This window comes from Oncorhynchus mykiss, chromosome 25 (assembly GCF_013265735.2).
Source record: "Oncorhynchus mykiss isolate Arlee chromosome 25, USDA_OmykA_1.1, whole genome shotgun sequence".
Lineage (NCBI taxonomy): Eukaryota > Metazoa > Chordata > Actinopteri > Salmoniformes > Salmonidae > Oncorhynchus > Oncorhynchus mykiss.
In genome coordinates, this window is record NC_048589.1 from 14,062,751 (window position 1) to 14,134,839 (window position 72,089).

Consider the following 72,089-nt stretch of genomic DNA (forward strand, 5'->3'; position numbering starts at 1 on the left):
GTCGGTGATTGTATAAAGACTTGATTAATAATCGAATCATAAACCACAGACAGTGAAATGAACATGACTTTCGTGTCTAGTTCGGTATCCCTTTTCTGTCTCAAGGAATTTATCATTCTAATTAATAATTTTATGGCAACATAAAAGCCATCATCCTCATCATGCGTTACATACAGTATAACCACAAAGTCTTAATCAAAACCGTAAGAAATCCGCTGTGTATGGAAAAGATCCGGCCCGAATGTCTTGCAAGCATTTTCAGGTGTCATGAGAGGGTCTGACAATGAAATTAATCTAAGGTATCATTTTTGCATGACTAATGAACATTTCTTGTTTGTAATTTCCATAGTACATATGACAGGGACATTGCACAGTATTCCTTAGATGTGTGGAGATGGATGTGATGCGTGCGAATGGCATATGTATCCCGGTGTTGAGGATCCGGGGCAAAATCCAATATCCAAAAGCAGATGAATCGTCTCATGTGGAACTCAAATGTTTGAAGTGAGCCATCAAAAGGAAATTCCATGGAACCCATAGTTTAGCAGAAGCTTCCAGTTTCGTGGTATTTCGTATTCTCTTGGCGGGGATCAGAGGGAGAAGATGGAGTCTCCCCCTGGAATAAAAACATGTCCAACACTTTGTCTGTCAGTAGAGAGTTCAACATGGCTGGCGAATGATTGGCCATTACCTCGCAGACCCTGGAGTTAATCACTATCAGGATGTTATAAGAGGTAAAAGGTGGTCATGGTCCTCATTAGGTAGGGCTATAACATGGACAAGTGGATTGATGGTATGTCTGGGCCATGGTTTATGTTTAGGTAAAACTTGGACTCGTTTCCCTACACAGGTAAAACATTTTCGATCTTCTCAAATGAACAGCACATTTTCATGCATGTGATTTCACCCAGAGTAAAAAAATAAGTCTTGGGTTAAGTTTCTCAACATGCACGCAGTTGCTGTGACCATTTAATGTAATAAAGGCCAGCCTTTTCATGTAGCATGCTTTGACTTGTCAACAGTCCATATAGCTTTCCAACAGGGGAGGAGGGATATGGAACGAAAATAAGTGAGAAACCATACATCTCCCATGTCTCTATCAGCACACTGACTGCTCAGGTGACATGGCCACTGACCTCAACCATCTGGGTTGGGCTGGGATCGTATTATGTACACCTCTTAGACTTAGACATTCTGGTTCCAGCTCAGAAAACACACTCAAAAAAACAGTAAGGCTCATCTTAGTGTTCATTCTTTCTTCTTTTAACAGTGAGAGAGCTGCAATGCCTGAGAAGATTTACTGTGTATGGATTGAGACCACCATGTTGAGGGTGTGCGTTACATTCCTCCGAATACTGTGCTGTGTGTGTTAGGAGGCTCCAGAGTGCAGGAGTGGACGGACCCCACTGGTCCATAATCCATACAAAAGCGCCCCGTGCAGCTGCCGTCTGTCTGGGGTTAGGGGTCAGGGCAGAGTAGTGGATGACGTTTGTTGTTGTTTACACGCCAAGGATTTATCTCATGGACACACAATGCGACATGGAGCAGAGGTACTAATGTTTGAATGTCATTTTGATTAACGTGTCAAATGGTCTCAATAGCAGATATAGATGGCTCTTTTGTGATGCTTTTGTGACCAGAGTCTTGGTTTTGTATGTGTATGTGTGTGCCCCCATTCAACTCCATTAAAAAAACAAGCTCGTATTTTACCAGCACTGAATTGGGAAAGAGATTTTTGTGCTGTCTGAACGAGAGAGATGCAGCCTCACATATTTGACTTCCTTATTAAATGTCCTTTTTAGCTCCGATCCAATGTTTTAGTCATTAATTGATAAATATGTATGAAATAGAACAGCTAGGACGAGTGGCCGATGGCATAAATGGGGTGTTTCGAAGGGAAGTCATCAAAAGGCAACATATCTGAGATAGATACTTGGAACTAGATAATTGAGAACTGAGTACTATTTGCTCCTTTAAGCCAAATGGTTTAAGCCAAACATTCAAAGGCCTCTTCTGTTAGACTTACGCAATATTATACCCTATTAAATTGAAGAGGGGATATTTCCCCTCTTGATGAGAGAGAAGTCAAGTTAAATATGACCCACACTCTCTTGACTTGGCAACCTGGGACTCTGTGTTAGTTTCCTCACACACTTATAGGGGATGTGGTGTGTATATACAGAGTGTGAATATCCACAGTGCCTCTCTATAACTCAGACTGGCCTTTGTCAGACTGGCCTTTGTACTCAGAAGTACCAAGCCCAGGAGTTCCCCCAGAGCCCATTTGCTGCAAAAACTATGCTCCTGACTTTTAGACCATCAACCATCCTACAAAAGTCTTCAAACTGTTCCAGGAAATATTTAGATAACAGCTCAGCACTGTCAGTCTCAGAGAACACCAATGGACCCAGAAGAACATGCATAGAATGGGGATGGGGAAGTAGGGTTGGAGGGAGGCTAAGATATTCAGAATGGTAGCTTCTAGCAGAGCAGATCCATTGTAATCTCTTTTCAAGCATTTGGCGATTTGTAACTCTTGATTATCATCGGGGCATACGTCACTTTAATAACAGAGAGTGATGGTTTATTTTGACAGCTACTGCCTGCTACTCCCTGCTACTCCCTGCTACTGCTCACATATATATTTCACGTGTGTTGAACTCAGGGAAGTCAGACCCAGGTTTCTTTTCCTTCCACCACAGAACTATCAAAGCAGCTGATCATACCAGCCCTAACCAAGACACGTCAAACAGCAATATTTGGACAGATCCCAATCAAGCCTATAGGAGCCTCCACATTTTCCATGGTTTCGGCTACCTCCGTACTATATAAATATCATGAAAATCACACACACAGACAGACAGCGATGGTGTGCCGCACAGTATTTAACTCTTTCTGATTAGACTAATTGACTATTGTGGTGGAGGAAATGTGTGGCCGCTGTCAGTCTGTGCCAGAAAAACTGAACAAGGTAAACATTTGTGGAGAACCGTATGAAGACAGAAATCACATTGGGCTCACAGCACTTTCCTAGTCACTGGGGGATCAAACAGCACACACAAAGTATTTTCCTATTCAATGTCCATTGTTCTCCAAGAGTGGCTCAACATCTCTCACATACAGTTTGCATCTTGGTTGAACTGTGAGGTATAGTATAGTGTTGCTTTTCCTGGGCAACAGCAGCATAATACTGTAGTAAAGTTAATGCTATGATCCCCCACTGTGAGTCACTCATTCAAACACACCCAGTTAGGTTTAACACAGCCTCGGTTCACCGGGCTTCACTGGCTCAGAGAGTTATGCCAACGCATCAGGCCAGATTAATCACACACACAGAGGCAGCGGAGGCTCTGATTCAAAGGCCCCAAAATGGGTCAGGTGGAATAAATCAAAAAGACTTCCATTTACAACGTCTCAGCTCCTCATGCTTTCCCCTTTCACACACCGAGATGGCTTTATTTTATTGGCTTTAAAAGCCAATGGGGCTTAAAAAGAGGTGGTTCCGCCCCTCTCTGCATGGCCAGGCCAGTGGAAGGCTCCACTCATACTCATGAGAAGGGGTCGGGTCATGATGACTTTGACTGGGAGAATATTTCTGCATTGTGATACTTTCTTAATATTTGATCAGCCATGAATGGCAACCTTGTGTCTCACACACACACACACGGGTTAGAGCGTTGGACTAGTAACCGGAAGGTTGCAAGTTCAAACCCCCGAGCTGACAAGGTACAAATCTGTCCTTCTGCCCCTGAACAGGTAGTTAACCCACTGTTCCTAGGCTGTCATTGAAAATAAGAATTTGTTCTTAACTGACTTGCCTAGTTAAATAAAGGTAAGATAAAATAAATAAATAAATAAACATTCTTGACCACAGGCTGTGGTGACACAGATTTTTCTAAATTCTTTAAGTACCTCTACCTGGAAGCATTGTAGTGAGATTGGGGTGTCATATGTCTGGGATGATTAAATCAAATAGCTCAAGTTTCTTTGTCCTGACAGTCTCTCTCTAATCCCTTACGTCTCTTTCTGTGTCTGGGTTAGATCAGCCGCCAGCAGCAGATGACAGCAGAGCTGTCGATATGGGGATGTGGAGGGTCACTGAGGAGATAGTGCAGAGCAGCTCACTGGGTTGTGTAAATACACACTCTGGGTGGGATGGAAGCTCAAATGAGTTTCCATGACTCTCCTTGATGACTGGAGCACAGCCTGTCAAACATAGCCTCTGTGATGCCTGCCATGACCATGTGTAAGTAGGTGCCCATCCTAGGGAGTCTCCCATCGTTCGTCTTGTTGAGGAGACCGCCGTTGTCTTTCATAAAGCAAACTCTACTAGGTTACCAACTATGGGATGTTTGTTTTGTTTGCCTTTTGTTATTGAATTCCTTTTAAATCACTTCATCTCTGATACCAGAACCAAACATGCCAAAGTCTCTGTAAAATACCAGATATAGTACTCCAGCTTGATCCACAGCACTGTAATAGGCCTACAGCTTAATACGAAAAATCATATGCAGAATGAATTCAACCATCTAACTCATCCCCATGCAGTCACTATGGATTATCTGTAGTACAAGTGAACACTATTTGTCTTTCCTTGTGTCAGATCTCTCTCCAATAACAGCAGTACATGTTGTTCTAGTTGCTCACCAGGCTTTCCGTTAAGGAGTGGGGAACATAAGTTAGTCTCCTACTTTGTTTATTTCATCTACATCCCCATGGTGACAGCATCTTCGCAAACCGTCATCTCTCAGCAACTTTGACGTTATTGAATATTAATCAGCGTCACCCGTCTCAATGGTCATGATTTATGGTTACATGTGAACCTCATGACGTTGTCTAGAAACTCTGAAATCAACCATTTGGTTTGGTGCAGACATCTGTCCCTCCAGCCAAATTCAGAGATTCCGTCTGTGATTGCAAGTTTCAACAGCTGGTTATTGAAAATAATTGCATTTTCCATGACCATAAGCCTACAAATCATTCATTTTCATCCCCTGTGAATACATGCAATTACATTGTTGCTTCTGCAATATGCTATGAATATCTATTCCAATAAAGTCATCACAAAACAAAAGCACTTTTATCATCATCTATTCTGAACAAATAGAAATGCAACAATTTCAAAGATTTTACAAAGTTACAGTTCATAAGGAAATCAGTCAATTTAAATCATTCATTCGGCACCCATCTCTGTGCATGTTACTGTTACACAGAGTGTGAACCACTGCAGTACTGAGGAATTGCACTCAGAACAACAAAAAAAGATGTATAAAACAAGGAGTTATTGTTTCAGTGCACATTTTCCTATAGATGGAAAGTATATGTTTGACAGACATTGCTATGGCCGCTAGCCCATAACTATAATAATTGGCGTTGCACAAAAAAATTCTGTACCGCGTTTGTGTACACGGCGACCTGGCATGTTTCTATTGAGTAATGATGAATTAGTCTGTTTTCCTTTCAAATGTGCTTAGGTGTGTGTGCGTGTGTGTGTGTGTACCATCCTCATATGTGTAACGGATGTGAAACGACTAGCTTAGTTAGCGGTGGTGTGCGCTAAATAGCGTTTCAATCGGTGACGTCACTTGCTCTGAGACCTTGAAGTAGTAGTTCCCCTTGCTCTGCAAGGGCCGCGGCTTTTGTGGAGCGATGGGTAACAATGCTTCGTGGGTGACTGTTGTTGATGTGTGCAGAGGGTCCCTGGTTCGCGCCCGGGTATGGGCGAGGGGACGGTCTAAAGTTATACTGTTACATATGCATTGTTTACATTCCCACAGGCCCACCGATGTAGATGTGTGCCGTCACAGCTGACTGAGCAACATGTATATTTAAGGAGGTGTCTTCGATAACTGTGAGGAGCAAGGCGTGTCTGTGCATCAGGTCTGTCTTGTATGTACTAGCAATCACACGTTAGTCCTCGCGTGATGACACCTGTTTCTGATCGATGTTTTGTGATACGGGGACATTCTGTGCCACTGTTCTTTGAGTTACATGGGGCCACACAGCAAACTAGCTAGAGACTGACGGGTTACATGGACTGTAGTCTTACATTCTTTAGTATGTTTATGTACGGACAGAAATTGTCTTGACAAAGCTATTGTCAATTTGTCACTCAGAAAAATCCTGGGAATGATATGAGTGGGAATGACAATAGCTGAGAATTGTGATATTCTAGCAGGAAGGTATTGGTGTATAGATCCTGGAACAGTCCTGCGGCAGCAGCTGCCCCTCGCTAGGCCCTGTTCTGTCTGGTCTGGGGTCTTTCAGACCTGGCCTTCAGAGCCAATAAGAAACACACTATGTATTTCTGAGCACCTCCCAGATGTATGATACCTACAGGACTAATGGTAAAGTTACTTTAGACAGAAACGGTTGGGCGTAATCCGTGACCATCAAGCCAGATAGCAAAAAAATTCCCCCCGTCGCTACGGCCAAGGCTATACATTCCTACAGCCAGCGGGCAAGTTTCCTGCTCAAGAATTGATTTGTATCTCTGGCGGATAGCCCACATTCAGAGGGCCGCTATAAGCCCTCCGCAGGCTGCTTTTCCATCTGGCTTTCAGCATCCACTTAGGGGACTCTATTCGTCCTAGGCAAGCCATCTAGCCATGAGTTAATTTGAAAGACAATAGGCAGGAATCTCTCACCTCAAATTCGGCCTGTCACCTTCCAGCTAACCACTGCCACGTGAACGACAGGCGCATGGCCTGTCATGGGTGCCCAGTGAATGAGGCGATTGGATTGCTAACCAGTTAGCAATGAGCAAAGGTTGCGTGTTCAAGTCGCATAGCTGGCAACTATAGCATTTTAGTTAACCCTTATTCTAAACGTAACCTATATTTCACCTAACCTGCTACATAAATTCTCCTAACCTTTGTAGTGTTAGTTCTCCTAACCTGTCGTTAGCTCCCGCAACAAGCAATCTGGACTCAGAGAAATATGTATGGTACTATACGTCCTCCAAGATATATGATAATGTACACCATCCAATTTGTATGCCGTTGTACGACCGGGTAAAACATATTATACTACACGTCCTATAATTCGTATTATAAACTGGGTGGATCGAGCCCTGAATGCTGATTGGCTGACAGCCATGGAATATCAGACGTGTTAGACAAAACGTTTATTTTTACTGCTCTAATTATGTTGGTAACCAGTTTATAATAGCAATAAGGCACCTCGGGGGTTTGTGATATATGGCCAATATACCACATCTAAGGGATGTGTCCAGGAACTCCGCGATGTGTCGTGCAAAAGAACAGCCCATAGCCATGGTATGTTCGCCATGTACCACACTCTGGCCTTATTGCTTATATTGTCTGACCACTATTCCATTCATAATGTAACGTAATACATCACACTAAATGGAGATACAGATTTACTTCCAGAATAATACGAATTGCCCTGAGACCATATTGGTCTGTCTGTCTATCTGTCTGTGAATGGAAACAGCTAAGGAAGTCTAGTTGGCCACTACACTAACAATCCCCATTCAGCTGGCTGTAGTTAAGGCTGCAAAGGTTTATGATGATTGAGTAACAGTGATTTGCATAGAGTTGTGTTGTCTAGTACAGTATGAGAGAGGTAGTACAGGGCAAACGCCAGAGAGCAGGAACTCATCAAACGAGTCACTCTGCAGCTTTGAGCTACATCACACTAAAGATGTGATGAGAGATATCCCAATGGCAGATACTTTAGAGTCTAGAGGCATTAAACATGGTGATAGACATTCAGCATCTGAAACAGTTTCACTTCTAAAACTCCTTTCATCCTTGTGGTAGACTAGAGTTGACAGACCCTAGCAATAGAAGCCATGGCCTCTACTTGCCCAAGAACAGCTTAAAGTGGCATCTCTCCAAAAGTGGCGAGATGTATGCAAACTCACAGAAGAGTCCAGTGCAACTTTATTAAAATCGACGCTGAATACATCATTGTGAGCTTAAACACATTGAACCCACAAGTGATTAATTTGCAGGGAATCAAGTCGAGTGCTGGCAGAATAAATCTTAATTCATAATTTTACTGCCTCAGCTAAACATGTTCTTCCAAAGGGTCAGAGACACATGTGGAGGATGAAAGCCAATGACTTTTATCTGTTCGGTTGCCAAATATCCAGAATGTCAGCTAGATCATAAATTATTCAGTCCGCAATTAATTAACATAATGGTATATCAGACCCATGTATCACATCCGGCTGTGATTGGGAGTCCCATAGGGCGGCGCACAATTGGCCCAGCTACGTCCAGGTTTGGCCGGGGTAGGCCGTCATTGTAAATAAGAATGTGTTCTTAACTGACTTGCTTAGTTAAATAAAAGTTCAATACAAAACTAAATGAAAAAAGATGGGAAAATAAGAATGGGGAATTGGAATGCATTTGTTCCACGTAATTGGAACGTACACCTACATTTGTTTGTTGACATTTTTATACCAAAGTGTTCAAATGAATGAGGTTACCTCACAACATTTAAAAAGACAGATGTATTTGAAATACAAAAAGTACATTCAACCCAGTGCATCAATTTGCTTCTTTTTTTTTACCTTTAACCATTCGAACCAGGGACTGTAGTGACGCCTCTAGCACAGTGCCTTAGACCGCTGCGCCACAGGGGAGCCCAAAGCTAATAAAACACTCAGATTTGACCAATTTACTGATTCAGGGTAAAGTAAATCAAATATATTACTAGAATAATAATTCGATATTTCTACAGATATTTTTTTGCCTTCTGACAGTGGCTTTTAAAATGGTTTATATTGTTATAACCGTAAAGCTGTGATTGCAACCAGTACACATCCCAGCCAGTCGATGGCGCTGTTCTTTGTATTGGTGGTGGAGGAGCCAGAGATTAAGATCTCTTGCCTGTAGACTGCAGTCTCTCCCCCAGAAGACATAGGAGGCCCTGTCTTGCAACACACCAGAGTTGTAGAACCTCACTGCTCTACGCCGTATAAGATATTGAAGAGGTAAATGTTGTACTGATAAATATTGTACTGATAAATATTGTATTGATTACTAGAGAGACGTAGTATAACACTGAGTGATTGTCTGCTTTGATATTAAAGGTTACTTAGTTCATAGTAGTCATACACTTGAACCACAGCATCTTGCACATGAAAAACTTTGAAGTCTTAACATTGGGATTCTGATGCACACCTCTGTTGTGGTCAACTGCAAATAAAATCATTGTGAATTAGCTACACAATCAATGATGACAAATCAATCTTCCAACAAAGCAAATTAATGATTTATTGTCCCAATTCAACCTCTGAAATATCAGTGCCATTGTATTTAAACACGAGGCGTACAGTATGTAAAAGTCAATTTACTGAATCTAAATATAGGCTAACTTTCCCAGGAGAAGTCACAGCTTTTCTGACCAGGTCTCCCGTGGCAACAGCTTGTGGAGCGAGGGTGAAGCCACTGAGCACACCCACCAGCAACTTACCTATCAGAGCTTTCCTCTGTCTCTCTAACAGCCTCAGACAGAAGTTGATTGAATGATTATACAAGGTGGAGTTATATATAATTATGACAACTGTCACGACAAATAGAAAATAGTGGCACATACTGATGCTTGCAACAGACAAAGAATTAGGTTGAAAACAAATGAGCCAAACATCTCCATAGAGATAAGTTACCTGGGGCATATGGATAACATGATACTGTATGGTCCAGGTCATTCTCTTCGTCAAACGCCTCAGCATCCAGAGAACAGCCTTCTGTGTCAGCTTCGCTCCTCCGACAGCACTCGGTCCTCCATGTTGTAGAAAACATTCATCTGATTGACAAGAGAGGTAGAAGTGAGTGTATGACATGAAGTGGTTCTATGCCTGTGTAGTGAAATTGTAATTACTGTAGTAATTACAAAAGGGAAAGGGGGTAGCTAGTCAGTTGCACAACTGAATGCATTCAACTGAAATAGGTCTTCAACATTTAACCCAACCACTCTGATCTTCTAAACAGCACAGTATACATGACTTGTTATGTGCAACAGAAACACAATAAACAAAATAGTTGTCAAGGACAGAGAACAATGAGAACAAATAATTACAATGAATTGGATTTGGCCCGGGGTAGGTCGTCATTGTAAATAAGAATTTGCTCTTAACTGACTTGCCTAGTTAAATAAAAGTTTAAAGAAAATACAATAAATTAAAAAACAGAAAGCTCTGTTGTTTTAAGTCAATTTGAGAGGAAAACAGTGAACGTGTTTGAAGAAAAGGCCAAATCCTCTGGATTTTTTTTTTTACTGTTTCCAAAATGTAATACATCATATAAATGGCTCCCCAGGGCAGGTGAGGACACTGTAAGAAAGATGTTTAGAGGGGGTCTGTAACAGACTAAATTGAAGGCAGTTGGAAGCAGAACATTCCATCATATCGTATCTGCGATACAATCTAAGCAGATTTAACATGGACCAGACGGTATGTGTTCCAGATGGTCATTTCTGAATGAATGTGGTCAATTACCACGTTTCTGCATCTCAACACATTTTTCACGCTACATTGTGGGGTCAGAGCTATCATTCACAGCTGTTGCCTTCATTCACACTGGACATCGTTCTGGGATTTACATGGAACGCAAGTGAGGAGACAACACTGAGAACTTATGGCCATTATATCTGAAGTGTCGGACTTGCTGGAACCTGAAACACAGGGCCCCTCTATTGCCTGTAGGAGCATACCTAAACGTCACCTTCTTCTATGACATAATTAAGTCATCACATATCATAAATGTCTGTACAAGTTGAACATTGTGTTTATAGCTATGATTTAACTAGACATCCAGTGATAAATAGGTGACCTGAATACCTGAAATAAGGCAGATCAATACATCAATGAGTAAATCCTGTTCATCGTCTACCTGGGAAAATTGTTAATATTGTCGCCTTGGAACTGTACATTATGGTGGCTGTTAGCCTTTGATGCATGCAGTCAGGTGAAACATCACTGAAATGATGTATCATATGTTCCACTTGAAATAGACAAAGACTTACCTCTTTGCTCTGGGGTAGCAGGTAGTTAGTGGAGTTGGTGTTGAAGTGGGACACTTTGTGAGAGCAGAGGGAGAGAGAGAGATGGATAGATTGAAGAGGGGGAGTAAAAAGGTGAGGGGAGACAAAAGAATATGGCTGAGAGACAAAAGGACAGAGATGAAGAGACAGGAATTATCTTGGTGTTTAGAAAAGATTGCCTGTATAATATACATAACATGAAGAGAGACCACACGGTTTGGCCTTGAACGACAAAAGTTGCTAGGTTTGTATTCTACCATGACAAATCGCTGGATCTGATTGGTAAACATAAACAACTCCACAGCTGCTCTGAGTCGACTTGCCACAAATATATAATATTTTGATAGCCCTCATTTCCGTTTCCATCATCTACCACCCAACCCAAAATGAGAGATTTTTATTGGCCAGCCACGTGCCTGCATCATGCCCATTGTCTAAACACAAAATGAAACATAGGCGTACGCTGCGGTTGAGTTAACGACATGTAAACCTAAACAGAGCTGTGTTGGTGATAACAAAAGATGGATGGTAGACAGTATTGAACGGTACATACCAACCACTGCCACGTGAGCCCTCTCGCGGCCTGGCACCACATCTGGAGGGAAGGAGAAGTGGAGCTGTCTGGACAGCCAGCCCCAGAAACACTGTCCCAGAGAAGGGCCGTTGTTTGCCCTCGGGGCTTAGAGAATACAGACCGACAGAGAGGTTAAGGGACGAGTACTAAGAGGCAATGTAGTGTTAATTAGTCATGGTCTGGGGTGTTCTGAGGGGAGAGGGGTACCGAGGGGGGTGTATCAAAAGACTGACTGAGTTCATTATTTTACATCCATCAAGAATCCACTTTGTAACTAAGAAAACTAATTTATTATGAAGTTAATCAGCCACGTTGTACCTTCACAAGGATCTTTACGACCAATTTTCTCAGTCCAGTCTTTGCTTTCACAGACATTGTTATCTCTCCACGAACCAGGGGCCTGATGGGAAAGAGAGCAGCAGCGCCGCCCTGGCTCTGAACAGCCACCGTAGGTAGGTTCAGTGTAGAAACAAGGGCATTGTCTGCCAGGACAAACAAAGAGCTGACTCTCAGCAACCACCAAGATGACCTGTGGAGAACAAGAGGAATGGGAAAACAATTAAGGATGGGTCACTTACATCCAAGAAGCGGTTTGATATGGGAGATGCAGAGTATAGGAAGAAGTAGAATGAAGAAAGTAAATGATCTAAGACATTTTCTAAGAGTTTTTCACAACACCGTTTAAAATAACTGTCCAGTATTTCCAGATTTCTATGAAATATACCATTCTTTAAACTTTAAGGGGCGGTTTCACGGATAGAGTTAATTTAAAATCAGGAATAGGCTAATTCTTTTGAAATGAATCCAGATTTTTAAAAATGTTTCTGAGACGTTGCTTAACTTCAGATGAATTAGTTCTAGACTAGGGAGTCTGATTAGATTAACGACGTGCACTTGTTGCTGACCTATGAAGGCTTCAAAAACCAGGGATGGGACACTAATACAGAACTATTGGGTGGATTTGGAGCAAGTCACCTAAACCAAACAATGAAGTAAAAGAAAATGTTCAGAGAATGACTTTGGAAAAAAAAAAGTTATGTTTCAAAGCACTCAATTATCAAAAACAAAACAGCATGATTCATCAATAGAAAACAAGACAAATAATGCCTGGACTACCATTTGTAATGAATTCAACTCAAATGAAAAGTAAACAAAAGGACGCTACAACTACTTCAGGTCAGATTCTGTATTTATTGTTGACTCACTTTTACAAATCAGAGTCACTTTGAAAATGTTAGTTTTCTTGTGCAACACAGTTTGGCCAAAATGTATTTGTGTGACAAATGTAAGCAAACAATATCATACATAATTATTAATATATTTTATATATTTTCTTGTCTTTCTAAAGGTCCTGTCGAAAACACAAAAAGACAAATGCTGTTGCTCGTAGGGAGCCATGGAATTGGAATTTCATGAGCGCAAACTGTATTTAAAAGAAGAGCATGATATGAGTTGGCTGTTAAAGGAGGGAAACATGAAGCAGCACCCATGTTCTTCTACCACCAGCACCAGTTCACAGTCCCGATATTTACATTTGTGAATTATGAATATTGTTTGCTTCAATCACTTGAGCGATCTTTGTTGTGAGAAGTGCTGCATAGCAAAAGCATCTCTGCAGGCTTGTCCATTTGTCTGTCTCAACCATGGGAACATCTGGGTCATTCCCATCTTTAATGTGAGGTTCTGGGCAGCCATGCTGTTTGAAGTAATTGATCTGGGCAGCCATGCTGTTTGAGGTAATTGATCTGGGCAGCCATGCTGTTTGAGGTAATTGATCTGGGCAGCCATGCTGTTTGAAGTAATTGATCTGGGCAGCCATGCTGTTTGAAGTAATTGATCTGGGCAGCCATGCTGTTTGAAGTAATTGATCTGGGCAGCCATGCTGTTTGAAGTAATTGATCTGGGCAGCCATGCTGTTTGAGGTAATTGATCTGGGCAGCCATGCTGTTTGAGGTAATTGATCTGGGCAGCCATGCTGTTTGAGGTAATTCATCTGGGCAGCCATGCTGTTTGAGGTAATTGATCTGGGCAGCCATGCTGTTTGAGGTAATTCATCTGGGCAGCCATGCTGTTTGAGGTAATTGATCTGGGCAGCCATGCTGTTTGAAGTAATTGATCTGGGCAGCCATGCTGTTTGAAGTAATTGATCTGGGCAGCCATGCTGTTTGAGGTAATTGATCTGGGCAGCCATGCTGTTTGAGGTAATTCATCTGGGCAGCCATGCTGTTTGAAGTAATTGATCTGGGCAGCCATGCTGTTTGAGGTAATTGATCTGGGCAGCCATGCTGTTTGAAGTAATTGATCTGGGCAGCCATGCTGTTTGAGGTAATTGATCTGGGCAGCCATGCTGTTTGAAGTAATTGATCTGGGCAGCCATGCTGTTTGAAGTAATTGATCTGGGCAGCCATGCTGTTTGAGGTAATTGATCTGGGCAGCCATGCTGTTTGAGGTAATTGATCTGGGCAGCCATGCTGTTTGAAGTAATTCATCTGGGCAGCCATGCTGTTTGAGGTAATTGATCTGGGCAGCCATGCTGTTTGAGGTAATTGATCTGGGCAGCCATGCTGTTTGAAGTAATTGATCTGGGCAGCCATGCTGTTTGAAGTAATTGATCTGGGCAGCCATGCTGTTTGAGGTAATTCATCTGGGCAGCCATGCTGTTTGAGGTAATTGATCTGGGCAGCCATGCTGTTTGAAGTAATTCATCTGGGCAGCCATGCTGTTTGAGGTAATTCATCTGGGCAGCCATGCTGTTTGAGGTAATTGATCTGGGCAGCCATGCTGTTTGAAGTAATTCATCTGGGCAGCCATGCTGTTTGAGGTAATTCATCTGGGCAGCCATGCTGTTTGAGGTAATTGATCTGGGCAGCCATGCTGTTTGAAGTAATTCATCTGGGCAGCCATGCTGTTTGAAGTAATTCATCTGGGCAGCCATGCTGTTTGAAGTAATTCATTTGGGCAGCCATGCTGTTTGAAGTAATTCATTTGGGCAGCCATGCTGTTTGAAGTAATTGATCTGGGCAGCCATGCTGTTTGAAGTAATTGATCTGGGCAGCCATGCTGTTTGAAGTAATTGATCTGGGCAGCCATGCTGTTTGAAGTAATTGATCTGGGCAGTCATGCGGTAATTGTGAAGCACTGCTGTTGCAATTATGACAAATGCAGCATCTTCTTGGTTGAAAGCGCAATGTGTTTGAGACACTGGAAATGACTCTTCCATACACCAAACATGTGCTCCATTAAACCTCTGGTGTGGATATGAGTTTGGTTGTACCGTTGTTTCTCAGAACCCTAACACTAATTCTACCGTGTAGTTGGCTTGGGCAGAAGCATCAGAGAACTTGATGCAATTGTCTTTCAGTTTACATATAGCATTGCAGACTTTGTGGACTTTTCTGCATACAGTCGGTTCACTTAGACCACCCAAATCTTCTGTTTCACGATGGAAGGTTTCAGGTGCCAAAAACCTCAAGGTGATCAGTACTTGTAGGGAAGGAGGGATGGGCCGTCCCGGCAGAGAGTCAGATGAAAGCCTTGGCTCATGCGAACTATTGTCAGCTGCATTTTCTTTGTAAATACAGAAAAGGTCACAGTAATTGATTTCATCAAAATCATTCAGTGGGTTGCTCCTGTCTATAACCGCCCTTCTGTCAAGTCTTGGTGGTGCTCTTTGATCATCATTAAAATAGTCCAAGTAATCAATTTTCCTCCACTGCCAGGGTCAACCTGGGGACCAACACCCATTAATCTGAAGTTAAGCCTGCCTCTGGCCAGGTTTAATTTAAGCCTACACTTAGATCTAAATGAACTCTAATCGTCCTTCTGGAAATCAGACTTTAAAAATCTAGACTAGGGCAAGTCTGAGACTAATTTAAACCATGTCTGAGAAATGCATTTTCATTTAGTCCAATTTAAAAGTGCAATTTAGTCTAGGACTCGGCTTAATCTGTGTCTGTGAAACCGCCCCTAAATGTAATGTAATCTTTATGTAGTATTCCACATCTCCACAAGAGGGACCTCTTGATTTCATAATCCTTTCGGGAACAGAAAGTAGATCTCACAGTATATGGGCTTGTTTCCGAGTTGTTTAAATGTTAAGTTATCCAAACATGGATAACTGTGTGTAATTAATTTCATACCCAATTCAGTCTTCTGTTTAATGTAAACTGGTATCTGTTCATACAAGGTTGCAAGTCTAAGATTTGAAAAGCAACAAGCTAATGTTTTGGCAACATTGTACACAACACACTATAGGCCTATTTGTACTTGCAGTAAATGTCCTGCATTATGGAATTGTATCTGCAAAAGTCAATATTAATAGAATAGAACACTTGTTATATAGCCACATTTATACAGTTAACCCCACATCACGGTCAACTATCATCTATGAAGAAGTGTGTCAAGTCACAGTCATGATGTAACGCAACATCAACCCAGGAATACAGTGAGGTGAGACCTAGGGTTATTCCAGGCTCAGTGTAGTCTATTCAGCAAGGCACAACGTGTGCCATCAGTACTGTGAAAATGGAGAGCGTGATATCTTTCCCTCCAGTCATTCCACTGTGGTGAAGGGTTATCTTCTTGAGTTATCCAGTCATCTCCCCCAGCAACTGAGCACATCCCCACCCACAACACTAGAGGTGCCACCACCACTTAGACATAACAAAAACAACTAGCTACATTACAGCAGGTTGGGCCAGTTCTGATGCCGCAGAAGTTTACCACGTCGCCATTGATACAGACAGAGCCTGACTGCTGAGCTGATGACCTAAGACTGTTACAATCACAAGATGAACCACTTGAAGAGCTCATCTGAGATATCACTATCAGAGTCTTTGTCCTCCACGCCACAGCCATGATTCTGACCAGAGGGCCAGGTTCAAGCACACTGACGGAGGAACACCTCATCACCTGTCCTTGCCGTCAGATGGCTCCAGCTGAGACATACCTGGAGAACAGAATACATTTCATCATACTGCAATAATTAATTTAGTATACTATCACTGTATGCACTGAGTAATTTCAAAAATAAGAAAGATTAGCATTATTAGTGATACGAGTTAGTTACCTTGTTTTGTAGGATTACATGGGGCTTGATAAAGATGTGCAGTAGGCCATTGATGACCTCACCATCAGGTAGTACACAGTGATACAGGCCTCTGCTGACCAAGACACTGCAGGGGTTAGAGAGAAGGAGGGAGAGGTTGCTGTCCCTGCAGCCACCACCTGACCCCTGGACGTCAACTGGAAGTCAATGACAAGAGGTCAGGGGTCAGATGTCAAAAGGTTATCGCAAAGAGCAGAGCGGAATCACTACAACTCTACACTCACCAACCAAGAGAAAAACCTACCAAATAATGAAGCTCATGAAGTTGGAAAGTGCTCTTTACAGATATAGGAGGAGATTCTCCAATCTGGAACATCAAATTAAATAAAAACAGTTTTATTTTCATCTGTATACCTCAAGTGAAAGATCAGATTCATAGAGACATTGATGTCAAGTTTTGGTGACGTAAAATGGGCGCCAATATGTTATGCTACAGTCTGTTGAGAGGAATATCTGTGGTTCCCTTACTATGTAAAGTGTTCCTGAAAGTTGTCATCTATGGATATTCCTGTGGTATACAGAAAAGCACATTGAAAAGTCGCTATTCACCGGGAGGAAAAGCATCTCTACTTGTTTGTGTAAATAGAACTCCGTGTGTACGATCGCAATTCAACGGCTCAGACACAGTGGCAGGGTCTACAGACAATCATGGACTACAAAGGCAAAACCAGCCACGAGGACACAGACATCTTCCTTAAACACCTTCTTCGCCCGCTACCAAGGACTGTGGGCTCTCGTTCTCCATGGCCGACGTGAGTAAGACATTTAATCGTGTTAACCCTCGCAAGGCTGCCGGCCCAGACGGCATCCCTAGCCGCGTCCTGAGAGCATGCGTAGACCAGCTGGCTGGAGTGTTTACGGACATATTCAATCTCTCCCTATCCCAGTCTGCTGTCCCCCACTTGCTTCAAGATGTCCACCATTATTCCTGTACCCAAGAAAGCAAAGGTAACTGAACTAAATGACTAACGCCCTGTAGCACTCACTTCTGTCACCATGAAGTGCTTTGAGAGGCTAGTTAAGGATCAAATCACCTGACGACACCCTAGACCAACTTCGATTTGCTTACCGCCCCAATAGATCCACAGACGATGGACACTGCCCTATCCCAGCTGTACAAGAGGAATACCTATGTAAGAATGCTGTTCATACACTGTAGCTCAGCATTCAACACCATAGTACTCTCCAAGCTCAGGTCCCTGGTTCTGAACCCCCCCGTGCAACTGGATCCAGGACTTCATGACGGGCCACCCCCAGGTGGTAAAGGTAGGAAACACCTCTTCGCTGATCCTCAACACAGGGGACCCACAAGGTTGCATGCTCAGCCCCCTCCTGTACTCCTTGTTCACCCATGACTGTGTGACCATGCACGCCTCCAACTCAATCATCAAGATTGCAGACAACAGTAGTAGGCTTGATTACCAACAATGACGAGACAGCCTACAGGGAGGAGGTGAGGGCTCTGGGAGTGTGGTGCCAGGAAAATAACCTCTCACTCAATGTCAACAAAACAAAAAGGAGATGATCATGGACTTCAGGAAACAGCAGAGGGTGCACCCGCATATCCACATCGACGAGACCACAGTGGAGAAGGTGGAAAGCTTCAAGTACCTCGGCGTACACTTCACTGACAAACTGAAATGGTCCACCCACACAGACAGTGTGGTGAAGGCGGCACAACAGCGCCTATTCAACCTCAGGAGGCTGAAGAAAGTTGGCTTGGCACCTAAAACCATTAAACTTTCACAGATGCACAAGAGATCATCCTGTCGGGCTGTATCACCGCCTGGTACAGCAACTGCACCGCCCACAGCCGCAGGGCTCTTCAGAGGGTGGTGCGGTCTGCCCAACGCATCACTGAGGGTAAACTACCTGTCCTCCAGGACATCTACAGCACCTGATGTCACACAAAGGCCAAAAAGATCATCAAGGACAACAACCATCCGAGCCAGAGCCTGTTCACCCCGCTATCATCCAGAAGGTGAGGTCAGTACAGGTGCATCAAAGCTGGGACCGAGAGACTGAAAAACAGCTTCTATCTCAAAGCCATCAGACTGTTAAAAAGCCATCACTGGGCGGCTTCCACACGGTTACGTAACCCTACACCTTAGAGGCTTCTGCCCTATATACATAGATTTGGAATCACTGGCCACTTAATAATGGAACACTAGTCACTAATAATGTTTACATATTTTTGCTTTACTCATCTCATATGTACATACTGTTTTCTATTCCACTGTATTTAGTCTATGCCATTCCGACATTGCTCATCCTAATATTTATATATTCCTTAATTCCATTCTTTTACTTTTAGGTTGTGTGTATTGTGAATTGTTAGATATTACTGCACTGTCGGAGCTAGAAACACAAGCATTTCGCTACACCAGCAATAACATGTGACAAATCAAAGTTGATTTGCTTCGACCCTCAGGCACTGGGAGAGTCAAGCGTCGCTTGCATTCTATGTCCTACATCTTGTCTTGTGGAGAATCAGCTGAAAATTCCAAGCCTATAGATATTTACACTCACATGTTGAAAGTGTAAAGATGGCTTCAGAACATGTGGGAAATTGAAAAGAAAAAGTGTCATGCGTCATTGAGTTAATCTTATTTCTGTGTAATTAGGCTGTAATAACCTAGATTAGTCATACTTGGCCTAACATGTATACTTTGTGTCATCAATAGTCCTTTACCCACCACTGACCAGCTCAGATATTACCTCAATATATTAATTGATACAGGAAAACAAAAAAAAAAACACAGGAGGAAGATCAAGAACCCACCTTTGAAAAAAACAGCAACCATGTTTGTTGCCTAACAAAGAGAAAGTTCAAGATAACTTGAAAGATGATATAGACTGATAACATTCCTCTGTTACATGCTCTGAAAGCGCACTCTGCCTGGACCAGGCCGGTGTTGCCGTTGGTCAGCTCTGCTGTGACCCTGACTGGGTCGTTCGTGAGGATGGTGACAGCTAGGGAGGTAGGGGTCTCCGGACACAACACACTGGGGTCTGAGATCAGGTACGTAGTGCTCATATGAGCGAGAGAGAGAGCAAGAGACTTCTACATCAGCTGGGATACAAACACTAAGTGTTCAAGCAACCAGTAAAATGTCAACATATTTTTTTACATGATTGAAATTCCAAAAATGTTTGCTTCTTGGCTCTTATGAGTTATGACTATCAGAAATGAGTACCTATAATAATGACTAGACTACATGACAGAGAAATTCAATTTACGGACATTGCGAAATATTTCAAATAATAAATCACAGAAATGTCTTGTTTCCATCAGCTCAAATTCAAGGTTCATTACCTGGAGGAGACCTGAGCAGAAGCAGAAATGACAGCCAGCGCCACACAAACTCCCAGGAGCCAAATCCTCTCCATGTCTTCTCTGCTGTGTTGTAGTCCAGACCAACACATCATTATGGCTCCAACCTGCACCACTGTCCTGTACCAATCCCACCCATAATGCCAAATTCTGATAGGCTTGTAAGAATTTGATCATAGCATATTTTATTGCACACATTAAAAATCAACTTTTTTGAGTATCACCCACTTGGAACAAATGTTAGTTTGGCGCAAAACAACTCCCTAGCCGAGAGCTATTGTGGATGACTTATTGAGTAATATTATTCAGATGTCTCAAGGTTGTCATGATTAATTCAAATAAGTAATTAAATGGACGTGATCTTGATGTCAAGAGGGCAGCGGCTATGTGTGTACAGTGTGTGTGCGCGACTATGGGTATAGCTTGTCAGCTTTGAGACACCAGTGGATGGAGACAAAGGCAAGACCAAACAAGGTCTCACCTTTGATTATGGAGGACCAAGCCTGCAATAATAGACTGTACAGAACAAACAATGTTAGCTTTATATTGACAATTTTATTTATTCTGCGTCTTTGGCAACATAGTCAGCGATCACATTTTAGTTACATATAAGCATCCACGGATAGCAAGACAGACTGTGTGTGTATATATATATATATGCATCCCTTTCCTTTTAAATTACAATCAAAGTGCTTATAAAAGTGCATATTTACAGAGTCCTAAAAACTGATAGAAAACATGAAAATCTTTGGAATGGAAAACTGATATTAAAAAAAGGCACTGCACACAAATCAGCAGCTTAAGAAGGTACTGCTGAAAAAAATGGCACCTGCACTCCTGACCACAACGGGGCTCTGTTGTGTCAACAAACCCTAACTTTCACTAGATGCCAATCACTAGCTAGGTTTCCATCCAATTGGCCACAGATTTTCATGTGAATATTATAAAATCTGTATGAAAACAATAGGCACATTTTCTCCCCACAGATGTGTTTCCATCAAACTGACTTGTTGCGGATTACATGCTGTGCGTGATGACCTTAGTACATATAAAAATATATTTTGCGCTTAAACTCCCATGTACTGAATTTAAAAAAGTAATGGGTTTCCCATTGCATTTTCAACTCTACCGATGGTTTTGTCCAAAAACTGTTGCGTAATATAGCAAAAGTACCCACTCTCGTTTTGGCACGTGTGTGCTAGCTAACAGCTGGCAGATACAGTGCGGGTGTAGGCTAGCCTAGGCCTACATGATGAGATTATTATGGGTAAGATCAAGATTATTTGTCAAAACGGCAGCCAAGCATCAATCAGAATAAGACCCTCGAAATGTATTGGAAAGGAGCATCAAGCTTATCACAGTGCACTTTCACCCCTCCTGTGAAGTTCATAACTTATTACATCTGTAGCTTAATAAACTGCATGCTTTCCCGAGTCGTAGTGGGACGACCACACCACATATCATTTCGTGACCATGTTTACCATATGATTGATTGATTATTATATCAATATTAGAACACAAAAAGTGTTTCTAACACCATTTCTCGCATAATTAATTGTACCGACAAAAGTATCCCACCATGTTGAACAAAACTTGTCTGTCGAAATTTATGAAATTGTACCAACATTTCCTCTTTCCATCAACCCGGTCATTTTCATGCGTCAGGTAATTCATCCACATGAATTGGTTGGATGGAAACCTGGTTAATGACCATCTCAGCTAGTAGAAGGGTGAGTTACACTCCCTCTCCTTCAACCAGTAGTAGTGAACTGTAACTCCCGCCGAGGCTTCCCTCATACGCAGTCGTTACATCTCAAAGTGATGGTACATGCTCTCCACATATCCCAGAACCCTTTGCCAGTCTGGTCCTCCAGCCCTCAGCATCTCCTCCATGGTCTGTAAAACACAGAGGACTTCAATACGGCAGCATCTCATTCACTATTGAGTCACTATTGAGTTATGACACTAACACAGCTTCTGATTAACGGAGACTCGACTCACAAGTGATGTTGTGATTCCAACATTTTCTCCAGTCTTAAATGCCAGGCTGAGGTTCTCCCTCTATGGATAAAAGAATCAGCACCATGATTGACAGGCTAATCAATAGGTGTGTGTGCAATGCATTCAAGTGTGCTATGCATGTGTGTGTTACCCACCTTGCTGTCAGGGCTAAGGGTGCAGTAGGGAATACGTGAGGGGAGGTAGGTGTGGTACAGAGCACAGAATGCCAGACCATCTGCCCAGCTACTGCTGAAGTTAGTGATGTCAATATTCTGTAAATAGAGTGAGCGTGGGCAGAAAAAGGGTGAAGAAAGTATCATAATGAGTGTTTACTGATTACATATGGAATGTTCCAACATTCTCTTTACCGAGCAGCCTTTCTCCTGACCCCGTTCAAAAACATCGCGTTACGGTACCTTGTAGCCCTGAGTGCGGTTCTGACACCAGCGCAGCAGAGAGTTCCTCTTGGAGCCGCCATGGCGGCGCAGCAGCAGACTGAAGCTGTCCTGAGACCTGGTCTTAGAAACCTTGTTAGGGGGCAGGTCTGTCAGGGCAGAGTTGTACTGGTTCAATGCCTCCTCCTGTATCCCTGTAAAACACACAAACGACAGTATAATGTATTTTACCTGCTACATTAATGATCACGGGGTCGTGGTAGGAACGAACGCACTGACACGTGGTTGATTGGGGAACACAAAACACACCGGTGTGAGTGCTGGACCAGCTGCCTTGCCTTTCCAACTCTCTTCTTCCTCTGGTTTGGCTTTGGTTCTGAAGTGAGAGAACATAGAGAACATCTATTCATACGCTATTACATACTGTACCATACATTCCTTACATTTAATTGTTGTGCCTCAATATTTTAAAAACATGTGAAGGCATTAGTCGATCACAAAACACATTCTAACTATTGCAATGACGCCACCTGCTGGAATAGTAATGGTTATATATTTGCAGGGTTATGAGACACAGACTAGCAGTTGGACCCCAAATTCTAAGTGGTCTACCTTGAATGTAGCCCCAACTATTGTGGCAGTATTGGACTGGGATGTTCCATTCTGTACAGTGGGAGAGTCTGAAGACACGGGTAGTCTGGAAAGGCTTCTGTGAAATCATGGAATGCCCTTTGATATTACTGGATGAACTCAACTCACACAGACACACTGATCAGAGAAGAACCATTTGTTGTTCAGCTCATCAGGGGTCAGACATGATAGCAAAGCTAACCATTGTTGAAACACTTTATTCTCAGTTTTCACCTTCAGTACCAGTAGTAAAATAAGTTAACATGGTTCTTTACAAATCAATGTCCTCAAGGGTCCCGCCTGAACATCAGTTCCATTCCAACAAGCGCTCAACCCTCCTGACAATGATTCGTCTGATTATGCAACTCTGTTTATGATTTACAAATTATCAAAAATCAGTCTGGATTTACAGTTGAAGTGGGAAGTCTACATACACTTATGTTGGCGCCATTAAAACTCATTTGGAGCCATTAAAACTCATTTATCAACCACTCCACAAATTTCTTGTTAACAAACTATAGTTTTGGCAAGTCGGTTAGGACATCTACTTTGTGCATGACACAAGTCATTTTCCAAACAATTGTTTACAGACAGATTATTTCACTTATAATTCACTATATTCTAAGTCCAGTGGGTCAGAAGTTTACATACACTAAGTTGACTGTGCCTTTAAAACATCTTGGAAAATATCAGAAAATGTCATGGCTTTAGAAGCTTCTGATAGGCTAATTGACAAGATGAGTCAATTGGAGGTGTACATGTGGATGTATTTCAAGGCCGACCTTCAAACTCAGTGCTTCTTTGCTTGACATCATGGGAAAATCAAAAGAAATCAGCAAAGACCTCAGGAAAAAAAAATGGTAAACCTCCACAAGTCTGGTTCATCCTTGAGAGCAATTTCCAAACACCTGAAGGTACGACGTTCATCTGTACAAACAATAGTATGCAAGTATAAACACCATGGGACCAGCAGGCCGTCATACCGCTCAGGAAGGAGACGCGTTCTGTCTCCTAGAGATTAACATACTTTGGTGCGAAAAGTGCAAATCAATCCCAGAATAACAGCAAAAGACCTTGTGAAGATGCTGGAGGAAACAGGTAAAGTATCTATATCCACAGTAAAAACAAGTCCTATATCGACTTAACCTGAAAGGCCACTCAGCAAGGAAGAAGCTACTGCTCCAAAACCGCCATAAAAAGCCAGACTACGGTTTGCAACAGCACATGGAGACAAAGATCGTACATTTACAAATGTCCTCTGGTCTGATGAAACAAAAATAGAACCGTTTGGCCATAATGACCATCGTTATGTTTGGAGGAAAAGGGGGGAGCTTGCAAGCCGAAGAACACCATCCCAACCGTGAAGCATGGGAGTGGCAGTATCATGTTGTGGGGGTGCTTTGTTGCACTTCACAAAATAGACTGCATCATGAGAAAGGAAATTGTGTGGATATATTGAAGCAACAGCTCAAGACATCAGTCAGGATGTTAAAGCTTGGTCGCAAATGGGTCTTCCAAATGGACAATGACACCAAGCATGCTTCCAAAGTTGTGGCAAAATGTCTTAAGGCCAACAACGTCAAGGTATTGGAGTGTCCATCACAAAGCCCGGACCTCAATCCTACTGAAGATTTGTGGGAAGAACTGAAAAAGCATGTGCGAGCAAGGAGGCCTACAAACCTGACTCAGTTACGCCAGCTCTGTCAGGAGGAATGGGCCAAAATTCACCCAACTTATTGTGGGAAGCTTGTGGAAGGCTACCCAAATCGTTTGACCCAAGTTACACAATTAAAGGCAGTGCTACCAAATACTAATTGAGGGTATGTAAACTTCTGACCCACTGGGATGTGATGAAAGAAATAAAAGCTGAAATAGATCTCTATTATTCTGACATTTCACATTCTTAAAATAAAGTGGTGATCCTAAAAACTGAGTTTAAATGTATTTGGCTAAGGTGCATGTAAACTTCTGACTTCAACTGTAGCTAGAATAGCCAGCTATATAAAATCATGGACATTAACATTCATTTAAGTTCATGTATAGTTGAAATCCTTCAAACAGGTAGTCATCCTGGTACTCACCTTGACCTCTCCTGTGCGAGCATCCATCGCATCTCCCTCACATCACACCCCTCCTCTGCACTCCTCTCCTCATTGGTCACCTTCATCAAGTACCGGTTGGCCACGACCTTAGTGTCCGTCCTAGCCTCTTCCACAACCACATTCTTATTCACTTCTTCCTGGCTCCTCTTCCCCATCTCTTCATCTCCTCCTTTGCCCACCCTGCCGATTCCCCTCTCCCTGCCCCGGTGGCTTCCCTCCTGGGGCTCAGGTGTGCTGATCTCCCCAGTGGTACTCTCCTTGCCCTGGGTCTTGGCCTGTCCTGGCCCCTGGTTCTGGGTGAGGTGGGCCAGTCTCTGCCTGCTCTCCTTCAGCTCTCCTCGCAGGATGACCAGCTGCCCATCAGTCTCTTCCCATCTCTGCTGGGCAGCCGCCAGCTCTCGCTCTGTATCCTTCTGAGCCGTTCTGAGCACGCACAGTTCCTCTTCGGCCTCGGCCCTCAGCCGGTCGGCCACCGCTACTGCCACCTGCAGGTCAGACTGGAACTGCTGCCACTCCCCTCTCTCAGTCTGCAGAAAGGAAGACAGTGACAATTATCTACTATGAAGAACAATCCATAGGCCAAAAGTATGTTAACACCTGCTCATCGAACATCTTATTCCTAAATCATGGGCATTAATATGGAGTCCCCTTTTTGCTGCTCTAACAGCCTCCACTCTTCTGGGAAGGCCTTCCACTAGACGTTGGAACATTGCTGTGGGGACTTGCTTCCAGTCACCCACAAGAGAGTTAGTGAGGTCTGGTTCACACTCTGCGTTCCAATTCATCCCAAAGGTGTTCGATGGGGTTGAGGTCAGTGCTCCGGCTGGCCAGTCAAGTTCTTCTATTCCGATCTCGACCAACCACTTCTGTATGGACCTCGCTTTGTGCACGGGGCATTGTAATGCTGGAACAGGAAAGGGCCTTCCTCAAAATGTTGCCACAAAGTTGGAAGCACAGAATTGTTATTCTATGCTGTAGCGATAAAATTTCCCTCCATCTGAGTGAACTACTCACAACATTTTATGCACTGCTAGCTAGCTTTAGCTTTCATTACTAGATTAATTATCTGATTGGGTGGACAAGATGTCAGTTCACCCTGCAAGAGCTCTAATAAGTTGGAGGACACCCTCTGGAAGTTGTCATCATTACTGTGTAAGTCTATGGAAGGGGATGAGAATGATGAGCCTCCTAGGTTTTGCATTAAGGTCAATGTACCCAGAAGAGGACAGAATCTAGCTGTCCTCCGGCTACACCATGGTGCTACCCTACAGAGTGCTGCTGAGGCTACTGTAGACCTTCTTTGCAAAACTGTGTTTTAACCAATTATTTGGTGACGTGAATATATTTAGTATAGTTTTAACTAAAAAAGGACAACTCCCCTTCCTCATCTGAACAGTGGAAGCTCCTACATATAGTACCAGACAAAAGTCCATGGTAGGGCAAGAACAGCTCAAATAAGCAAAGAGAAACAACAGTCCATCATTACCTTAAGACATGAAGGTCAATCAATTCAAAACATTTCAAGAACTTTTAAAGTGCAGTCACAAAAACCATCAAGTGCTATGATGAAACTGGCTCTCATGAGGACAGGAAAGGAAGACCCAGCATTACCTCTGCTGCAGAGTTCATTAGAGTTAACTGCAACCCAAATAAATGCTTCACAGTTCAAGTAACAGACATCTCTACATCAACTGTTCAAAGACAGTGAATCAGGCCTTCATGGTCGAATTGCTGCAAAGAAACCACTACTAAATAACACCACTAAGATAAAGAGACTTACTTCGGCCAAGAAACACGCGCAATGGACATTAGACCGGTGGAAATCTGTCCTTTGGTCTGATGAGTTCAATATATACATACACCCACTTGAAATATACATACATACATACATACATACATACATACATACATACACCCACTTGAAATATACATACATACACCCACACATACACCCACTTGAAATATACATACATACATACATACATACATACATACATACACCCACTTGAAATATACATACATACACCCACACATACACCCACTTGAAATATACATACATACATACACACCCACACATACACCCACTTGAAATATACATACATACACCCACACATACACCCACTTGAAATATACATACATACATACATACATACATACACCCACACATACACCCACTTGAAATATACATACATACATACATACATACATACATTACATTACATTACATTACATTACATTACATTACATACACCCACTTGAAGTCAGACGTTTACATACATACACAAAAATAGAACTGTTTGGCCATAATGACCATCGTTATATTTGGAGGAAAAATGGGAGGCTTGCAAGCCAAAGAACACCATCCCAACCGTGAAGCACGGGGGTGGCAGCATCATGCTGTGGGGGTGCTTTGCTGGAGAGATTGGTGCACTTCACAAAATAGATAACATGAGAAAGGAAAATGATGTGGATATATTGAAGCAACATCTCAAGACATCAGTTAAAGCTTGGTCGCAAATGGGGTCTTCCAAAATAGACAATGACCCCAAGCATACTTCCAAAGTTGTGGCAAAATGTCTTAAGGCCAACAAAGTCAAGGTATTGGAGTGTCCATCAAAAAGACCTGACCTCAAACCCTTAGAAAATTTGTGGGCAGAACTGAAAACCTGACTCATTTACACCAGCTCTGTCAGGAGGAATGGGACAAAATTCACCCAACTTATTGTGGGAAGCTTGTGGAAGGCTACCCGAAACATTTGACCCAAATTAAATAACATAAAGGCAATGCTACCAAATAATAATTGAGTGTATATGAACTTCTGACCCACTGGGAATGTGATGAAATAAATAAATTCTCTACTATTATTTTGACATTTCACATTCTTATAATAAAGTGGTGATCCTAATTGACCTAAAGCAGGGAATTTTTACTAGGATTAAATATCAGGAATTGTGAAAAAAAACAGTTGAAATGTATTTGACTAAGGTGTATGTAAACTTCCGACTTCAACTGTGTGTGTGTGTGTGTGTATATATATATATCCTCCTAATGTGTCGCTTCAAGACCAGATTGATCTCAGTTTGTCAGAGTAGCCACTCATTTAGGTGGTATTAAAAAAAGATTCAGCTAATGTCTCCTGTCATGTAAATTACGTAGAATTGCATGAAATGCATTTTTTTTTTTTATCCGATTTTTTTCTAAGACTAAAATCAAAATCCCCATGTGTGGAAATCCAAAAAACGCCTCTGCTGAACTGTAGCCTACGCCACATTGCCAAAGATTTCTTAATCAGGCCCCGTCTGCCAGCATCACATCATACACAGCACCTCTAGAGACTATGCGATTTAAATGATTAAATGTCCATTTGGCCTTCATAAACTAACAGCTGGATGGGATGAGACGGAGGCAAGTCTTAGCATGTTTAGAGGAGTGGATCTAGCGAATCAAATGAGCCACATCGAGACCTGTGCAAACGCATTGCTGTAAACAGCCCTGGCCCCATTCAGGTGCACTGGCTCAGATCCACTAGCCTGGAATGTGTCAGTTGTTTACTGCCCTTACTCCAAAGGGGCTATGATTCACTGAGGTTATTGCTGAATTTCTAATGAATCACACAAGTTGAACACAGGGAGAAGAAATCATACCACAGCAATGCAGCAGGCTATTACATACCGTAAACTCACGAGAAAGGGTGGATAGAAAAGATACCAATACCAGATTGTGCGTCGCAAAGTGGCTTCGTCAACTAACATGCTAACCAAACTGACCGCGCTGCGTGAAGCAAGCATAGCAAAATAAACCAAACACGACCTAACTGCTTAAACGAGTATGCGTAGCCAAGCGTTAAAATAGAACGGATCTCTATGCGAAGGAGATGTGTCGTGCTGCATGAGGAAAATGGTGGGTACACCAGATACTGGCTGGTTCTGATCCACGACCCTACTTTTTTTATTTTAAGGTATCTGACCAACGGATGCAAATCTGTAATCCCAGTCATGTGAAATACGGTGTATTCGGAAAATATTCAGACCTCTTGACTTTTTCCACATTTTATTACATTACAGCCTTATCATACAGTGCCTTGCGAAAGTATTCGGCCCCCTTGAACTTTGCGACCTTTTGCCACATTTCAGGCTTCAAACATAAAGATATAAAACTGTATTTTTTTGAGAAGAATCAACAACAAGTGGGACACAATCATGAAGTGGAACGACATTTATTGGATATTTCAAACTTTAACAAATCAAAAACTGAAAAATTGGGCGTGCAAAATTATTCAGCCCCTTTACTTTCAGTGCAGCAAACTCTCTCCAGACGTTCAGTGAGGATCTCTGAATGATCCAATCTTGACCTAAATGACTAATGATGATAAATACAATCCACCTGTGTGTAATCAAGTCTCCGTATAAATGCACCTGCACTGTCATAGTCTCAGAGGTCCGTTAAAAGCGCAGAGAGCATCATGAAGAACAAGGAACACACCAGGCAGGTCCGAGATACTGTTGTGAAGAAGTTTAAAGCCGGATTTGGATACAAAAAGATTTCCCAAGCTTTAAACATCCCAAGGAGCACTGTGCAAGCGATAATATTGAAATGGAAGGAGTATCAGACCACTGCAAATCTACCAAGACCTGGCCGTCCCTCTAAACTTTCAGCTCATACAAGGAGAAGACTGATCAGAGATGCAGCCAAGAGGCCCATGATCGCTCTGGATGAACTGCAGAGATCTACACCTGAGGTGGGAGACTCTGTCCATAGGACAACAATCAGTCGTATATTGCACAAATCTGGCCTTTATGGAAGAGTGGCAAGAAGAAAGCCATTTCTTAAAGATATCCATAGAAAGTGTCGTTTAAAGTTTGCCACAAGCCACCTGGGAGACACACCAAACATGTGGAAGAAGGTGCTCTGGTCAGATGAAACCAAAATTGAACTTTTTGGCAACAATGCAAAACGTTATGTTTGGCGTAAAAGCAACACAGCTGAACACACCATCCCCACTGTCAAACATGGTGGTGGCAGCATCATGGTTTGGGCCTGCTTTTCTTCAGCAGGGACAGGGAAGATGGTTAAAATTGATGGGAAGATGGATGGAGCCAAATACAGGACCATTCTGGAAGAAAACCTGATGGAGTCTGCAAAAGACCTGAGACTGGGACGGAGATTTGTCTTCCAACAAGACAATGATCCAAAACATAAAGCAAAATCTACAATGGAATGGTTAAAAAATAAACATATCCAGGTGTTAGAATGGCCAAGTCAAAGTCCAGACCTGAATCCAATCGAGAATCTGTGGAAAGAACTGAAAACTGCTGTTCACAAATGCTCTCCATCCAACCTCACTGAGCTCGAGCTGTTTTGCAAGGAGGAATGGGAAAAAATGTCAGTCTCTCAATGTGCAAAACTGATAGACATACCCCAAGCGACTTACAGCTGTAATCGCAGCAAAAGGTGGCGCTACAAAGTATTAACTTAAGGGGGCTGAATAATTTTGCACGCCCAATTTTTGATTTGTTAAAAAAGTTTGAAATATCCAATAAATGTCGTTCCACTTCATGATTGTGTCCCACTTGTTGTTGATTCTTCACAAAAAAATACAGTTTTATATCTATATGTTTGAAGCCTGAAATGTGGCAAAAGGTCGCAAAGTTCAAGGGGGCCGAATACTTTCGCAAGGCACTGTAAAACTGATTAAAATTGTTTTCCCTCAATCTACACACAATACCCCATAATGACAAAGCAAAAACACTAAATAAAAACAGAACCCTTTGCGACACGACTCAAAATTGAGCTCAGGTGCATCCTGTTTCCATTGATCATCCTTGAGATGTTCCTACAACTTGATTGGAGTCCACCTGTGGTACATTCAATTGATTCGACATGATGAAAGGCATACATACACCTGTATAAGGGCCTACAGTTGACAGTGCATGTCAGAGGAAAAACCAAGCCATGAGGTTGAAGGAATTGTCCGTTGGCCACCGAGACAGGATTGTGTCGAGGTACAGATCTGGGGATGGGTACTAAAACATTTCTGCAGCTTTAAAAAAGGTACCCCAAGAAGACAGTGGCTTCCATCATTCTTAAAATGGAAGAACTTTGGAATCACCAAGACTATTACTAGAGCTGTCCGTCCGGCCAAACTGAGCAATCGGGGGAGAAGAGCCTTGGTCAGGGAGGTTGACCAAGAACCCGATGGTCACTGATAGAGCTCCAGAGTTCCTCTCTGGAGATGGGAGAACATTCCAGAAGGACAACCATCTCTGCAGCACTCCACCAAATCAGGCCTTTATGGTAGAGTGGCCAGACAAAGGCCAATCCTCAGTAAAAGGCACATGACAGCCCGCTTGGAGTTGGCCAAAAGGCACCTAAAGGACTCTCAGACCATGAGAAACAAGATTCTCTGGTCTGATGAAACCAAGATTTAACTTTTTGGCCTGGTGCCTAGCGTCACATCTGGAGGAAACCTGGCACCATCCCTAGAGTTAAGCATGGTTGTGGCAGCATCATGCTGTGGGGATGTTTTTCAGCGGCAGGTACTGGGAGACTAGTCAGGATCGAGGGAAATATGAACGGAGCAAAGTATAGAGAAATCCTTGATTTAAAACCTGCTCCAGAGCACTCAGGACCTCACTGTGGCGAATGTTCTCCATCCAACATTACCACGAACCTAAGCACACAGCCAGGCCAACGCAGGAGTTGCTTCGGGACAAGTCTCGGAATGTCATTGAGTGGCCCAGCCAGAGCCTGGACTTGAACCCTGATCGAAGATCTCTGGAGAGACCTGAAAATAGCTGTGCAGCGACGCTCCCATCCAACCTGACAGAGCATGAGAGGATCTGCTGAGAAAAATGGGAGACTCCCCAAATACAGGTGTGCCAAGCTTGTGGCGTCATACCTAAGAATACTTAAGTCTGTAATCGCTGCTAAGGGTGCTTCAACAAAGTACTGAGTAAAAGGCTCTGAATACTTAAGCAAATGTGATGTTTTTTAAATTTGTAATACATTTGCAAAAAATGTGTCTCATTATGGGGTATTGCTTGTAGATTGATGGGGAACATTCTAAAGTAAGGATGTAACGTAACACAATGTGGAAAAAGTCAAGGGGTCTGAAGGCACCGTACATATTAGGACCTAATGACTATTTCAATTGACTGATTTCCTTTAAATCTTTGAAATTGGTGCATGTTGTGTTTATATCTTTTGTTAGGCGTAATACAGATGGTTCACAGTTGGTTTTGCTATTTTAACTTGCGTGTCACGAACGTGTCCGGTGGGGATAGACAAAAAAAATTATAAATCGTCGGATGCAAGCGTGGAGACGGTTTAGTCTGCGTGTTACCTCACTTGCACTGATATTATAAAGAACTGCACCGACGGAACGTACCAGTAATCTTCCGCCATGTTTTCTTCACATATTATTTTCTATTGAGTGCAAATGCAGGAGAGGAGACCAGGTGAGAACGCCACTATCAACAAACATACACCCCGAGAGCATGCCCTAGCTCTGGACATGTACAAACACTGCCCTGTGGATAAAAGGTAGAAATAAAACACAGGCTCTCAAGCAGAGTTGCTGAGCCAAAAGGTAAAATGATAAGGACCACTGAGAAAATCTGTTGAGAGCAGCCGAAATACAGCACTATCCAGTTACAAAACATGCAACAGCACATAAAGTAACATGCACAGATGGAATCAGTGCATAATAGGTGTGAGAGCATTGCAATGTGACCCCGCAGAGAAATGTGGGAGTGTGGAGGAGTGGAGGGGTTGCCTTGTTTGGTAATTAAATGAAGAATGGATAGAGACGCGGAGGAGGAGAGACTGGAGCCAGCTCGTCTCCTCATCTGACCGGCGACTCTAGACCACAGCTGGGGTCTATTATGTCGTCATTGGACACACACACACGAGAGCATATTCTCTTTCACTCACACACCTCTCCTTGGTCATTTCTCTTCCAACACAACCAAAGTGAAGTTCACCGCTCTCTCTAACACAGTAAACTTTAGACCACTGAACCCGTTCTTACATTCTTTGATTCAAAGCCTCAGAGTTTAAACTGCCTTATGGCAGCAGACACAAAGTGATTTTTATTAGTACACATGATGCAACTCATAATGCCAGATGGGAGACAAGAACACAATGGGAAACCATTAGACTAAACCACCCCGTCCTTTAGTAGCCTCTGATCTGCATCCTGCCTGTACAGCTAACTAACTGTCAGTGTGTCCAAATAGGGCACGTCTTAGACGGGAAACAGGAGGGGGCACTCCTCACACACAGAGAGATAACACTGTTCATTCTCCCTTAGACACACACATACTCCCTCTCGGGAATCCCTAGTGACACATGCCGCATAGTCTCTCCAGGACGGTTGTGGTTATTCCAGTTGTGTGTCTATCTCAGCTGGTGTATGTGTGAGAGAGACAGAGAGAACCATCCGTCTGTCCCCAAGCCTCCGTTCACTTCCACACCCAGACCCCCTAATGCATACTTGAGTCTGTGTCCCCACTCGCCGTGGGTTTTCTGCAACTTTCCACACTCACTTGGGTGTATTGAACAACCAGTTCCCATACACTCTGATACTCATTAAGAGACCAACTCAGTTCAACAGCAGTCCCTACAAGGCCTGTGGATACACTCACCCACACTAGACACATCTAGATCAAAGACAGTGCTTCTACCCCCCCACAGGATATCTAACTTCTCCCCAGCCGCAACCATTTATTCTGCATTGCAAATTTGACCCACAACCTTCATTTGGCATGTAAACATATTCAACCTCAGTTTCAGAGCCAAAACCAGCTCAATCCTGGAAATCTGCAGCACTGTCCAACTGGAACTGATCTCAGAGCAGATCTGAGAGCTATTTAATCCACGGGAAAAGATCAGCCCACATACCCAACCACATGGACAGGCGCAATAGACAGGGAAAGAGACCGGGTGGATGAGAAGGAGGAGTGGACGCAAAGGACAGGAAAGAGGGGCTAGACAGGGAAGACGAAGGGCAGAGGTGGGATCAGGAGGGAGCAACAGTTGAGTGGTCGTTTGAGTGTCTGAGGGAGGGAGGGAGGGGTGGTGAGAAGAGCCTCGAGAGCACAGGAGCAAGAGAGCGCAAGATACCGGCGCGGGAGCAAGAGAGCGCGGCGCGGGAGCAAGACAGAGCGGCGCGGAAGCAGGAGAGCACGTCACGGGAAAGTGAGAGGGAGCGAGCGAGCGGCAAGGGAGAGGGAGCGAGCGAGCGGCACGGAAGAGGGAGCGAGCGAGCGGCACGACGGGAGAGCGAGCGGCACGGGAGAGCGAGCGGAATGGTTAAGCGAGAGAGAGAGAGAGAGAGAGAGAGAGAGAGAGAGAGAGAGAGAGAGAGAGAGAGAGAGAGAGAGAGAGAGAGAGAGAGAGAGAGAGAGAGAGAGAGAGAGAGAGAGAGAGAGAGAGAGAAGGAAAGCGAGAGAAAAGCCAACTGACATTTACTCCTGAGGTACTGACCTGGTGCACCCTCTACAACTACTGTGATTATTATTTCACCCTGCTGGACATCTATGAACGTTTGAACATTTTGAAGAACAATCTGGCTTTAATGGCCATGTAGTCCTATAATCTCCACCCGACACAGCCAGAAGAGGAGTTGTTCCTAGCCACCATGCTTCTACGTCTGCATTGCTTGCTGGCTTCTGGTTAACACTGACATCTGCTGATGTAAAAATGGCTTGTATTTGATTTGATTCGATAGTGTTTACCATTATTTTCTATTACTAAATCATCTCTGTACCTCACACATACAATTATCAGTCGATCAGTGAATTTCAAACACAGATTCAACCACAAAGACCAGGGAGGTTTTCCAATGCCTCGCAAAGAAAAGCACACATTGGTAGATGGGGTAAAAAAAATAGACAATGAATATCCCTTTGAGCATGGTGAAGTTATTAACTACACTGTGGATGGTGTATCAATACACCCAGTCACTACAAAGATACAGGCGTCCTTCCTAACTCAGTTGCCCGAAAGGAAGGAAACCACTCAGGGATTTTACTATGAGGCCAATGGTGACTTTAAAACAGTTAGAGTTTAATGGCTGTGATAGGAGAAAACTGAGGATGGATCAACAACATTGTAGTAACTCCACAATACTAACCTAATTGACAGAGTAAAATATTCCAAAACATGCATCCTGTTTGAATTAAGCACTAAAGTAAAACTGCAAAAAAATGTGGCAAAGAACACAAAGCGTTATCTTCGGGGAAAATCCAACACAGCACTGAGTACCACTAAATATTTCCTAGTATGGTTGTGGCTACATCATGTTATGGGTATGCTTGTCACCGGGAAGAGAGTTTTTTTTAGGGTAAAAACAAAGCTAAGAGCTAAGCACATTAAAATTTCTGGAGGAGTGTGCTTTTCAACAGACACTGGGAGACAAATTCACCTTTCAGCAGGACAATAACGTAAAACAGTGTTTTCCAACCAGGGGTACTTGTGAAGACTCACGAGACCATAGGCGTACTGGTAAAATGCACAATGGGGTACTTCAGGGGTACTCCATGCAGAGGAAAAATGTAATTGGTGGTACATTAACCAAGAGCATTTAGGAACCACTGACCTAAAACAAGGCCAAATATACACTGGAGTTGCTTATCAAGACAACATTAAAATGTTCCCGAGTGGCCTAGTTAGTTTTGACTTGATTCGGCTTGATAATCTATGGCAAGACATGAAAATAAATGGATGTCTAGCAATGATCTATTTTTTTTCTAAATGTGAAAATACAATCCAGGTGTGCAAAGCACTTACTCAGAAAGACTCACAGCTGGAATCGCTGCCAAAGGTGAGCCTAACATGTATTGACTCAGGGGTGTGAATACTTATGTATATCAGATATTTCTGCATTTCATTAAATTTTCTAAAATGTCTAAAAACATGTTGTCACTGTCCTTATCGGGTATTGTGAGTAGATGAGCAAGAAAATCAATTAAATCAATTTTGAATTCAGGCTGTAACACTACTAAATGTGGACTAAGCCAAGGGTTATGAACACTTTCTGAAGGCACTGTATGTATATACAGTATGTACAGTTTGTGTGTGTGTTTGTGCATAAAAGGGAGATCAAGATTATCTTAGAGCATTTTCTCCTTGACTCCTCAGGATCTCAGGAGGGGTCTAGGACAGGAAGAGGCCATTTAGCAGGACTGCGTCTCCCAGAGGCCCTTGCTCTGTTCTATTTCTGGGTGGAGATGACAGGATGTCTTTTGTTGTTATCTCCTGAGCTAAGAGGTTACATGCGGTAAACCCCAGCTGCAACCTCTGCCTCTGGGATTGTGTAATTTCCTGTTTGTTTCTAAATGTATCCACCAAAAACTCCCCCCAATACACCTCTCCACGTACAATGAACAAAGATACAGTTGAAGTCGGAAGTTTACATACACTTAAGTTGGAGTCACTCGTCTTTCAACCACTCCACACATTTCTTGTTAACAAGCTATAGTTCGGCAAGTCATTTAGGACATCTACTTTGTGCATGACAAGTCATTTTCCCAACAATTGTTTACAGAGATTATTTCACGAATTCACTGTATCACAATTCCAGTGGGTCAGAAGTTTACATACATTAAGTTGACTGTGCCTTTAAACAGCTTGAAAAATTCCAGAAAAGTATGTCATGGCTTTAGAAGCTTCTGATTGGCTAATTGACATCATGAGTCAATTGGAGGTGTACATGTGAATGTATTTCAAGGCCGACCTTCAAACTCTGTGCCTCTTTACTTGACATCATGGGAAAATCCAAAGAAATCAGCCAAGACCTCAGAAAAGTAATTGTAGACCTCCACAAGTCTGGTTCATCCTTGGGAGAAATTTCCAAACGCCTGAAGGTACCACGGTCATCTGTACAAACAATAGTACGCAAGTATAAACACCATGGGACCAACAGAGCCATCACACCGCTCAGGAAGGAGAAGAGTTCTGTCTCCTAGAGATTAACATACTTTGGTGCGAAAGTGCAAATCAATCCCAGAACAACAGAAAAGGACCTTGTGAAGATGCTGGATGAAACAGGTACAAACGTATCTATATCCACAGTAAAACAAGTCCTATATCAACATAACCAGAACGGCCGCTCAGCAAGGAAGAAGCCACTCCAAAACTGCCATAAAAAAGCCAGACTACGGTTCGCAACTGCACATCGGGACAAAGATTGTACTTTTTGGAGAAATGTCCTCTGGTCTGATGAAACAAAATAAAAAACTGTTTGGCCATAATGACCAGGAAAACTGACCTAAGACAAGACATTTTTACTAGGATTAAATGTTAAGAGTTGTGAAAAACTGAGTTTAAATGTATTTGGCTAAGGTGTATGTAAACTTCCGACTTCAGCTATAAATGCAAAATGTTAAGTGTTGGTGCCATGTTTCCTGAGTGGAAATAAAAGATCCCAGAAATGTTCAATACGCACAAAAAGCTTATTTCTCTAAAATGTTGTGCACACATTTTTTATATCCCTGTAAGTAAGCATTTATCCTTTGCCAAGATAATCCCTTCACCTTACAGGTGTGGCATATGAAGAAGCTGATTAAACAGCATGATCATTACACAGGTGCACCTTGTGTGTGGGACAATTTAAGACCACGCTAAAATGTGCAGTTTTGTCAAACACCACAATGCCACAGATGTCTCAAGTTGAGGGAGTGTGCAATTGGCATGCTGACTGCAGGAATGTCCACCAGAGTTGTTGCCAGAAAATGTAATGTTAATTTCTCTACCATAAGCCGCCTCCAATGTCATTTCAGATCATTTGGCAGTACGTCCAACCAGCCACACAACCGCAGACCACGTGTTTGGCGTTGTGTGGGCAAGCAGTTCGCTGATGTCAACGTTGTGAACAGAGTGCCCCATGGTGACGGTGGGGTTACGGTATGGGCAGGCATAAGCTACGGACAACGAACACAATTGCATTTTATTGATGGCAATTTGAATGCCCAAAAATACAGTGACAAGATCCATTGAGAGGACAATTGTGCATATCTATACGCCCAGTCATGTGAAATCCATAGATAAGGGCCTAAAGAATGAATTTATTTCAATAGACTGATTTCCTCAAATGAACTGTAAATCAGTAAAATCAATGAAATTGTTGCATGTTGCATTTATATTTTTATTCAGTATACTTAGACAAATGCTAAATAAAGAATAGTAGCTACACCTAAAACAAAGTAGTTGTCTAACCTAAAAACACACCTGAGCTTAGTATTTAGATTAAAGGAAGGGAATCTGTCATGTTCTATTGTCTGAGTTTGTAGCAATGGTGACCCTCGCTCCACATCTGTTTGTGCTTTAGCCAACTCTTCTCTGCAGTGTTCCTTTGTTGTCATGCCAAAGGTAGTCCATGGCATGACAACAATAGTTAGAAGAGTTGGCTAAAGCACAAGTCAATCTGGGACTAGGCTAAAGCTGAAGGGTTACACTATGTAGAATCTGTTTCCTGATTTGGAAACAGGTCAGTTCATTGTTTACTGGAATGTCTTGTTAATCTTTCTCACCTGCATGGTCTCCCTCAGACTCTGGACCTCTACGGTCAACTTCTGACGTTCCACTAGCAGATGCTTCAATACATCTACTAGATGGGGAGAGAGAAAAAGAAAGTGAGAGAGAGGAGAAGAGAAAAATGTGTTTGTTCAGAGGTATGAGATCATGCATTTCAGAAATATGGCATTGTGGGATTATTTTAGGCATTGCTAGAAAGAGGGTCTGTTAATGTCTACGTACAGTATGTGCTGCTCTTACCCGCGCTGCTCAGAGCAGCATACTGACTGGGGCTGAGACCCAGTGCTGTCCTACACTCCTCCACCAGTCTCTCCAGCTCTCCCTGGTTGTCTGCAGTCCTACGGACCTCCAGCATGGATGTGCTCAGTCCACTGTCCTTTTCCTTCCAGCTATGGTCAGAGGGGCTGACCGGGCCGGCTGAAAACAAGGGGCTATCCAGAGATGGAGGACTCTTGGTGTGGCTAATCATTGAGCTATTCCCCTGTGATACAGGACTCCTGGGAGTAGAGCAGGTGGGGCCTCCATTACACCCCATCACAACCCGCCTTTCAGGCGCTGCTGCATCACTTCCTGTCTTGCCCTGCAGGGAGATAAGCCCAGGACCAATCACAGAGTAGCCTGGGCTGACAGGCAGGGAGGGTAGTAGTCTCTTCCCACTTAGGGCTGGAGCCGGAGCTGTGGCTGGGACCGGCTGGCCTGGTGTAGAGGGTGTGATCTGAGTGAGAGCAGGCAGGGTGGAGGTCACTGGAGAAGTAGGGGGGGTGTGGAACACATCCAAGTTGGGCCCTGGAGAGAATAAGAGCAACAGCACAAGTGTGAGTAAGAGACACAGCCAGACAGACAGCTAACGAGAGGGTGAGAGATTGAGTGCAGTGGTCACTGGTTGGGCATGTATCGTGTGATGGCATGCAATGCTGCCTTGATGACTAATCCAGACCGTCAACCCCCCCACAATACTCAGGCCGTCATTCTCAGGATGAATGGGCCATTGCTTGTCAGGAGACACACGTTCCTCTGCTCTGTGCTGCTGATCTATACCACCACTGACCCTAAATCCTCCTTTGTCCTTGGTTTAAACAGATATTCCCTAGGCTTAATTCATATCATTCCTGATAGAGTTCCACAATACAAGTTATGGAAAGTGATGCATCATAATCCTGTCAATCTAACCCACAGCAAATTCAGTGACTGGCCATAACTTCCCACTTCCACCGCTGACTTCTATTCACCCATTCCAAGCCATAATGTGTGTATGCGTCAGTCCGCCAGCATTAGGCTTCCCATGATTAATCCGTTGCCCTTGTGCTGAGCCGGGGAATTCTGCAGATTCATCACAGCTTGGGTAGCAAAGCCTGACAAATCGCAAGGGGACGCGAGGAGAATGACCACCGAGCAACACACACACAGGAACCAAGCCAAGATTCCTACCCCCTGACCCACACACACTCTGGAGATTGGGGAACACAAATGCAGAGATGGATCCAGTCTCTCCTCACTCCCTCGTCTCATTCCTACTCTCTATTAATGCCTCTCTCTGTCCATCCCCATTCGGTCTTTTCACCATTGACTAAAAGCTGAAATAGGTATGTGAGCATCCCTCTGGGTATGCTGTCTTTGTTCTCTGAAGGAAAAGTCAGCTGACAGCTGTTCAGCACATCAGGAGGGTTGACAGGTTAAGTAAGGAGTGTGTGTGTGTAGGGGGGGCAGAGGGTACCTGTGGGTCCATGGCTGTCCTTGCTGGAGAAGTTACCCATGATGCAGTGGGAAAGTAGACAACACACCAGTGGCCCTGGCCTTTCTTGGCTCTCTGGACAGAGCTGAGGCTGCAGAGGAGACCTGCACAACAGCAATCAGTGCGATTAATCATCTCTAATATGGCACTGCGCTGTTATGTAATGTTCCACAAGGGAAATGATGCACCAATGAATAACACATTCCGCACACAGCAATTGGTGAGACACCAATCTATATTAAAAAGTGATTAGAGAACTGCAATGGGAAAATATTACTTGTTTCACATGGAAAGCAGTCACTTGTATCTGACCCTCCTGCATATGCCCAGTAAGAAAGAGAGGACATGAGTGTATATCCAGACTAAACATTAGATAGACATCTTAGATAGACATCTATGTTCATTTGAATGTTGCACCACCTTCGGGGGAAAACAAAAAGTCTGCAACAAACCAAAGCACATTTTAGTGAGGGATAGAACAGATGACAGTAGAATCCCACAACTCAATTGTAGTAAAACAGTGCCCGTGTCATGAATTTGGTCGTCTAATCTGTCAGTGATATCTGTCCAAAGCGTGCCAGCGTTCTCAACTTTAATTATTCTCATTTGTAGCTGACTAATGACGGAGATCATTCAAACCTCAGTGGCCTTGGGCGTTTGAATTGATTCCCATGTTAAATAGACACGAAGGCCCATTTCAATATCTAAATTGGATGATTAATAGCCAAATTAAGTTGAATGCATGTAGCCCTAGAGTTACAGAACAGCACCTTCCCCTAAAATGAATTTACAGGCGCAACTCAGTCGTCCCATCAAAAATACTAAAACTCAACGTTTATATTTACACAAGGGAGGAGAATAGAAAATATTTAGTTTTTCTACCAACACAAAACCCATCTCAAAGAAATTTGAAAGTTAACGGAGACACACGTCTTTCTATCCAAACTGCGACGCATTTATGAAGCTTTTTAATCAGAGAAAAAAAATCAACTGTAGGCCTACACACCCTTTAAACTTTAAGGTATAATTATTTATTTGTATCCCTTTCTTTTCCTCCTCGTGCAAATGTAATCAATCGTATCTCCTCCTCACCTACCTTCCCGCTGTAGCCTACCGCGCACTGGATCTGTCCTCTTTGTCAATGCGGGGAGTGCGTACCACGAAAGAGGATGAAGTAGCCAAACGTACCAACTCCGCTTGTTCAAGGTGAAGTAGACCTATACACTTGTTTCTCCCATGAGAACCCCCAATATGTAACGTGGCGAGTATTTTGTAACAGAACTTAATGCATCTTCATCGTTATCAACTTCACCTAACTTTCCTCCATTCTGCTCTGATACAGTAAGCTCTCAGTTCTGGCCATGGCCACTAGGAGCATAATTGCGCTCTTCTATTTGTATGCAATAGTGATTTGGTCGTTCGCGAACGGATCTTTTTGGTGAACGCAGGGAAAATAATAGCATCGGTGAAAGAGCCGTTAATTTGTCTCCCTGATTTGCATACTGCTGCTACTGCTTTTTGAGCTCAAAACAACGTTTTTCTGCAGATAAATGACGAAATAATTATCGAAAGAAAGAGAATTTTCACTGCAGACAATGAATAGTGGGAATGGAGAGCTGTCAATCTGGTCCACGTTGATGTTTTGTGCATAAAAAAATGTAGTTCCTATTTTTTGCAGGCCATCTAATTTGGCCAGGTAAAATCGTATTTGAATAACCATTTCACGATCTGACATAATGGTAGCCTACCTTTTGGGCTTTACATTAAATGTTTTTTTTTTTTTTATCATGGTTCTAGGTAGATTTTTAAAGGGAAACTTCACTGCTAGACACAATGTAGGGTGTTTTTCCAGTTTCCCTGCATAATTATGATTGATGGAGGGTGTTTCAGACAATTATGCACTACAGCTGTGTTTCAGAATTTTCGAGCAGGTAGAGTTCAATCAATGACGTCATTGGTTGATTGATCCTGCTGTCAGATCTAAAACTGAATGGTCATGTTTTGTAGCAATTATTGTGTCTGTGTTTCGCAGATTGCACGATCACGCTAGCAGAGAGTAGATATGGTTGTCCTTGTTCAATAGAGCCATAGAGTACCACGGCATGAGTCATAATACCCATAAAACCTAGCGGTCAAACAGGGAAATGGTTCCAATTGTTTTTACACCATTCAGTTTTCCCAGGGGATTTTAGAAACATAAAAAACAAGGGCTGTGATTCATGTAGACTTATATGTGACGTTTTGATAACCACATAAATCTCTCTTGGACAAGGTGACTTTTATCAGTATATAATCGGCTCTATTTACTCTCATATTCAAATGCTAATTAACATCAGAGTAGACATCATGCTAAACTACAAATCCCTGCAAGCTCCTGCACATCATCTCTAGCTGAAACCTTTGCTAAACAGGTATTGTCAATTAAAAGAAATGTAGCCAATTTATTCATTACTACATTTAGCTAACGTTAGATAGTTAATCCAGAGATTCTTACCTTTGCCTTGATTAGCATTTCATTTTTTGCAGGTAAATTCAAGTTACTGGTTACTAGTTACTGGAGCTATGTTATCGTGCACTGTCTCGCCGAGATTGTTAAATAATTAGCTACAAATGTTCTTTTACATGGAAACAAACAGCCCTATTTATTTGAGCCGGAATACACGGAAGAGGAGTTGCGACAGTGAGAAAAAAAAATTGCGAGACCAGCAGGCAGCGGGGGAAGCTTAGACAAGTTAGTCCAGGACTCAGGTGGGCAAATGACAAACTAGTAAGTTGTTTTGCTGTCGGTAGCTAGCTAGCAATATGACCTCTCTTTTTACAGGAGGCAGAGTTGTTCAACAGTACAATTTGGTGATACATTTGGCCATAACGGTGCTTGCTAATACCACTATAAACCAAGTTTAGCAAGCTAGCTAACAAATGAATAGAATTGACTCCATACGGTTAAAAAATTCAGTGAGCATTTCACCAAACAACAACATGTCTTATTTTTATGGTGCAGATAAAACAATCTGGTAATCGAAAAAAAGTACATGAGACTTGAAAGATAAAAAGTAACATACCTTATCAAGGCTATCAACTCCCCCTTTGTTCCTGTTGTAATCCAGGTTTCTTGTCCTCCCTGTGCAGAGTCATCAGGAGCACATTCTTCTTTTTCTTCGGGCAGTAGGACACTAGAGTGTGTGTAATGGTGAAGGTAAATTCAGAGGGAAAACGATCCCTGTCCTTGGTAGTGAGTAAGGCAGGAGGCAACTCCGGCTTGTTCCTTCTGACCGTCCCCACCATGGTCATTTTTTTTAGCAGCTCCTGACCAAGAGCATATAAGGTGAAGAAATTGTCACATGTTATGTTGTGCCCCTGGAGACCTGTAGTCATTTCCAGGACCACTCGCTTCCCCTACTTCCTTTCAGGAATTCCGTCAGCAGGTTTCCCAGTGTAAACTTGCATGTTCCAGGCATAACTTGTCCTGGCATCACATACTGCCCATATCTTTATTCCATATTTAGACGGTTTGCTTGGCATATACTGTTTGAATGGGCAGCGACCAGATGCTCATCCACTGTGATGTCTGGACTTGGGTTATAGATGAGTGGCAGGCGCTCCACTCACTTGTGCCAAACCTCTCTGATCGCTGCCAGCTTGTCTTGTTGATGGCGGCCTGGTCTTGTAGCACGGCTGTCAAAGCGAATCAATCGTGACAACACGTGAAATGTCTGGAGTGACATAGTGGCACCCAAAATTGACTGACACATTCTCTATCCCATAAACTGGTGGTAGATTTGTTTCTGGATCTGAACACACCAGCCAAAATCAAGAGACCTACGAATGCTTGGACGTCTGTCTGGTCTACCTCCTTCCAGTTGTCTGTGTAAATGCATCTCCCCTCCAAGTTGGTCATGTTCATCACTATAGTTTCGATTGACTCTGTCAGGAACAGTTCGAAGCAGCGTATCTCGTTGGCCCTGGGGTCATGCTGATAACATTTTCAGCCGACAGCAGACCTCTCCTCTCAACCGGAATATAACAATAACCTCAGCAGGGCCCTCTTCCTCATCACTGGATTGTTCCACATCGGATGTCTCTTGGTCTGGATCATATTCTGTGTTGTCTTCAACTTCTGACACTTCCTCCTCTAATACATCTTCACTGTCAGTTTCCTGGCCTCTCTCCTCCTCACCAGAGTCATGATCAAAGATTGATCAAGAGCCTCACATACACTATATCGCACTATATCGCTTGGTCATTGTGCTGCCACAGAATGAATTGTGAGCAAGGCCTCAAAAAAGCTTTATGTACCAGAGCTGCGAGAAAAGTTCTATATATTATTGAAACAATGCAGCGATTGTTTGTGAGAATGCCAACAGGCGTGGTTCCCGTGGGGGAAAGATTCTATTGGGGAAAGGTTCCTGTGGGGGTTGCCATGCAAGCCAAGAAGGGAGTGGGGTGTGTGTGTGTGTGTGTGTGTGTGTGTGTGTGCGCACGCTCAAACACACATGCATGTGGGGGTCTGGGAGAGGAAGTGTTTCCATCTGATGAATGGACATGTGCCTGAACTCAATTTTATACATTAATTGTAGTCTCACCCATTCATTTCTAATGACCGGTCATATTTAACTGGGAACACCACAGGTGTACAAAAGTAAAATAAAACATCCTGTAATGAAAATCATCATAATGTATTGTGTGTGTTCAGATGCCCTGTGTGGACAAAGTAATCTGACAATCAGATTAAATTAACTACATTTTCCAGAGAGAGAATTTGTAAAACGATCCAATTCGACCGGAACACAACAGGAGGGTTAAATCTACTGGAAAAATCTAGACCTGAAAATTGTTGTCTAGCAATGATCAACAACCTATTTGACGGAGCTTGAATACATTTGAAAAAAATAATGGGCAAATGTTTCACAATCCAGGTGTGGAAAGCTCTTAGAGACTTACCCAGAAAGACACATCTGGAATCACTGCCAAAGGTGCTTCTTCGAAGTATTAACTCTGGGGTGTGAATACTTATGTAAATGAGATATTTCAGTATTTCATTTTCAATAAATTGACAAACATTTCTAAAAGCATGTTTTCACTTTGTCATCATGGGGTATTGCGTACAGATGGGTTCTAAAAAAATATTTAATCATTTTTGAATTCAGGTTGTAACAAAATAAAAATACTTTAAGGCACTGTAGTTAGCTAACCTGTGTCTGTGGGATGTCTCATATTCAACACCGTGCTGCTGCAGTAGGAATACAGGCACAACGATTGTCCATGAATGTCTATTACCGTTTGGATACAAAGAAGTTGATGACTCTCAAGAAGAGATGTGAAAGGTCCCATAAGAACAATCTGCGTTCGATCAAAGGGACTTCGAACACCTCGCTGTACAACCCAAACACACCATATGCAAGTATTCCCTTTGTAGAACTGTAGTATTTATTATTAGTTAGTAGTATATTTCTATTTGGAAAGTATTCAGACCCCTTGACTTTTTCCACATTTTGTTAAGTTACAGCCTTATTCTAAAATTGTTGGAAGTCTGAGGTCCTGAGCGCTCTGGTGCAGATTTTCATCAAGGATCTCTTTTTTTACCCCCTTTTTCTGCCCAATTTCATGGCGTCTGTCTTGCCTCATCGCTACAACTCCCGCACGGGCTCGGGAGAGATGAAGGTCGAGAGCCATGCGTCCTCCGAAACACAACCCAACCAAGCCGCGCTGCTTCTTAACACAGCGCACATCCAACCCGGAAGCCAGCCGCACCAATGTGTCGGAGGAAACACTGTACACCTAGCGACCTGGTCAGCGTGCACTGTGCCCGGCCCAGCACGGGAGTCGCTAGTGCGCGATGAGACCGGCCAAACCCTCCCTAACCCTGATGACGCGAGGCCAATTGTGCGTCGCCCCATGGACCTCTCGGTCGCGGCCGGCTGCGACAGAGCCTGGGCTCAAACCCAGAGTCTCTGGTGGCACAGCTAGCACTGCGATGCAGTGCCTTAGACCACTGCGCCACCCGGGAGGCCCCAATCAAGGATCTCTTTGTATTGTGCTCCGTTCATCTTTGCCTCGATCCTGACTAGTCTCCCAGTCCCTGCCGCTGAAAAACATCCCCACAGCATGATGCTGCCACAACCATGCTTCACTGTAGGGATGGTTCCAGTTTTCCTGCAGACGTAATGCTTGGCATTCAGGCCAAGAGTTCAATGTTCATTTCATCAGACTAGAGAATCTTGTTTATCATGGTCTGACAGTCTATAGGTGCTTTTTGGCAAACTCCAAGCGGGCTGTCACGTGCATTTTACTGAGGAGTGGCCTCCGTCTGGCCACTCTACCAGAAAGGCCTGATAGGTGAAGTGCTGTAGAGATGGTTGTTCTTCTGGAAGGTTCTCCCATCTCCACAGAGGAACTCTAGAGCTCAATCGGTGACCATCGGATGACCAAGGACCTCCCTGACCAAGGACCTTCTCCCCCGATTGCTCAGTTTGGCTGGGCGGCCAGCTCTAGGAAGAGTCTTGGTGGTTCCAAACTTCTTCCATTTAAGAATGATGGGGGTCACTGTGTTCTTGGGGGCCTTCAATGATTCAGAAATGTTTTGGTACCCTTCCCCAGATCTGTGTCTCGACACAATCCTGTCTTGGAGCTCTACGGACAATTCCTTCGACCTCATGGCTTGGTTTTTGCTCTGACATGCAGTCAACTGTGGGACCTTATATAGACAGGCGTGTGCCTTTCCAAATCATGTCCAATCAATTGAATTTACCACAGTTGGACTCCAATTAAGTTGTAGAAACATCTCAAGGATGATCAATGGAAACAGAATGCACCTGAGCTCAATTTCATGTATCATAGCAAAGTGTCTGAATACTTATGTAAATAATGTATTTCTGTTTTTATTTTTAATCCATTTGCAAAACATCTAGAAACCTGTTTTAACTTTGTCATTATGTGGTATTGTGTGCAGATTGCTTAGGATTTGTATTTATTTAATCAATTTGAGACTAAGGCTGTAATGTAAGAAAATGTGGAAAAAGTCAAGGGGTCTGAAAATTTTCCGAAGGCACTGTATTTCATATACTGCCATAACTCGGTCTCCAGAGCAAATAGACTTTGTCTTGAATACAAGCCATTTCTGTTTACTGGCTGCATTGACAGACTAATCTATTGTTTTATTTAAACATGTTAACTTGCCAACAAATTAAAGTTTAAATTATACATCAACTCCCTTCATCCTTTGTTTTAGCATTTCATTAATATCACAATGAATTGATCCAGAAGTTGAAGTCGAGACTGATGCAGCTAGAATCGTTTATTCATGTCAGTACACTTCAAAAAAGATTATATAAAACACCATTATATACATACCCCTGTATGTACAACCGCTAGCAATATCTATACCACAATGCAGTTATGAGCATACTGGGCACTCTATACTATACTACAACATCAGTCTAACTAAATACTATTGGTTGAATGTTCCAGGCAGGTTCCAGAATGTTCTTCAGCTGGTGAACCTCTTCTTGTGTTGGGTAATGGCACCTGGTTTAGCAGGCTTTGGTGCTGTGGCAATGTTCTTCACCACCCACTACTTAGACCTCTTGCAGAAGATTTGTATGTATGTACAGTACTGCAAGTCTCCTGGAAAGACATGAAGACTGATCATGAGAATGTGTAACCATACAATAAACCATGTTCATCTGTAAACGAGAAAGGGTACAGTAGAACTGGTATGTGTTTTGTTACACTCAATAATGGGGCATTGAGATGGGCTGTTGGCAAAGATATAAAACATTTGAGGAGGGCTTGACTTGTAGACAGTCTAGTCGTGTATTGTTGTGTGTGAGCACCTACAGTTGTGCTGTTAAGTAGACAAGCACTGCCAACAGTAGAGTGGATAGGGTAGAAGAGTGTACTAACAGCCCCTCTCTCCCATGCCAAAGAACTGACTGCAAATGGTGTGAAAGATTGAGAAGCACTTACATTTATATATTTTTGTCTTGCACACAGTAGTTTATTCATGATTTTGTTTTCTCAAGAGGGTAGTGTGCTTTCATAAATCCATTTGGCTGTCCTGGCTTGTTTCAAAGTCAGATGATGTTGAGTTTGAGCTTATTCCTGGCTGAAAGCTTTCATCCAATGGGTCTACAGGCTCTGTACTACTGAAGCTAATGTCAAGGTCATCGTTGTCAGCAACAGCAGGACTAGTCTGTTGAACACACAGTGATTAGCCTACATGTCACTACTTTGTCCCATCAATAAACACTCATAGTATATTCACCCCCCCCCCCCCCTCATGTCAACAGATCATGCATACTAACCTTCACACACAATACCCACCCCAACAGACACCATTCAGTGACCCACACCATCCCCTCCTTACTGATCCCTCCTTTTCTCCAGTTTACACTTCAAGCCTTGCAGGAACAATCAGCTAAACCTCTATAATACAGAGAAAACTACAGTAGTAGTTGTAGCCGACTTGTGAACACATCAACCGTAACAACAAGACCATGTTTATGCTTAGCTCATCATGGAGTCATGGAAAGATTTTGTCGATTTTATTAAGATTTTTATTAGAAGGTGACTTCGCTGCAATAGTCTGGTGCTTAGCTTGATGTTGATGCCTCTGCAGATGTTGATGGGATTGGACTCTAAATAAAACACAGTCATGTTAGCTAGCTAATGGTTAACTAATGTAACCTAACAAAGCTAACGTTAGCTTGCAAAGTTACAAATCCTTTTTGTTTTTGCACAAAACTACCCTCTATACCGGTACCGGTTACCTTCAGATGAGTCCCGTGACACTTGTGGGGGTCGTAGAACCAAACGGAGAACACCATCGTGTTCGTGAGAGTCTCATCTTTCCATAGAGTGGACTTTCGGGATGTCTGATAGTCTGACAAACGGGACGTCTGGTAGTCTGATCACTACTTTATTTGAAAAAAAATGTATTTCATCACATTCCCAGTGGGTTAGAAGTTTACATACACTCAATTAGTATTTGGTAGCATTGCCTTTAAATTCTTTAACTTGGGTCAAATGTTTCGGGTAGGCTTGTACAAGCTTCCCACAATAAGTTGGGTGAATTTTGGCCCATTCCTCCTGACAGAGCTGGTGTAACTGAGTCAGGTTTGTAGGCCTCCAGGCTCGCACACACTTTTTCCGTTCTGCCCACAAATTTTCTATAGGATTGAGGTCAGGGCTTTGTGACGGCCATTCCAATACCTTGACTTTGTTGTCCTTGAGCCATTTTGCCACAACTTTGGAAGTATGCTTGGGGTCATTGTCCATTTGGAAGACCCATTTGCGACCAAGCTTTAACTTCCTGACTGATGTCTTGAGATGTTGCTTCTATATATCCAAATAATTTTCCTCCCTCATGAAGCCATCTATTTTGTGAAGTGCACCAGTCCCTCCTGCAGCAAAGCACCCCCACAACACGATGCTGCCACCCCTGCGCTTCACGGTTGGGATGGTGTTCTTCGGCTTGCAAGCCTTCCCATTTATTCTCCAAACATAACGATGGCGATTATGGTCAAACAGATCTATTTTTGTTTCATCAGACCAGTATGTTTTGTTCGATAAAGTTTATATTTATATCCAAAAATCTCAGTTTACATTGGTGCGATATGTTCAGTAGTTCCAAACCTTTCGGGGATTTTGCAGAGAGCCACATCAATTTACAGAAATACTCAGAATCATAAAACACGAGACGAGATGTTAAAAACTGTCCATTGTGCCAATAGATGGAATGCATTCGCATGAGATTTGCCGTGATGTTGACAGAGTGGCATGGGAGGTTTATTTCTTAGACTGGGTTAAGATGTCAATTTTGGGACACATCCTCAGTAGTGTGCCTTCGAATCAGTGGGTGTTTCAGCCTTTAATCACTAAACACCCTCATCAAAGGTGGCCAGCTAAAGGGGTGATCAAGCCTTAGCTTGTGTCCTATGCCCAATTAAGATGTCCCACGGGACTATGCAAGGCAGGGGCGTCCTCTTCCCTGAGCCAGCCCTACAGCTGACCGCATACCTCATATGCCCTCCTCAAGTTGGAGGGATCTGAATTGGGTTCTCAGGTGGGGGTGGGGGGTCATGAAGTACTTGCTGCACTTGATCTTTATCCCGGAGGCTTTCGTTGTACCATCTACCCAGGCTCTTGATGGGTTGCTCAGACACCGTTGGTATCCGGTCATCTCCAAAGCAGAACCTCACATCTTTAAGCTGTCCCTTGACTATGGAGATGCTTCGAGATTTGCTTGGCTTGATTTTCATCCGGGCCCACTTGATGTTATCCTGCAGTTTTGCAAGTAGCCGCCTGGTGCATGCTGCAGTGGTGTTCAGTGTAGTCATGTCATCCATGTATGCTCGGATAGGTGGGAGACGGAGCCCTTCCTTAGTTCTCTCACCGCCGACCACCCATCTCGATGCCCTGATGATGACTTCCATGGCCATAGTGAAGGCCAGAGGAGAAATTGTACAGCCAGCCATTACGCCTACTTCCAAGCGCTGCCATGTTGTTGTGAAGTCTGGTGTTGTAAAACACAATTGCAGGTCTTGGAAATAGGCCTTTACCAGTGTAGTGATGGGTTCTGGTATGTGGAAAATGTTGAAGGATTTCCAGAGGAGTTCATGGGGAACTGAGCCAAACGCATTGGCCAGGTCGAGGAAGATGACATAGAGTTCTCTCTTGTCCTTCTTAGCTGTTTGGATCTGGTGCCAAATCATACTAGTATGTTCCAGGCAACCAGAGAAACCAGGAATGCCTGCTTTCTGTACAGATGTATCAATGTACTTGTTCCTTTCAAGATAAGTGGACAGCCTCTGTGCTATTATACTGAAAAAGATCTTCCCTTCGACGTTGAGAAGGGAGATTGGTCGGAATTGACGGATGTCTGTCGCATCCTTCTCTTTCGGGATTAGCACACCACCAGCCCTTCGCCATGCCTTTGGTATTATTTCCTTCTGCCACACTATCCTCATGAGCCTCCAAAGAAAGCGTAGGACATCCGGGGAGTTCTTGTAGAGCTTGTATGGTACTCCATTAGGCCCAGGAGCCGAGGCCGCTCTTGCTATTCGGACAACGTTCTCTACTTCCCTCCATTTTGGAGGGTCAGTGTCCAGATTGAATTCTGGTGGTTGAATAGCTGGGATGTCATGTGGGATGATTATCTGCTCATGCCTTTTCATGTCCTGGTGGACCTTTTCCAGATGTTCTTCCAGTTCAGGCTTTGGAGTTTTTAGGATTCCACACTTTTCCTTTGCGAAGAGATCTTTGACAAACTTAAAGGTTTTTTTATAGAACCGTGTTCTTGAGTGTTCCTTCTTCCTACAAAGTTTCCTTAAGTTTTCCGCTCTTCGCAAGGTTGCCAGCCGACATTTAATGTCTGCTTGGAGTAGCATGATACCTTCTCTCTCTGCATCAGAGGCCTTCTTCCACTGCTTCCTCAGCTGCCTTCTCTCTCTGACAAGTATCTCGATCTCCTGCTGCCTCCTAGATTTGGCTGGCGCGGGTTGTGTCTTGCCACTTCTCCTTTCGTTTCCTCCAAAGCGCTCTTCTCCGTAGTGGTAGATAATGTCTCCCATCCTTTCAAGCTTTTTCTCTGCTGTTCCTACCTGTTGTTCCAAGATTTTTGTCAGGTCGTTGTTGATTGTTTCCCACTCTCTCTTTTCAACAGCTTTGGGCCACTTCACACTCGGTCTGTGCCCTTTGATCTTTTCCTCTTTTAGAGGTCTCTGTGGTTGGGTGAGTTCATCCATGAACATAGCTAAAAGATATGTGTTATGCATGGAATTTTAGATCCACTTCTCCTTAAATGTATTTGGCTAAGGTGTATGTGAAGTCGGAAATTTAACTGTATATAATAAACAGAGTATTAGCAGTGTATATAATGATTGTATGTGAGTGGGTGTGTGTAAAGTCAGTATAAATGATGGAGTGAGTGTTTGTATTTGTGTTGGAGTATCAGTGTGCGTAGTGTGTAGGGCCCTATGAGTGTGCTTAGAGACAGTACCAAAATAAGAATAAATTACAACGGTTAACTCAGCCTGTGCAGCCATTTTGTTAGCTATTTAGTTAGCTATTTAGCATTCTTATGGCGTGGGGACAGGCACTGTTCAGGAGCCTGTTGGTGTCAGAGAGAACAGTCCTTGGCTTGGGTGGTGAGTCTTTAACAATTTTCCGGGCCTTCCTTTCACATCGCCTGATATAGAGTTCTTGGATGGCAGGCAGCTCGGCCCCAGTGATGTACTGAGCTGGCCTCAACACCGTCTATAATGCCATGCGACCGAGGGCGGTGCTATTGCCATACCAAGCAGTGATGCAGCCAGTCAAGTGCTCTCAATGGGACAGCTGTAGAACTTTTTGAGGGCCTGTGCCAAACCTTCTCAACCTCCTAAGGGGGAAGAGACTGTTGTGCCTTCTTCACGACTGTACGCATGTGTGTGGACCATTTTTAATTTCTTTGTGATTTGGACACCAAGGAACTTGAAGGTCTCGACCCACTCCACTGCAGCCCATTAGATGTGGATGGGGGCTTGCTCGCCACCCCATTTCCTGTTGTCCACAATCAGCTCCTTGGTCTTACTGATGTTGAGGCGAGAGGTTGTTGTTGTTCCGGCCCTACACTACCAAGTCACTGTCCTCCTCCCTGTAGGCTGTCTCTTCGTCACCAGTGATCAAGCCTACCACCGTCATGTCCGCAGCAAACTTGATGATGGTGTTGGAGTCGTGCATGACCATGCAGTCGTAGGTGAACAGGGAGTACAGGAGCGGACTAAGCACACAACCCTGTGGGTCCCCCGTGATGAGGGTCAGTGTTGCAGAGGTGATGTTGCCTACCCTCACCACCTGGGGTCGGCCCATCAGGAAGTCCAGGAACCAGTTGCAGAGGGAGGTGTTCAGTCCCAGGGGCCTATGCTTGGACGGCCTATAGAGTGCCCGTCCAGCGCTCTAACATTAATGGGAGTTGATAGGAGCTGAGTGGGGACATTCAGCTCAGAAGCCAGGGTAGCGTCCAAAAAGCTGTCATCGGCCAATGAGTCAATGAGGACCCGGAGAGATTTGGACTGGTTTCCCCACAGCAGAATGGCATGAAAAGGGGTGCTTGCAAAGGAAGCAGGAAAGTTCTCCATATGGCCCACCCGAGTACTCGCTTCTATCAGTGAGCTTGGTCTTTTTAGGCTCACTGAGAAGATGGAGTGGCCGATGAGACGGCACTGCTAGCAGCTGGGTTACTGAGGGTCTGTGGGGTTACCACCGTCGTAGGCTGCCTCCCAGACAACCCGCGGAATTGCTCCAGCAAAATGTCCAATGCCCGGTTATGACGTTCAGCCAACATTTGGACCCCCTCCATAAGTCCACAAAGCAGTTCCTCGTACCTCCCGATGGTGGCTCCTTGGGAGGAGATGGCGTTGCACAGCTGGCCCGGGTCTGCTGGGTCAGTCATGGCCAGTTCGTACTAACACGTTTGAAGGTAAAACCCAGGTGCAGAGAATGTCGAAGTAACAACATTTTATTGATTCGAACATGGGCAGTCAAAGGTACAGGACGGCAGACAGGCTCATGGTCAGGGCAGGCAGAAAGGTCAAAACCAGGAAAACTAGAAAACAGGCACTATAAACAGGACAGGAGAAAGGGGAAAACGCTGGTAGGTATGAATGAACAAAACAAACTGGCAACAGACAGAGAACACAAGTATAAATGCACAAGGGATAATGGGGAAGATGGGTGACACCTGGAGGGGGGTGGAGACGATCACAAAGACAGGTGAAACAGATCAGGGTGTGACATCCTTACTAATTAGTGACCTTAATTAATCAATCAAGTAGAAGGGTGGAGCGAAATCCGCAGACACTCAGCCCTCCGTGGAATGAGTTTGACACATGGTTTACAGTGTTTGTTTACATTTACTTTGTTTATAAAATTTGGAGTAAAAGAAGCTTATATTTTGGGTTCTGATAATCGACGAAAGTTTAACTAAGCTCATGAGGCATTTATAAGTTATTTTCTTCAAGGGTACATCAATGGGTAAATATCATTAATTTATAAGTCCAAAAATGGATGCAGCAACTGCAGATTGCCCCTTTTAAACCAACTTCAAAATGGCGGTCTTTGTGAGTCAAGATGTGGGTTTTTCATGACTGAAGGCACATGCACAATATGGAATTACATGCACGCGAACCATGCATAGAGCTGGCTGACCAGCCAAACTGAGCAATCGGGGGAGAAGGGCCTTGGTCAGGGAGCTGACAGAGCTCAAGAGTTCCTTTCTGGAGATGGGAGAACCTTCCAGAAGGACTACCATCTCTGCAGCACTCCACCAATCAGGCCTTTATGGTACAATGACCAGACGGAAGCCACTCCTTAGTAAAAGGCACATGACAGCCTGCTTGGAGTTGGCCAAAAGGCACCTAAAGACTCTCAGACTATGAGAAACAAGATTCTCTGGTCTGATGAAACCGAGATTAAACTCTTTGGCCTGAATGCCAAGCGTCGCGTCTGGAGTATACCTGGTAACACCCCTACGCTGAAGCATGGTGGTGGCAGCATGCTGTGGGAATGGTTTTCAGTGGCAGGGACTGGGAAACTAGTCAGGATCGAGGGAAATATGAACGTAGCAAAGTACAGAGAGATCCTTGATGAAAACCTGCTCCAGATTGCTCAGGACCTCAGACTGGGGGCGAAGGTTCACCTTCTAACAGAACAATGACCTTAAAACGTCTTAGGGCTAGGGGGCAGTGTTCAGAAGTTTGGATAAATGATGTGCCCAAAGTAAACAGCCTGTTACTCAGGCCCAGAAGCTAGGATATGCATATATAAAACTGTTAAAATAATGTCTGTGAGTATAACAGAACTGATATGGCAGGCGAAAACCCGAGGAAATTCCATCCAGGTCAAAGTCCATTTCAATGCTTGTATGTGGGATATACAAATAAATAGCTCCACGATTGCAGTTCCTATGGCTTCCACTAGATGTCAACAGTCTTTAGAAAGGGTTTCAGGCTTGTTTTTTGAAAAATGAGCAAGTATTTGTAGTCTTTCAAGGTGTCCCTCGTTAGGACTCTAGTCTTGTGACGCACGTGAAAGAGTGCGCACACTTCGTTATTTATCTCCGGTATTGAACATACTACATTCCGTCTTATATTGTATCATTTATTTACATACCTGAGGATTGATTAGAAACGTTGTTTGACTTGTTTGGACGAAGTTTACGGATAACTTTTGGGATTCCTTTGTCTGCATGTTGAAATAGTGAAACGGGTGGTTTACTGAATCAAACGCGCCAAATTAAACTGACCTTTTTGGGATATAAAGAAGGACTTTATGGGATTGGGACCCTTGGGATTGCAAACAGAGGAAGATCTTCAAAGGTAAGGGATTTATTTTATCGCTATTTATGATTTTTGTGATGCCTCTGCTGGTTTGGAAAATGTTTTTAATGCTGGTGTATGCGGGGCACTGTCCTCAGAAAATCGCAAGGTATGCTTTCACCGTGAAGCCTTTTTGAAATCTGACAACGCGGTTGGATTAACAAGAAGTTAAGCTTTTAAATGATGTAAGACACTTGTATGTTCATGAATGTTTAATATTACAATTTTGTCATTTGAATTTGGCGTGCTCCAGCTTCACAGGATGTTGTCGATTTTGATCCCGGTAACGGGATCCGTGCGCTAAGAGTTTTAAGAACACAGCCAAGACAACGCAGGAGTGGCTTCGGGACAAGTCTATGAATGTCCTTGAGTAGCCCAGTCAAAGCCTGGACTTGAACCCGCATTTGGAAATACTTTCCAAATACATTGAATAAGGTCCTTGGATGTTAAAGGAGTAGGCTTGCTTGCCTACATTCCTTAACAGTACATTCCTGATAGACATGAAAGAATGATTGATGTGTGTAGGTGATATGTAGGTGTCTCAGTGCTTCATAGCCCCGTGACAATGCCTTACATCTTAGGGACACATCAAGATTTCTCTTTGCTTATTTTTCAGCACAATAAACTGATTTAGTGATTTTTTTTTATAATGAACAACCAAATATCGCTATATATCTTTATGAAGAACATGAATGAAAACAACCCAGCTCTATGAATACACTCCTTGGTTGAAGAACTCACGTTTTATTATAGAGATCCTATTAAATTACTAGAGGGGCTGTCATAAACCCTCAAAGTTCCTCAATTCCATAATGGGAGAAAACAATTGCAGCCATCTTGGTCAGGGAGAAATCCAAAATCAATCTAATTGGAATGAAGGGAATGCAGAGCAAATAAATTGCCCGCGCTGAAGACGTCTACAGTATATAGGTCTGCTAATACAGGACTAGTAAAGGCCCAGTGCACTACTTTTGTGAAAATTGTATTTGAGTGTTTACCAGCATTTGCAACTTAAGTCTGATAATTATCCGTACATAGCAGTTAGTCTGATAATACAAAACAGTTAATCTGACAACACTTGTGGAATATAAAAATACTTGCTTGATATGTTTTCCAGTTTCTTGAAATACTTTGCAAATGCAACTTATTTCTATGTGAAAACTGAAATGGTCTATTCATTCCTTTTCCATTTTAGTAGATGCTCTTGTCATACTTTTTTGTATCTGTGGGAATCAAAACCACAACCCTAGCATTGCCATACCAACTGAGCCACATCATCACAAACCACTTGATGTCTCAATCTACTCAATTACTGCATTGTGCATTGTTTTTCTTCACGGTGATGGAAAGTCTACAGGTACAAACCAGAGCCTATGTACAATACAGTAATGTATATTTACATTACGTGGTTTGTACGGATGGTAAACTAATACTGCACAAAAGTGGTTGATTTCAATCTTATTTGATAAAAAAATATATTTCATTTGATGTGAATGTTTTTTGTCTTTACCCATAACTTTGCACCTTTTTGATGTAAATGTTTGAGGACAGGGTTTTGTTCTTTCTGGATCCCATTAGAATGGTGATCACAGAGAAAGGGACAGGGTTTTGTTCTTTCTGGATCCCATTAGAATGGTGATCACAGAGAAAGGGACAGGGTTTTGTTCTTTCTGGATCCCATTAGAATGGTGATCACAGAGAAAGGGACAGGGTTTTGTTCTTTCTGGATCCCATTAGAATGGTGATCACAGAGAAAGGGACAGGGTTTTGTTCTTTCTGGATCCCATTAGAATGGTGATCACAGAGAAAGGGACAGGGTTTTGTTCTTTCTGGATCCCATTAGAATGGTGATCACAGAGAAAGGGACAGGGTTTTGTTCTTTCTGGATCCCATTAGAATGGTGATCACAGAGAAAGGGACAGGGTTTTGTTCTTTCTGGATCCCATTAGAATGGTGATCACAGAGAAAGGGACAGGGTTTTGTTCTTTCTGGATCCCATTAGAATGGTGATCACAGAGAAAGGGACAGGGTTTTGTTCTTTCTGGATCCCATTAGAATGGTGATCACAGAGAAAGGGACAGGGTTTTGTTCTTTCTGGATCCCATTAGAATGGTGATCACAGAGAAAGGGACAGGGTTTTGTTCTTTCTGGATCCCATTAGAATGGTGATCACAGAGAAAGGGACAGGGCAACAACTCTTACAATTCCAACTATTGAATCCTGCAAGATCCTGTTCTTAATTATACAAATACCTTTTTTTGCCAAAGCACATTTTTGCCTGCGCTATAGGTGTTTCTATTGGTCTGCTAATACTAGTAAAGGCCCAGTGCACTACTGTTGTGAAAAAATATTTGGTTAAAAAAATAATAACAACATTAGTTGCCCTCCACAGGAGTCGCTGGTGCGCGATGAGACAAGGATTTCCCTACCGGCCAAACCCTCCCTAACCCGGACAGAGCCTGGGCGCGAACCCAGAGTCTCTGGTGGCACAGCTGGCGCTGCAGTACAGCGCCCTTAACCACTGCACCACCCGGGAGGCCCATGCTCTGGTCTTTAGAATGCACATGTTCGCAAATGTTCACAAATTCACAAGAAAAGACAAGCAAAAGTTATATCATCACTGATTTAGTGTTGCATTACTGTTTATAGCAATATATATTCATGTGAATGGGGATAATGTTTGAGTACAACTTTGCAAGGCTAGCCTAACTACCATTAGCTTTGTTGTGGGAGAGGATCTCTATCAGGTGCAGACATTGAGTTTTTATTTTCTCATGGGTTTTCGGCGCTGTCTTTTATCAGGCAAATGTACTTGTGTGTAGTCCAGACGGCAGCATTAACTTTTGTATTTGTATCCATTCCATGCAGGTATGTTGTGAAATGTGACGATTTTGTATTTCCTGTTTAATGTGCCGTTCATTAGCTGCCGTTCATTTTGTTACTTGCCCGGGCATGTCAAAAATGGCGTTGTTGCTTCATTAGTATGCCTCAGGTATAATGGTACAATAGTACACTCTCTTCTAAATATTTAGCACTTATTAACAAATTGTGGGTGTACAACATTTATAAAATGTAATGAGTCTTTTGAAAATATGAACATATACATTTTGTACAATGTATTTTTGTTGTTGATGCTTTTACTACTGAGTTCAGAGCGTGATGAGGAGAGGCAAATATAGTTGTATGGGAGTCCAGACGGCAGCATTAACTTTTGCCTTGTATCTGTATCCATTCCATGCAGTCATTAAAAGAGAGACAACCGGCAGAATTGTGTCTATAGAGTCTTATCTTCCACCTACACCTTACCAGAACCCAACGCAGAAAGGTCACAGTTACTTAAGGCAAAAACTAAAGTAGGGTGGTTGGCCAATCGTATATGTTACGAATACTCAGGGAGTCAGGAAGCAGGTGCAGAAAGAGAGTTTATGAATGATGATGCAAGGCAGATGAACATAACAGGGATAGCGTACTGAACACGTTGAAATCTCATTATGGACAGCTTTCGCATTTGATCTAATTAGCAACTTTTCAACTACTTACTATTTTTTTAGCTACATGTACTTTGCAACTACTTAGCATGTTAGCTAATCTTTCCCCTAACCCCTTTAGATAACCCTTCCCATAACCTTGACCCTTCAACCTAACTCCAAAATGTACATATTGTGCAAATTCGTAACATATAATACGAATTGTAATTCGTAACATATATCTTACGAAATGGGGTGATGGACATCCACAAATTAATACATACGAAATGTAACAATCTACTAAATTGACTATCTGGGATTTGCGTACAGAATAATACTATTCTAATATATAATAATAATAAGACGGTCCATGTCCATTCTAGTATTCTAATTCCTAATTGAGCTTTATACACTCACACAAAGGGCACCTTTCCTCACTAAATAGAATGAATGAAGCAATATCTCACTGGTAAAACAGAGTTGAATCCATTTGGGATTTACTACAGTGTAAAAGCACATGACTCTGTTACACCCTGTGGGTTCATTAAGATAATTGATGGTGTCTAGTTGGATGATGATAGTGAGTCGGATGGGGGATACATCAGCAATATGTGCTCTATGAACCACAGCTAACAGAGCGGATGTAGAGCTAATGCCTCTGGATGGTGTTTCATGCTTCAAGTCATTATTATACAGCCAAAGAGCCTGAAGCCCCCACAGGTAACAAGTCTGGAATTGGGAATAGAAAGACCAATATCAATCGTTCTAACTATGCCTGTTGGGGTTCTGGGTACAGTATATGCTATTCTACATGCCGTTTCAATTACCATTATTATGTCTAAGTAATCAGACAAAACAATATAATACATTGGTCAATCATTTTGAAAAACGTTTTATTGACTTTCTACTGTACAACAGACATAACAGGGGTAGTGAAGGTCAACAATAGTCAACAGTAATAACTTAAAATAGTAGTGACACATTTGTAGAAACAAGATAAATTAAAGAAGGAAAAAGTGCCCAAAGTGCAAAATTGCCAAATTTCTTTGTCCCAGAAATACCTTACAAGGTATAGGTATAGAATACATCATGTTCTATTTAGAGGGCAATAGGGGGTGACCTAACAGGAGGCATTAGAGTTTTGTGCTGTTTCGACATGTCATGTTTCTGTGTAAGATCATTAGCCAGTCCATTGACAAGTTGTTTATGAGTGTCGGTCATAGCCGAGTTGAGGGGACTGCCGGTCGCTCTCTGACGCCAGCTTGGCCAATTAGAACATCTGCTGAGTGGATTAGGGCCATTTGTAGTGACCTACAATGCAGAGGCAGAGCTAGCACAGCTAATCTGGTCCTGCTAAAAACGTATATCTTGGCAGACTCCGGAAACTGGCTCGGCTGCTGTGGAAAAAGATTATGGGATCAGATTCTGCTGACCTCTACTGTACCTGCTCTCCTTAAAAATCACTCCTCTTTGTTTAAGGTCAAGAGTATTGATTTGACGTTTAGTGGTTTTACAATAGCTGGTGATTTTGAATGTATCATATCCCAACATAGACTGGATGAAGAGCTCCCATAATATGATCGTTTTGGTACCCAGCCTCTATTCACAGCAGGAACCAGTCTCCTGTCCTGATTGGTCATCATCCCTAATACCAGATTAGAGCGATGTGCCAACTCCACCTGGTTAAATCCTACAGGAGGAAATTGGCTGAGTGATTAGGAGCTTCGTCATCCTGCTCTCTCTCTCTCTCTCTCTGTCTGTCTCTGCCAGCATCATTTTAACCATTAGACTTCACGAACGTGACTATACGAACGTACCCAAACCAAAAACCGTGGATTACAGGCAATATCCTCACTGGGCTAAAGACTAGAGCTACCGCTGACAAGGAACGGGACACAGACATGGACACACGACCTCGGACAAGACATCAAACGTACAAAAGGACAATATAGGAGGAAGGTAGAATCCTATTACACCGGCTCCGACGCTCGTCGTATGTCGCAGGGCTTGTAGACGATAACGGATTACAAAGGAAAACCCAGCCGCTTCGAGGACTGTGTGATCTCGCTCTCTGAGGCCAATGTGAGAAAAACGTTTAAACAGCTTAAAAATCACAATCCCAACCAGTTTCAAGCTGACCACCCAGTCCTGTTACCAAGAGCTCCTAGGTAAACTGCCTAAATGACTATCGCCCTGTAGCACTCATATCTGTAATCATGAAGTGCTTTGAAAGGCTGGTCATGACACACATCAACACCATCATCCCAGACACCCTGGACCCACTCCAATTTGCATACCGCCCCAGCAGATCTACAGATGAAGCCATCTCAATTGCACTTCACAATGCCTTCTCACACCTGGACAAGAGCGGAAATAATTATGTGAAAATGCTGTTCATGGACTACAGTGTTCAGTACTATAGTCCCCTCCAAGCTCATTATCAAGCTAGGGACCCTGGAACTGAACCTCTCCATCGGCAACTGGATCCTGGACTTCCCAATGGGCCGGGCCCAGGTGGTGAGGCATAGTCCCTTCCTGTACTCCCCACAACTGTGTGGCCACGCATGACTCCAACACCATCAAGCTTGCTAACGACACAACGGTGGTAGGACTGATCACCGATGGCGATGAGACAGCCTATGGGGAGGAGGTCAGAGACTTAGCAGTGTGGTGCCAGGACAACAACCTCTCCTTCAACGTCAGTGAGACCAAGGAGCTGCTCGTGGACTATAGGAGAAAGAGGGGAAAGCACGCCCCCATCCACATCGACAGGGTTGTAGTGGAGCAGGTCGCGAGTTTCAAGTTTCTTGGTCCACATCACTAAGGACTTAACATGGTCCACACACACCCACACAGTCGCGAAGAGGGCATTCCCACTCAGGAAGAGGAACAACAACAATCAGGACTGGCCTATTTACCGCTTGGTATGGCAAATGCACCGCCTTCCACCGCAAAGCGCTACAGAGGGTGATGAGAACAGCTCAGTACATCACTGGGGCCGAGCTCCCTGCCATCCAGGACCTCTATATCAAGCAGTGTCAGAGGAATGTCTGAAACATTGCCAAAGACTCCAGCCACACAAGCCATAAACTGTTCACTCTGCTACCGTCCAGAAAACGGTACCGGAGCATCGGCTCAGACCAACAGGCTTTCTACCCCAAAGCAATAAGACTGCTAAATAGTCAATTCATGGTCCCCAAACTTTCTGCACTGACTCTCTTGCACTGACCCTACGTACACCTAGACTATAGAAACCAGATACACACTGACTCACAACATTGACATTCCCACAGAAAACACACACATTCACATACACTACATACACACACACACACACACACACACATTACACACCCACGAACACACACACTTTAAACTCGTAATTTGCTGCTGCTACTCTTATTTATTTTGCTCTTATTATTATCTATTCTGTTGCCTGGTTACTTTACCCTGCCTTCATTTACATATCTACCTCAAATACCTCATGCCTCTGCACACTGATCTGGTACTGGTGCTTCCTGGATATACCGTAGTTCCATTCTTGTGTATTTTATTTCATTCTTCTTCTGTTACTATTTTATCCTTATTTTTCTTTTGTATTATTATTTTTTAGACTCTGCATCGTTGGGAAGGGGTCATAAAGCAAGCCTTTCACAGTAAAGTCTACACCATTTGTATTCGGCGCATGTGACAAATAACATGATTCGATTTGAAAATAGGAACAGTAATCTAATGAGCAGTATTAATAAAGTGGCATTATTTACATGGCATTGCAGTCTGGATGTTGTCCTCAAGTGAGAAATCATATTGAGAGTATGGTCCATCCTATACAACCGGAAGAATCACTAGCTTGCTTCAGTGACTGTCTCTGAAAAATCGCCCAAAACACCCTTGGACATCCCTCATTACAGTGTACAATGTACCTCATTACATACAGTATCAATATGTAAGAGAATTGACACCCTCAGAGAGGACAACTGTAGTGCTATCGTTTGACAATGCAGTGAAATAATAACCGGTCTTTCACTCTGGTCCAGACCGGACCTGACAGTGCATGCCAAGCTATAGTGACGGATGGCACCTCCTGTTTCTTATTCATTGAAATCAATGAAAGTAGTTGGACGTGGATGAGCTTCCCCAGCCCTTATGGATGGCAATCTGCCCGAGGGAGCGGGGGTTGCCAACCATCTGTGTACCAGGGGGCTGAGCCAAACATGGTGACAATTTACCAGCCTTCACAGGCACACAATATGTAGCTATTCAGATGGACGGCCACAGCTAAATCTTCCAAGCTACTATAGCAACAGGTTGAACTACTCATCGAATCAGTCATCTCAAATTCATAACCTGGTATTTCAGCTCATATACTGTATGCCAATGAAGAATTTTACACAGGTGAGGCTAGTAATCATTGGTCATCAGATTATTGATCACTAGGTTAGGGTTCAACTTCTGTTAACACTAAAGTGCATGCACAGTGGACTAAAGCTCCACCATACCTGGGTAGAGAGATACTACATACTGAGGGATTCATATTGATTGATTGTTGTTTTAAGGCACTTTCTGCCCAGCAAATGACGGAGGCGGGATGTTCTGACAGACAGTGTGGCGTTGAGACAGGTCCATGAAAGATGGGGCTCTCCCCTTCACCGGGGTGCTCCCGACGTCCATCCAGGTCAGCACGCGAGCGGAGGGCCGGTGGTACAGTGCCAACTGCCTGGAGCTGTAGCCACACACCCCAATCCCCAAGGCCCCCAGGAACATGGCCAGACGGGGCATGGCCTGGTCGCCAGCCCTCTGGGTCTCACTTGCCACAGCCTGGGTCTGAGTGGGAGACAAAGCAACATGATGTGGTTACAGGGGAAAGCTTTCTTATTCATTAACAATTGACTTGGGAGATGGCATGGCATTGGCATCTATAGGATAACCAGAACAGGTTTTCAATACTGGCTCAATGCCAGTCCACTGAGACCACGACCAATGTACTGAATGTACTGTGCATTGTGGCCATATAAGCCAGCTAAATGAAAATCACATATATATAATGCAATTATTTCCTATACTGATAGATGGGGGAGATGTTGTGGGCTGCAGTCGCTTCAACAGAACAAACATAATATAACCTCCCAGTCTCTTGCGACAGAAGTCTCAACTTTCCTCTGCGCCAATTGAGTCAGCCACAATTATGCCCCCATCACCCCCACCCAAGAAATTAAAAACCCACTTTCTCCCATTTTGCCAAATTAACTCTGACAAAGGCTCTCTTGTGATGCGGACACATTTCCACGCAGGCCCCTAGACAACAATAAAGAGAAGAAGAAATAACAGGAACCTGAGCTCTGAATCCCAGACCCATTCCCGATGCTCTCTCACTGAGTTATTTGTAATCAGAATTCAACCAAACATGTCATGGATTTGTCCTCACTAGCTTGCGGTAAACAGCAGTAAATACGTCAAATGAAGCTTTGTGAGCTAAAACAAAAGACTTCCTCAAGTCTATAGCTGATAAGTAAAACAGAGAATATCGTTTTTTTTGATGGAAGTAGAAACGTAAACTGCACTGTGGTCTATTACACATTGCAAATTCACTGTGTTTTTTCCTCTGTCATTGCCTGCAGTCACTCTCAAATTTGAATGATTGCAAAGCCGCTGAACTCTCGAAGAAGGATCTAAACATAAAACTATTTGAGACAAACTGCCCTAATATAAGATGCAATGGATTAGTAATATATGATAACGTTAGGCTCAGTAAAGCAATCTATGGATAAGATGTAAACCTAGAGGCAGAGCCGAACCTGTCCACCCATCCACAACAACTACAGGCAATACAGCATACGTCAATACACCATCTCAAGTTCAATCCATTTCTTTACATCCCATGTACTCCCTAGAGACTCCTAAAGCCTCAGAATTCCAAGGACCAAGTCATCTATACTACAACATCAGCAGATATTGCCAGGCATTATGTTTGAAAGGTCCTCAATCAAAACAAGCCAGGCAAAGTCATATCAAAACAAGCCAGGCAAAGTCATGCCAAAAAAAGCAGAGCCCACTGCCTCATGCTATCCAGTGTCGAGGGCAGTTTCCACTGCCTCATGCTATCCAGTGTCGAGGGCAGTTTCCACTGCCTCATGCTATCCAGTGTCGGGCAGTTTCCACTGCCTCATGCTATCCAGTGTCGAGGGCAGTTTCCACTGCCTCATGCTATCCGGTGTCGAGGGCAGTTTCCACTGACTCATGCTATCCAGTGTCAGGGGCAGTTTCCACCGACTCATGCTATCCAGTGTCAAAGGCAGTTTCCACTGACTCATGCTATCCAGTGTCGAGGGCAGTTTCCACTGCGTCATGCTATCCAGTGTTCGAGGGCAGTTTCCACTGCCTCATGCTATCCAGTGTCGAGGGCAGTTTCCACTGCCTCATGCTATCCAGTGTCGAGGGCAGTTTCCACTGCATCATGCTATCCAGTGTCGAGGGCAGTTTCCACTGCCTCATGCTATCCAGTGTCGAGGGCAGTTTCCACTGCCTCATGCTATCCAGTGTCGAGGGCAGTTTCCACTGCCTCATGCTATCCAGTGTCGAGGGCAGTTTCCACTGCCTCATGCTATCCAGTGTCGAGGGCAGTTTCCACTGCATCATGCTATCCAGTGTCGAGGGCAGTTTCCACTGCATCATGCTATCCAGTGTCGAGGGCAGTTTCCACTGACTCATGCTATCCAGTGTCGAGGGCAGTTTCCACTGCGTCATGCTATCCAGTGTTCGAGGGCAGTTTCCACTGCCTCATGCTATCCAGTGTCGAGGGCAGTTTCCACTGCCTCATGCTATCCAGTGTCGAGGGCAGTTTCCACTGCATCATGCTATCCAGTGTCGAGGGCAGTTTCCACTGCCTCATGCTATCCAATGTCGAGGGCAGTTTCCACTGACTCAACCAAAGAGATAATCTGGACCTGAGCTACTTGATGTAGCAGACAGGTTACAGGTTAAAAAAAAACTAAACAAAAATCTAAGAAATCCATATAAAAAGATAACCCCAACACAGTCCCCATCCACCTGCCCGCCCGCATCCTCCCTCCCCACCCGGAAACATGCCTCCCACCCCACCTAGCCTCATTGTTTTTCGCAGCAGTGGTGCATGCCAGCATTCACTTTCTCTGATTGTTATAGAGATTCAAGAGGCTACCGTTAAGTAACATGATAGTTGCAAAGCATTGGATATTTAAATTCATGCACTTCTAAATTAATTGTGTAACTTTGCCCCAGTAGCATTTAACTGCAGGGCACCCCCACATCATATGAAATAATGTGCCTACCTGATTTAGGGGACACAGTGAACAGTTGGGAATGGGGGCCAATTTCATCCTAATAAGTTTCATTGGTGTTAAATACAGTCGGTGAACAAAATTAAAATGTATAAATTGATGGTTCGGATTACGGGATGTCAAGGTCATATTTTTCCATATTCTGTTCCAGTTATTAAAGGGTTGTCAACCATACTTTTTTAATGGCTAGCTCAGAATATTAGCTATCCAAAAGTAGTTTATATATTATAGAGATCAGCCCTTTCAGGAGCCCAGAGCCCAACCATACTTGTTTAATGGCTAGCTCAGAATATTAGCTTTCCAAAAGTAGTTTATATATTATAGAGATCAGCCCTTTCAGGAGCCCAGATCATTTATTTATAAATACCATCATTTGATGGTTCGGTAGCAGACAGTTTTAACAACACTTATCGCCTTAAAGTAAGGAATGCTACAACTAAACATGCTGTCCTTTTGTATCATTTTATAAGATTTATCTAAAAAAGTGCGTTTCACTGGCCACTCACCTGTAGATATCGTATGTACCCAGGAGTTAATCTTGGGAGTCTAAAAAACATCTTGCTGCTGGTCTCCAGGGTTTCAACTGGTTGCTTAGAGACTGATAGTGAAAATACAGCTCTGCTGGGCAACTCCTCTCAAACGGTTTCCGCTCAGTCTTCCTAGACTCCCTCTCTTTCTCTCCGATGGGGAACCCTCTGTAAGAGAGAGGACTGGATCTGGATGTGTGGACCTGCTGTTGTCTACCTGGTGTGGGTCAGTGTCTGAAGCTTTTATATAGCCTCTTTATATAACCACTCAAACACAGTACAGTATAAGACACAGGTGGTGCATCTGACTGGATTATGGGAGTTTCTGGCACAAAGACAATGGCCTAGGAGTAAACACGTGGGGGAGACCATCAATGAGGAGACACAAGTAAATCGTTAGAGAGCCAGGTGAGATATGGGTCAAATTCCTTCGAGATCAAGCATGTAAACACAGCATACAGTTTCAGGTTTTACTAGTCGTATGTATGGGATACACCGTCCAACTAAATGCTGACTTGCAGGTTCCTTCTCGACAATGCAACAACAGTAAGAAATAAGAAAATATTAAAATAGGATCATAAAGTAAATGGCTCAGTAGAATAGAATAAACATTTTAGCATAAGTATAATACAGGATAGTCCAATATTTACATGTGTTTTGGGATAGGGGGGGATTGGGGAGCACGTGTTTAAACTGTGCAGTATTTAGCAAGACTAATAAGTCTGGTAGCAGCAGTTGTGATGTTTGTGTAGCATGAATGTACTGTATATACTGTATGTGTAGATGTGTGTCACAGGAGGCTGCTGTGGGGAGGACGGCAAATAATAATGGCAGGAACGGAGCAAAAGGAATAGCATTAAACACATGGAAACCGTTTGATGTATTTGATACCATTCCCCTGATTCTGCTCCAGCCGTTAAAACGAGCCAGTCCTCCCCAATTTAGGTCCCACCAACCTCCTGTGGTCTGTGAGGGTGTATGCATGAGTGCATGTGTTCTAAGGTGCGGAGAATCAGAGCAGATGGTCAGTCCGGTTCAAGTGTTCAGCAGTCTGATGTCTTGTACAGTACATACAAACTGTCTCTGAGCCTGTTGGTATCAGACCTCATGCTCCGATACCGTCTGCGTGACGGTCAGGGAGTAAACAGCTCAAGGCGGGGGTGTGTGGAGTCCTTGATTATATTGCCTTCCTCATCCAGCATTTAAGTAGGTGTCCTGGATGGGTGGGAGCATACAGTATATACACCGAGTGTACAAAACATTAAGAACACATTCCTAATATTGAGTTCACCTGGTCAGTCTGTCATGGAAAGAGTAGGTGTTCTTCATGTTTTGTACACTCAGTGTACACTGTAGCATACAATATACTGTACAGCAGTAGTAATAAAAAAATGACCCCAGTAAAAGTGAAAGTCACCCAGTAAAATACTACTTGTGTAAAAGTATTTGGTTTTAAATATACTTCAGTACCAAAAGTTAATGTAATTGCTCAAATATACTTAAGTATCATAATTTCAAATTCCTTATATTAAGCAACCCAGAAGTCATAATTGTATTTATGGATAGCCAGGGGCACACTCCAACGCGCAGACATAATTTACAAACAAAGCATGTGTTTAGTGAGTCCGCCAGATCAGATGCAGTAGGGTTGACCAGGGATGTTATCTTGATAATTGTGTGAATTGTAAAAATGTTGTCCTGCTAATCATTCAAAATGTGACATGTACTTTTGGGTGTCACGGAAAATGTATAGAGTAAAAAGTACATTATTTTCTTTAGGAATGTAGTGAAGTACAGATAACCCCAGAATTATTTTTTTTTACTTAGGAAGTTTAACCACTGAGTAATGATTTATGGTCAAGCATACTAAATGGATGGACATTAGGACCCCAGTTGGTTAGCTACTCTCCCCTTCCCAATCTTAGAGTGATTGATAGGTGTGAGTTGAACCCTGCTTGTAACTTACAAAAAGTATTTAAGAGGGGATATGATACCCATCCATGTCACATCACCCCGAAAGATGACAAGCCAGACTGAAATAAAAGTCTGAATATTAGCAGCACCACCAAGCAAAGTGCTAATGGTATGCTGCTAACACGAACTGTTAACACAGCATAATGGCAATGGCTCGAGAGTGGGACTATAAGCATGAACCAGATACCACAAACCTGGTGGATCCTCCTATGAATAGGGGCCACAAATGGTGGCCCTTGTGTTAATCGTTCACTACTGCTGTGGCAGGTAGCTACTGATCCAGTCTGAGCTATTCCTGATCTCATAATGCCACTCAGTTCTAAATCAGCATCTGAGCACCGGAATGAAATCAATTCCTCTTAATCTAGTGTAAATTTACTATTGAATGCTGGGCAACCCAAACTAATTCCCTTCACCCGCTCCTCTCCGTCACACACGCTACTGCCAATTCTATTAGATTAGAATGCTCAGTGCTAAAGTCAGATGCTGTGATGTTAGTGGATAAGCTGTTGGCTCTGTGACAATAGGTGATTATCAACTTAAGTTCACTCACCAACAGAATGTCCGTATCATTGTGTGTGTTTGTCCCTAAGGCCAGAGTTTTTCCATAGCATGAGATCTGATCAGCAACAATAGCCTGATGCTAGGGCTCAGAGTTATCCTGTTCAGGAAAAAACGTCACGTGCACCTTGACTTGATTAGTGAAGTAAATTGTCGCCAAGTTAGCTTGTCCAAGAGGTGTAGGTTCTGACCTTGTTTAAAGTGGATTGTGAATACTACACTGTACAGTAATTGGTAAGCTATCAAGTTGGTCCAAATGTCATATCAACAAACAAACAAACAACTAAGCCAATAATTGGGCCAGACTTGGCATTTCCGTCTCTGGTAATTTGGAAGGACGCTGTGTGATGCTACTCCCATTAGGTATCCATGCTATCATATGAAACAACTATAACAGTAACTCAATAGTGGCATTATCATGCTTACTCATGGAAGGAATAATGATCCAACAGCCTGTCAATTTGAGGAAGTAATTAGGGTGCAATGTCATACTGTATTATATGTGGACAATACAAATAAATACAAAATATATATCAAAACAAACATTTTAATACGCATACAGACATTCCCATGTACAGTGCCAGTAAAAAGTTTGGACACGTACTCATTCAAGGGTTTTTCTTTATTTGTACTATTTTCTACATTGTAGAATAATAGTGTAGACATAAACACTATGAAATAACACATGGAATCATGTAGTAACCAAAAAAGTGTTAAACAAATCCAAATATATTTTATATTTGATATTCTTCAAAGTAGCCACGCTTTGCCTTGATGACAGCTTTGCACACTCTTGGCATTCTCTCAAACAACTTCAATAGGAATGCTTTACTAACAGTCTTGAAGGAGATCCCACATATGCTGAGCACTTGTTGGCTGTTTTTACCTCACTCTGCACTCCAACTCATCCCAAACCATCACAATTGGGTTGAGGTCGGGTGATTGAGGAGGCCAGGTCATCTGATGCAGCACTCCATCACTCTCCTTCTTGGTCAAATAGCCGTTACACAGCCTGGAGATGTTTTGGGTCATTGTCTTGTTGAAAAACAAATAGTCCCATGAAGCGCAAACCAGATGGGATGGCGTATCGCTGTAGAATGTGGTGGAAGCCATGCTGGTTAAGTGTGCCTTGAATTGTAAATAAATCACGACAGTGTCATCAGCAAAGCACGCCCACACCATCACACCTCCTCGTCCATGCTTCACAGTGGGAACCACACATGCTGTCACGACTTCCGCCAAAGTCGGCTCCTCTTCTTGTTCGGGCGGCGTTCGGCGGTCGACGTCACCGGCTTTCTAGCCATCGCCGCTTCATTTTTCATGTATCCATTTGTTTTGTCTTGTTCCCTGCACACCTGGTTTTCATTCGCCAATCAATCCATATGTATTTAATCCTCTGTTCCCCATCATGTCTTTGTGTAAGATTGTTTGTTTGTGTTACGTGTATTTGGAATTGTGGATATTGTTACGCGCATCACTTTTTGTCCATGTTCCGTGTTTGGGCACATTTTGGACCGGAATAAAAAAGTGTGCTTGTTCACTACACTCTGCTCTCCTGCACCTGACTTCGCCTCCAATACACACTCCTAACACATGCAGAGATCATCCGTTCACCTACTCTGCGTCTCACAAAGACACGGCGGTTGGAACCAAAAATCTCAAATTTGGAGTCATCAGACCAAAGGACAGATTTCCACCGGTCTAATGTCCATTGCTCATGTTTCTTGGCCCAAGCAAGTCTCTTCTTATTGGTGGTGCTTTCTTTGTAGCAATTCAACCATAAAGGCCTGATTCTATAAGTGCAGTCTCCTCTGAATAGTTGATGTTGAGATGTGTCTGTTACTCTGTGAGGCATTAATTTGGGCTGCAATCTGAGGTGCAGTTAACTCTAATGAATGTATTCTCTGCAGCAGAGGTAACTCTGGGTCTTCATTTCCTGTGGCGGTCCTCATGAGAGCCAGTTTCATCATAGTGCTTGATGGTTTTTGCGACTGCACTTATCACGTTCAGGTAAGACCCAAATGCAGACTGTGTTGAAGTAGCAATGTTTACAGCAACAGGGGCAGGCAAACGACAGATTAAGGCAGGCAGGGGGTCGATAATCCAGAGAAGTGGGGCAAAGTACAGGACGGCAGGCAAGCTCAGGGTCAGGTCAGGCAGAGGTCGGTAATCCTGAGTAGGGGCAAAGGTACGGGACAGGATCAGGATCAAGCAGAGTGGTCAGGCAGGCGGGTAGGTGGAGACAAGCACAAGGACAGGTGAAAAACAGATCAGGGCATGACAGCACATGAAGAAACTTTAAGTTCTTGACATTTTCCTGGATTGACTGACCTTCATGTCTTAAAGTAATGATGGACTGTTGTTTCTCTTTGCTTATTTGAGCTGTTCTTGAGCTAATATGGACTTGGTCTTTTACCAAATATATTCTGTATACCACCCTACCTTGTCACAACCCAAATG

General features: G+C 43.2%; 1 protein-coding gene across 6 annotated transcripts; it reads right to left on the bottom strand.

Moving 5' to 3' along the window:
* Nucleotides 1-20,566: 20,566 nt before the first annotated feature.
* Nucleotides 20,567-42,945, bottom strand: LOC110505391 (cytospin-A). 6 transcript variants are annotated; one of them, XM_021584580.2, is made up of 11 exons: nucleotides 42,923-42,945; nucleotides 40,411-40,532; nucleotides 38,937-39,482; nucleotides 38,693-38,769; nucleotides 25,139-25,686; nucleotides 23,040-23,136; nucleotides 22,737-22,803; nucleotides 22,449-22,621; nucleotides 22,188-22,304; nucleotides 22,033-22,092; nucleotides 20,567-21,927 (listed from the first exon to the last, which is right to left on the bottom strand). In XM_021584580.2, exons 2-11 carry the CDS (start codon nucleotides 40,448-40,450, stop codon nucleotides 21,838-21,840), a joined length of 1,815 nt encoding a protein of 604 aa, XP_021440255.2. In that variant the 5' UTR covers nucleotides 40,451-40,532; nucleotides 42,923-42,945; the 3' UTR covers nucleotides 20,567-21,837. The 6 variants fall into 6 exon arrangements, with proteins under 6 accessions (XP_021440255.2, XP_021440251.2, XP_021440250.2 ...); XM_021584576.2 differs by lacking the exon at nucleotides 42,923-42,945 and adding an exon at nucleotides 42,177-42,321 and having other exon boundaries at nucleotides 38,693-38,766; XM_021584575.2 differs by lacking the exon at nucleotides 42,923-42,945 and adding an exon at nucleotides 42,177-42,320.
* Between the last annotated feature and the right edge of the window lie 29,144 nt (nucleotides 42,946-72,089).

Bases quoted from the DNA above. Each gene is read 5' to 3' on its own strand.
- LOC110505391 (XM_021584575.2), bottom strand. From the start codon at position 42,217: ATGATAAAAAAAAAAAAAACATTTAATGTAAAGCCCAAAAG. The intron at 40,533-42,176 runs GTAGGCTACCAT...GCTGTTGTGCAG, and splicing joins TTTAATGTAAAGCCCAAAAG to GTCTCCTCTGCAGCCTCAGC. The intron at 22,305-22,448 runs GTACCGTAACGC...CTCTATTTACAG, and splicing joins ACCGCACTCAGGGCTACAAG to AATATTGACATCACTAACTT.